The sequence below is a fragment of the Dendronephthya gigantea genome, unplaced genomic scaffold (genome assembly GCF_004324835.1).
Source record: "Dendronephthya gigantea isolate DGI-Jeju-01 unplaced genomic scaffold, DenGig_1.0 000036F, whole genome shotgun sequence".
NCBI lineage: Eukaryota > Metazoa > Cnidaria > Anthozoa > Malacalcyonacea > Nephtheidae > Dendronephthya > Dendronephthya gigantea.
The window spans coordinates 1,619,353-1,691,441 of NW_021163046.1; the positions used below are offsets into that span (position 1 = coordinate 1,619,353).

The 72,089-nt window shown below is 35.4% G+C and overlaps 5 protein-coding genes across 6 annotated transcripts in view; 3 read left to right on the forward strand and 2 right to left on the reverse strand.

Moving 5' to 3' along the window:
- Positions 1-8,979: 8,979 nt before the first annotated feature.
- Positions 8,980-11,566, reverse strand: LOC114525993 (interferon-induced very large GTPase 1-like). The gene has a single exon (XM_028547471.1). It carries the CDS (start codon positions 11,547-11,549, stop codon positions 9,003-9,005), a length of 2,547 nt encoding a protein of 848 aa, XP_028403272.1. The 5' UTR covers positions 11,550-11,566; the 3' UTR covers positions 8,980-9,002.
- Positions 11,567-19,208: 7,642 nt separating this feature from the next.
- On the reverse strand, positions 19,209-41,297 carry LOC114525987. Of its 2 annotated transcripts, XM_028547462.1 has the most exons (8): positions 41,264-41,297; positions 33,385-33,436; positions 30,796-30,847; positions 22,822-24,693; positions 22,591-22,672; positions 22,342-22,502; positions 21,197-21,278; positions 19,209-20,985 (listed from the first exon to the last, which is right to left on the reverse strand). In XM_028547462.1, the coding sequence occupies exons 4-8, from the start codon at positions 24,683-24,685 to the stop codon at positions 20,031-20,033; spliced, it is 3,144 nt and encodes a 1,047-aa protein (XP_028403263.1). In that variant the 5' UTR covers positions 24,686-24,693; positions 30,796-30,847; positions 33,385-33,436; positions 41,264-41,297; the 3' UTR covers positions 19,209-20,030. The 2 variants fall into 2 exon arrangements, with proteins under 2 accessions (XP_028403263.1, XP_028403262.1); XM_028547461.1 differs by lacking the exons at positions 33,385-33,436; positions 41,264-41,297 and adding an exon at positions 31,322-31,500.
- On the forward strand, positions 33,936-40,160 carry LOC114525988. The gene is made up of 16 exons (XM_028547463.1): positions 33,936-34,571; positions 34,852-34,960; positions 35,130-35,350; positions 35,462-35,511; positions 35,757-35,838; positions 36,299-36,475; positions 36,717-36,862; positions 36,955-37,063; positions 37,139-37,222; positions 37,299-37,479; positions 37,558-37,647; positions 37,755-37,823; positions 37,931-38,000; positions 38,111-38,179; positions 38,387-38,574; positions 38,736-40,160. Exons 1-16 carry the CDS (start codon positions 34,032-34,034, stop codon positions 39,422-39,424), a joined length of 2,874 nt encoding a protein of 957 aa, XP_028403264.1. The 5' UTR covers positions 33,936-34,031; the 3' UTR covers positions 39,425-40,160.
- Positions 41,298-69,039: 27,742 nt separating the features above from the next.
- On the forward strand, positions 69,040-69,597 carry LOC114525905 (neurexin-4-like). Its single transcript, XM_028547364.1, has one exon. It carries the CDS (start codon positions 69,100-69,102, stop codon positions 69,595-69,597), a length of 498 nt encoding a protein of 165 aa, XP_028403165.1. The 5' UTR covers positions 69,040-69,099.
- A 2,001-nt stretch (positions 69,598-71,598) lies between these two features.
- LOC114525906 (neurexin-4-like) overlaps positions 71,599-72,089 on the forward strand; it is a 2,596-nt gene continuing 2,105 nt past the window's right edge. Inside the window, exon 1 of the mRNA XM_028547365.1 lies at positions 71,599-71,907. Within this exon, the coding sequence (XP_028403166.1) occupies positions 71,599-71,907 (309 nt within the window). The remainder of the gene's footprint in view (positions 71,908-72,089) is intronic.

Genomic DNA, 72,089 nt, shown 5'->3' on the forward strand with positions numbered 1-72,089 from the left:
ACTTGATGTTGTTTATTTAAGGGTTAGAGACTGCTGTGAGTGTTTTGTTGACAAATAAACGCACGCGCTGACCATACAATGAACGAGAAATTTCAATATTGCACGAGGCCGTAGGCCTCGTGCAATATTGACATTTCGAGTCCAAACACGAACAAAACACGAACATAAAGTCTCTAACACTTTTAATATACAATCTGAGTTCATTGATTGCTGCATTGAAGATTTAAGCTTCGTTGCAGGCTGTCATTTTTGAATAAACCACGATTTTCATGGGTTATTGCGAATAAACCACGATTTTCGTGGGTTATTGCGAATAAACCACGATTTTCATGATCTGTCGCCAGGCAACAAGAAACCACGTGATTGATTTTGACCAATCGCGTGAGTAGATTTAGGCCAATGCACGAAGATTGTATATTAAATTATGATAAACGTATACATATTTTATCGCGGTTATGCTGGTGAGAATTCTCCCCCCAGTTGAGATGCAACATAAGTTACATAAGTGCGAATATGAAGTATCACGCATTTGCATATAGGATGAAACTGCTGTTCTATTATTGTATGTGTGCTCAAAAAATCATCCTGACAAAATCACAGAAATCGAGATGTACGTCAATGAAAAACTGTAGATAGTTCTTAGACACGTAGAATTAAGTATAAGCGGAATTCAAAATGTAGATATTGATATTTACTTGTGTCAAATCATGTTATAGCCATGGGTTGTAATACATAGGTACTAGGTAGCTTTGAAGTACATACTTAACTTAGTTCTAAACGAGAAAGAGAAAGAACAAAATAGAATTTCGATCATGCTGATTATACAGTTGACTGTCTTGCCGCTGTGAGGAAAATATTGTCAGTATAGACCTATTATACTTACCTAGGAATTAAGTTAATAGTTTTTAGTCCCGATTAGAGTGCATGAACAACTGCAAAAGCAGGATATAAAAACCTTTAACACAGTCACCACCTCGGATAACCATCCCCTTACAGCTATTTTACTTAAGAGAAAATAAGTTCCTTTCAATTTACGCAAGAAACGATGTCTCTATCCCAAAATTAATACGCAGCGTTTCAAGGCCACATTTGTAAATAGATTAATTTTCAAGTATAATTTAGTATAGTTTCTAATTTAGTGTAAATTTCCATCTTTAAATGTAACATAAGATATGTACTTTTATCTTGTGATTGAATAAAGACTTAAGAGAAGAAGAAGAGATCTAAATATAAATCTGTTGATAATCCCCAGCTCAAAAAAGGTCGATTGCCCAGAGGTTTAAATACTATATACAATCATTGAGTTGAACTCACACCGGCAAATCCACTATATATATATATATATGTCGTGTTATTTCTGCCTTTTCAATAGCTTAATTTGCATGGTCGCTCAAACCATGCATTCCACAGATAAGTAGTTTTGAAACCTACATTATTATTGGTTGTGTTTGTCAAAACAAGTTTAATCCTGTGATTGTTTCGAAGATATATTTGTTATCTAGTATGAAAAGCCCAACCTTTTGAACTTAGGTTTTCATTTGTAAACACACTTCGCACAGGCCTTGAACTAAAGTTTAAAAACTATTCCTGACCGATGCGTGAAGCTCGCCGCACACGAGAGCTATTCACTGAGCTAAAAACATCAGCTGTTAGCTCAACAAGTTTCTCTCGCATGCATAAAATAATTTTAATTTTCAATATATAACAATTAACAAACTATAATTTTGTCATTGAATGGTTTCAATTCTGATGCGGATGGAGCTTATTTTTAAGCTGCATACTATAATTAACCGACAGCAAAACATGAATTCGTGATTTAACAAGAGAAGATGCCAAGAAGTAAGAAGTAAATAAACGAAAGTCTATATTGCTCTAATTAGAAATCAATTCACGAATTACTAGAATAAAAACGTTTTGTTTGCCATGAAAGTTAATAAATTGAATTCATGTATACCAATGAGAAAAACCAATTTCATTAGGAGTTTAGTTAATTGATTAAGGTACTCTAAAGTGCAACTGCTTGGCGTCTAAAGGATCTGCATGTAAACATGATCCCGCACAGCCGAGATTCAACGAAGCGTGAGATGTCTTTGAAGTATCGAAATGAGCATATGATATGATGGCAGTCGTGTAATCGTTATTTATCCCGACAATCGCATGTGCCTTTTTGGCTAAATATAAGGACTTATTTTAATACCTCAAAATCATCTCACGCTCTTCGAATCTCAGGTAACTGGCTCAAGTAAATAGCCCCGAAATATAGTACATTCGCTGACCAACCCACGCGCTGAATACTCGTATATTTTAAAGCAATAAAGATCAGTTTCTGGTCTAGATTATCTTAGACTAGAGTTTTTTGCCACTCTGCTGTATATCTTAAGTTATATAGTATATATTTTTGTAAGTTTCTATACCAGTGAGCGTCATTTTGTACTCAGATTATAGGCCACAAATTTCATTAATTTTATGTGAATTCACGTAGTACTAAACTAAGCACATATTGATATACATACCTCCTTAATGATCACTAATGGCCACGTTGCAACTTAGTCATAAACGAAATTGTCTGCAATATGAAATATTTCGCAGCATGAAAATTATATCAAGGTACGTTTGCCGTCAGAAATATTTGTCATTATATGATATACTTACCAAGCGGTGCAATGATTTTTACAACTATAGTTTGACACTTTTCGTTGTTCAAAACTGTTACACCGTTATATCGAAAAAAGAGTGGTTAATCCAATGGACTGAATTTCTATCAGTACTATCACATCCACCCAACTTCGCCAGGTTATGGCTAATATATTTGCTATAACAATTACTTAATTTGCGTAATCACTCAAGCCATTAAACATAACTATTACTCATTGCTTGTGTACATCAAAACAAGAGCCATTTCTTGCAATCATTTGATAAAATTTGCAGAGATGGAATTCGCATATCTTATTAAATAAGTCGATTAATAGTAAATTGTTGGGAAACACCTAAGAATCTCGTGTTTAATTTCATAAAATTATTAAGTGCACTACGTGACGTCTAGATTTCTGTGTCTGTTTTATTCACCGTTCAATGTATTTTCCGCTGTGGTTTATAATATAATGCCGTGCAATAAAACACGCTAACACCACAAACATGTCGATTTTATTTTTCTCATGATAACTAATCTCTGAATCGTTTTGAGAAGGATTTTGTAGTTGTTGTTCATAAATACATGCAGATACTGATACAATAAGTCACATACTGATAGTCACATTCTCGACCACATAGTGACTCATAAAAATTTCAAAGTTGGCTACACTTGCCGTAATTGTTGTCTGGGTGAACTATTTTTTCACTTAATTATATAAAACATGTACATTGGGCGATGTATAAAATACAAAAAGGACATTTTACGTCTATTAAAGAAACTTTTTAAGAACGCTATTACAAAACGACAAACTTCGCGCAGTCGCAGTGAACGAGTAATAATCCCAGAATCACAACATTAGGCAATATCATATACACTAAGTCTTCGACGTTTGTAGTGATATCCACAGCGCTCATGAAGCGCTGATGGTCTAGTGGTGAAGACAATGGTGAAGACTGAAGATAATTTTAGGGAGCTTAAGATTGACGTTTACGCGGCAAAGCCAAAACCGTCAAAAACTCTGTGTTCTGACTCCACTCTCTTAAAGTGTGCAGGAAATTAAATTCGCTCAATGACAAACGTTCTACATAAAACTGATGTTCAACAGTGATGTAAGAAAGCAACAGACCATTTCTAATGTATTTAGCAAAGCAGCAAATTCAACTTAGCCGTCCGTATGCGTTTCACTTTCGCCGTATATAACTTCAGGTTTGAACGACTACATACGCCCACAGCCGTTCAAACATTAAATTTTATACGGCACAAAGCTGTATTAACTGCATTGCTAAATACATCGCTGCAATTGCATTTGCTTTCTTACATTGCTGCTGAATATCACGAGATTTATTCAGAACGCTTGTAATTTAGCCAGATTGCGGCACACTTTAAGATAGTGGAGTTAAAACACAAAGTTTGTTAGCGGTTTGGCGTTCGGCATGGTCCCTAACAGAGACTAATTATTAAAAAAACCTCGTGCAGTTCGCATTGAATAAGTGAATGTAAACAATCATCATGTTAGGCAATGTCATGCATATATACAAAGCCCTTGACACGACGAAGACGACAGCTATAAACATCATTGTTCATTGAAAGACTTATGGGAGTTTTAGACGTCGTCTAGGCCAGATCAAAACTGAATTATAATTTCCTTCATTACTCCGGCGTCAGCGACGGAGTTGAAAATTCGCCTCGGTTTTGTTTTGTTTTTTGTTTTTTTGTTTTTTTTTTATTTTTCGTCGTCGCAAGTCTGAAATGGCGCGAAACATTCTAGTATTTGAAACGTGTATGTGACCGTATTTATCTATGTCCTAGTCTTATCTCCCAAGAGTTGTGGTGTACAGCTTTGGCTAATTTTCCGATGCGCGATTCGATTTCGCTCGCATGATACGGCAATTCCTCCAAGAGGAACGAATAAACTGTTGTTTTCATGCTGTTCGATTAAGTTTAGATTGAATTGGGGTCAGAATATACTAATACATGTTGATTCTTGTCCTATTTTAATAATATCACTGCTATTTCGCCGTTTAACAAGATGATGTGGTCGTGTATGGGCGCGTTGACACGTCGTAGTTTGCACAGGATTGAAGATTTAATATAACTATATAAGCGCGAATTCCAAAGGCAAAGTGTAAGACAAAGCGAATGTATCATGCGGTTTATTTACATTTTTGAACAATTGAACTTCTACACTTTTTAAAGTACGATGTGCTTCTGAATTTCGCGATCGAACATTTATAGGTTCGCAAGGCATCTAAATGCGAATATGAACTGTATTGTTTATGTTCAGAAGCTCTATATTAAAGACTGGCACGTGCGCCGGAGTTAACGCCAGAACAGGCGTCTTGTTGCATATGACTTCGACACTCGAAAATATCAAGTAACTTTATATTTATGAGAAAAACGTTTATTTTTTCCCAACTGTGAATTAGAATGTAAATTTTCGGCCCTTTTTCCAGTTTTATCGAGACGCCTTATGACGTCATGATCTAAGATCAGCTGAAGGGGTTTCGACTTTCGAAAAGTGAGGCCATTCTAAAACAGGAAAGTCTTTTGATTCAGACTGCAAATGTTATACGTCAAGATAGTGTCAAGGTCATCAACGGACAAAATGAGACAAAACACTCAACAAAAAAGTGACATACTGATCATTTTCACCCAATACCCGTCACAGATTATACAAACTGGCATGACTTTATTTATTAAAACTCGCCGTCGGCCAGTTAACGAACCTGGTAACGATAACTATAGTCACTTAGGAATAAATCGATAATTATCAAACTCAAGTCAGGGCAAATATATTGGCCGCTATAGTTGCAATTTGAGAATTATGGTCAGGATGAAAATCAATAATGCAATTTTTCGAATTTAATTTTTTCTTCTGAATTTACATTGTGCGTGCGTCAAGTGTTACAATAAAGGTCGACACACAACGGACGCGATTTAATTTGCCACCGCGACGCGATTTCAGTTTTCAAAGTTAGTTAATTTTCAAAATGTTGTGATATTCTTGGTTATTACTGAATGTTAGTACATTTTGACTGGCCAGGTACCCATATCCCACAAAATATTCTTTCACAATCGAATATATTTGCTTCAGAGAATGGAAAATTGCGTCCAGTGTGTGTCGGCCTTAAAGCCTTGATCGTTATTGTCGTGATTCACATTTGTGATTCGTGAATAAGTCACATTCGAGAATCAGAATGCTCCTTGGGTTTATATTACCATATATGTTTCACTCTTTTAGGAATAACTTTAAAAGAAATTATCTATTGATACTCTACCAATCATCATAGCTTGACATATGATTCAATTAAGATAACCTCAAGCTAAAATTAATTATTCATTTGCAAAATAAATGCATGAAATACAAAGGTTAAAAAAGCTGTAAAACAGCTAAATCTCGATTCTCGAAGCAACTGAAGAAAAAAGCTATGATATGTTAAAATGTATATGTTGCATTGTGTTATTTTCTATATCTCCATTATGTTTGAGAATTAAAAAAAAGGACCTGTTTGGTTTTGTTTTTTAGTAGTTTTTTATAAGTTTTTACCTAGCAATTAATGAACACATACGCCCACTTTGTTCTATTAAAATTTACCAATCACATTTTTATGTAAAAACTAGTACAAAATTGGACCAATTTAGTCAAAATGTGAGGAAGATGTATAATTTTAAAATAATTTCCATACCTATTTTACGAAATTTATAGCAGAACTGCCGTGTCACTAGCAATAATGAGCTAAACAGATGAAGAACGATTAAATCACGTAACAAGCCGTGACACCTGCAGGGAATTCTGGTCTTAGTAGCCACGGTGGGAAATTTTGAAGCTTGAACTTTTCACCGTGACTACGAAGCCCAGAATTCCCAGCGTCACGACTTGATACGTCATCATTCATAAGATCTATTCAATATTTTCAGTACAGTTTCGGTATATCACAACAAACTTACAAAATACTTATTTTTTCCGTAATCTTCTTAAGGGAGTCGGTTTAACCGACATAAGTTCTGCGGAAATGAACCGCCGTCAAATTTCAAACATTCAACTGTTTGAATTTCATTCATTTTCATCTTTGAACGTCTGAATTCACATAATTCAATCCCAAATATTTTTCCCTTTGCGATAAAATTAATTTTCTTTGACAATTTGACTAAAAAGTCCACTTTTAAGTATTCGCACCTCCTGGTTCACGCGCGGGATTCCAAGTGTTCGCATTAAAAAACTTGACTTTCGTTTTTTCTGCTCCTTGCGTGGTTGCGCTTCCCCGAGCAAATGACCAATGTTAGTCGAATCCATGACTAAAATTGTTTTAGTTTTGCACTTCTTTTCCCCTTATCTCGATCTTGCTATTCGAGTCTTTTCAACACAGTTCTTTTTTGTTTATAATGCCTTTTCCATTCTAATAAGTTGTAAGACATTATTGTACTGACTGAAAAGTGCATATGATACTTTCAGTGCTAGTTAATTCAATCGTTACTTTTTCTATTCTTCAATCCCATCTCAACGATCCGCCACCGCCTACGATACGACATATTTGACGTTGAAAAGTCGAAATGCATTTAACCAATTGCGATAACTGCTGTTTTTTAAATCTTTGTTGAGTTAGTCAGGAATATATATCCAGAATCCAATCTCCTTGCAGCTTCTTAAAGCATTTCCATTCTTTCTTCAACGTTGAAAGAGTAATACAATTATAAGCATTTAGTATAGTTTGTTGTGATGCGAAAAACTATATGAAAACAACGTTCACCGCAATGCGAGTAATTTTAATTAATAGCTTGGGTGCAGTTCTGTTACAAATTGATTATACATGAGATATGTTTACGAATATTCCTGGCAATTTCTTCACACAAAGATGTGATGGCAAATTCATGGCTGACAAAGATGGCGATTGATTTGAAACAAAATTATATGCCAAATCGTTGTTAATGCAGCAATGTGCAACATGCCGAATATTAATGCAACAACGTTCAACATACCATACCCATGTTAAAACAGTGCGATACTTCTCAATTGATACAACGTAAAAAACTAGAATTGTAGGATGACATTAAATAATGTTAAAAAATGAATGCGCAGTGCCTATCAGATATATTTTTGGTTACAGGAATGATAATTATTCTTCGTGAGCGCCCAACGTTTAATTGTTTTAAATTTAGTTCCTATATTAGGCGTTAAAGTGTTGTTGAGCAAAATAAAATCGTCTTAGTGTTTAGTTTACGTAATTTTTTTGCCTGATTTCGGTCTTTTAATACTACTGCAAGGCATTACTTTAAAAAGTTAATTTATTAATAGACATTGATTATACTTATAGCATCATTTTATGATAATGACATTAAATATATATAATTGGTTACATTAAAAAATACATTATATGCTATTTATAACCCTATATTTGGGCCCATCATACAAATAACTCTAATGTGCCTGACTTATAGGTGACGTTGAATTAGAGTAAAATGTCGGAAATACATTCCGATGTAATGCATGTTCACTGAAATTTTGGTATATAAACACAGAAACGAGACACTCAATGTTGCTATGTAATACCTTTATCCTATTACTTGTGCGTGTGTTGTGGGGAGTTAGGATACACTGAAATATTTTTTCCAATTGAAACAGATTATCAAAGTTACGGTTGGTTGGCTACGACGAATTGAGGATGATGTGTTAACGCATGAGATCACGTTCATCCATCATCGATTTCTAACATGTTGTACTCCTTCTGAAGATCTTCCTTGACATCTTTGAACGAATGTCTTTTCCAAGCGGTGGGGATTTCAGGTTCTTTGCGTTTGTAATGGTCTGATAAATCCTTGGAAAATGTTGCCATAAACCACTGCCAATAAGTGGATGCTTCAAATGATGTATCGGGTGGAATGGACCAGGATTTATAATAATCATTGACCGACTGATAATCCTTGCAAAGATGCCATTCTCCTGATGTGTCTGTATTTTTAAAACGTTTCGTCTCGTGAGCTACTTGGTTTGTGCAAATGTTGATGTCCATTATATTTGTTTTGTGGTCACCGTAACCGCTCACTCCTTGTGGGCGATGGATTCTTGTTGAGTGGCTGCCCGCATGATTGTGAACGGTTTGATCACATAAGCCTTTGCAGAATGGACAGTATGCCTCACAACCAAACATCGAGGTTAATAAGTAAGCGTGTGGGGATGGATTCCAATTTCGGATAGTCTTGGAATCCACTTCAGATTTCATCAAGCTGTCTAATAAAAGTATCAGTTTCTCGTCAACACTTTCCTTAAACACGTCAAAGTCCGTCAGAACTTCTTCGATTACAACCACTGCAAACATGTCATTCGTTATGGGCAATGCATGGCACTCTTTCACAAATATCTGGATCCAAGATTTCAGGTTCCCACCTCTGGTTTTCGTTTCTTTGTTGGCTTTTGAAATGGCTTCGCATATAGGAGTTTTAAACTTTTCCACAAGATTTTGAGAAGAAGGTTAATTGAGACGTTACCTTTATTCAGGCAATAGTTTTGAATAGATTGTCGCAGTTTCTTCTTAAGAAAATTCACCGGATCACTAAGGTAAGGAATATACGGTTCAAGCTTACCCTCCTCACCAAGTTGAATGAGAACATTGGCATGGAATTGACCTTTGCTTTGAAACATACTCTTTTTCAATACTTCTTTTGCCACTGCTGGGCCCATACTCTTGTTAATTTCTACCTGAATTGGATTCTTGAGCACATCAACGAATGAAGTTGCAGCCAGGACTTCCTTTCTCATCTTTTTGCACAGATTGAGAAAATGAGCTTCCAATTTTGGTCGCAGGGTTCTTTCAAGGTTCCCTCGAATATCTCGTTCTTCCAGATAACGTTCTTCCATCTGGGCAAACATTTCATAGGTGCTGCCAAAAATATAGAGCAAGATGTCACATCTCAAACCATTAAAAAATCTAAGGGAATAAAACTTACTTTCTTCTTCAATAGTGGTAACAACCTTGTGGTACAATTGTGTGAGATCATTGCGGGTACACCTAACTCCTGCTCGTGATGTAGCCCTCACAAATTTTAACGCCTCATCAATTGCTTTATCCCGGATACTTCGTGCGGAAGAAATAATTGCATGTTGATCTTGGTCAACTTTGCTTCGATTGCTATCGTAAATTTGACCAACGTCAATCATAGGAACAGGTTCTTTGAAGGCTACTACAGACGAATTTTTCATTCTCAATTTTTCATTCATCTCACTATGTAGATGAGCATCGGTGTCGCAAAGAACCCTCAACATTTCGTTCTCGATGTCAGTTTGCCTTTCCTGGAATTGTGGGACACATACAATCCACTGCTGCCATTCTTTGTCGAACGCTGCTTTGCATTTCTCTGAATCTTCGGTATCACGAGCTGAAGTTATAAACTTTCTAGCATTCCGAATGAGTTTTTCTTTGTAGATTCGCTCCTCCTCAGCGGCGTCCTGACGATTTTGTAGATAATTAAACGCCGAAGTACAATTCTTGCTGATCTCCATCGCTTGCATTTCTTTATGTTGGTTGATTTTATTTATGATATATTCTCTCCACTGCTCAAGAATTGCCTTGTCTTCACTGTTGTCAATGAAGTTTTCCATTACTTCTTTCATTTTTACTCCAATATCTTCTGCTTCACGAGGTATCTGTTGCTTACTCTCGCTCCATTCTTTGATGCGATCTTCACGGGTAGAACATCTTTTCAAAGCTGTCTCAATTTTTCTTTCAAGGTCTGTCATGCCTATCACCATCAACTTTACGAACTCCTGAAAGTACTTTCGGTCCAAAGAGGTAAAAGCTTTCACTTCCATTATATTTCGAAAACTAAATATAAAGTTCTCCTTTAGCATGGCTTTCCACAAAGCGCAGACTCTATCACGAAACTGAGAAAAGGAATGTCGAAATATCTCCTTGGAACACATATAGCTTATGATACTATCTTTCATTCTTTGAACAGCTCTTCCATATTCTGGGTTAACTGGAGCCATTGGTGGACTTCCTTTGAGAAGATTTGGAATGTAGAATACGTCTTCGTTTTCATTGAATGAAATCACATCATCTAGCTTTTCAAATTCGTGTTCACAAGTTTCTTGAATAGCAGCAATCTTCGTCATTCTATCAAGATCGAGTTTCAGGTTTGAACGATCAACGACCAATTTATCTGTCGCATCCGTAGCCGCAACATTTTGATGAACAATTTTGCAAGTTTTCTTCTTGCTAGCAAGCCTCATCTTCAAGAAAGCGTGAACGGCTATTTCTAAGAATTGCTTCATGTCATTCTGATTTTCTCCGAATATATTCACTATGGTTAAATCTGCCACACCGATTGCAAAAGTAGCCAACTCATTGTCGTGCTCTCGCAACTGATGATCACCGGATCCTTTAAGACCTTCAGTATCAATGATCAAAAGGTAATTAAACTTTGAGGCAGCCTTAAGGGAATCACTAACTGGAATAAGGCTAGCAAATGCGCTTCGAGTACACCTCCCTGCACTGACTGGAAGCTCTAAACCGAACATTGTGTTCAAAAGCGTGGACTTGCCGGAACTTTGGATTCCTAAGACGGAAATAACAAATATTTTGGCGTCGTTCGTTTTTTGCACTAACTTACTATACACAGCGTTAAACCAACGCAATGGCATGTACGATGAATCACCATCGAGTAACTCAAGAGGTAGCCCTGATAGTAAGATTTCCGCAGCAGCTCCTGCATAGTCGAATTCGGTATTCTCAAGTTGGTATAACTGGGGGAGTTCTCTAGTGATGTGTTCTAAGCCGAACGAGCTTTGTGCAATTTTGTCTTCTAGCTGTTTCAAGTATTTTTTTTCATCTGAATTCGGTGAGGTTTGCTTGTTTTCCTTCTTAAAGCGGACCAAAGCATCACGATATTCTTGATGCAATTTTGCCACAGCTTCCAGTGACATCTTATCCAATTGATGCCTTAACGTACTCAGGAGACGATACTGTTCCTCTTGATTCAGCTCTGTTAAACGATTAAGAAAATCAAGAATTTGGCCGTCCATCTCTTCAAAAGACTTACGTTGCGCGCTTTTTTCGTCTTCAATATCTTTGTAGATTTTGTCTGTATCTTTCGGACGCTTCGGAAAATACATTTCACGCTCTAGATCGGCAAATACGTGAACGTGTTCCTGTAATTTCAGAAGTTTTTTCGCTTCTACGATTCCTTGTTTAAGCCAAGAGTCTACGTACGGCTCCAATTTGTAGTTGGAATGACCATCGCCTAGGGAGAATGCTTAAATCACCAGCACTGGCTCCAAGTTCCACAAGCGGCGTCGCCTTGACTTTGTGGAGATTCGCTTGGATATCTTGTCGTATTGCTTGCAAAAACTCGTATTCGTTATCTTGCTCGACTTTGGTGATCAAAGAGAACTTTTCAAGATGCGTTCTTGTTACGTCATCTATATACCTAATTGCATGCGGTTCTTTGAAAATGAGGATTACTTTTTGCTTTCGATTTTAATAAATCGTCCAAAATTTCCTTCACGTAGAATTAGGATCTTCCGTAGGTAACAAAAGGCATAACACCGATGAAATTTGCGACAGAAGGTGAAACTGTTGTTTTTAAAATAAGTAGCATCTCCTCTCAGATTCGCAATACAAATCTCATTTTTCAGTGCTTGTTCTTTATCTTCGCTAGGAAAATACCATGTTATTTCAACCAATCCATCGACGATTCTTCTCTGGTAGTTCCCTCCCTTCAATTTTTTGTGGAAAAAGAAATTATGATGACCACAGGCGTCGCGCATAATTTTGTTTATCAAGGATGATTTGGACATAGTTTTGCCGATGCGAAGGAAGGAAACGATTGGAAACGGACATTCCGTTGCAAACACTTGCTTCGTGTTGGCTTTGTCTTCGCGATTGATCCCTTTCCAAGTTTTTGTGATACCCCGTAAGGCGGATAGTAGCATTGTGACTTTCTCAGAGCTCGCATCAGGGTCGGGTAAAAGAAATGGAACACTTAATTGACATGCGGACAATTTTATAACAAGATATTCTCGTAAAAAATCATCTGAACAGTGGAAGACAGCAAGCATTGCATCCATCGGATTTATACCTACTACATCGACTTTATCTTCATAACTACTTTGTTTAGGTTTAGTTTTTTCATTATCTGAGGCGGGTGGTTTTAATTTAAATTCACGAGCATTGTAATCAGCTACCATTAAGGTTTTTAAAATATAACCTGGTACTTGGCTTGGGGATGTTAACTCAGCATCGGTTAATGTATGATTATCGATAGTTCGTACTCTTTTTAAAGTATATTTTGAAGTGTAATCTAAGGGAAAATCACTGTAGGGCTTAGACTGATCATGATTAAAACTAGAAGAATCGATATCCTGTTCGTTTATGTCATCGTTCCGGGTAGATGAGCATCGAAGCTACACCGGATTGATTGATATCCTGTTCGTTTATGTCATCGATCCGGGTAGATAGCATCGAAGCTTCTCCGGATTGATCGATATACTGTTCATTTATGTCATCGATTTGGTTAGATAGCATCAAAGCTACACCGGATTGATCGTTACCTCTGGGTTCATTGGTCTCTCCAGACCCCCGGAGTGATGATAATGAATGCATCGATATATACCCCGGTTGTTCTATGAAGAGAAATAAACGCTGTAAGGCTTGCTCGTGCTGTGAATCATGACTAAATCCCTCAGTCTCAGATAGTAACAAATGTGTTTTTGTTTTCGTCGGGAATGACGTCTGTTTAAAAATTTTCTTGACAATGTCGATCAGAAATGATTTGCTTTTCTTTTAAGTGTATCCAATAGTTAGAATAAAATACATGCTATATTTTGTGTTACTGTTATCTATAAAAAAGACTGTAAATTGAATCTAAAGACAACGCATTAAGTACTGATTCATAATTGCCAGAGGACGGGATCGTACCTACAAAAAGGCTTCAATTTCCGCCATCTTGGCTTCAAACTTCCGGTGCGGAGCTAGCGTTCAAGTCTTATTTGAGTTCACTGAATACGATATACACAGTGACATGTGTAATTCATACCTGCAATTACCACTTCCTCATTTCGTGGTTCATTTTGAGCACGGTTGATAGACCTCAAACTAAGACTTTCTTCATGTTCAACCGCAGTTGCTATGGTTCCACCGTGGTGCTCATTTCTTTCTTCTGTAGTATCTATAGTGCAATATGTAAAATGCACTCCGCTTTCCTTTATTGCAAAGTGCAAACGGCCAGAGCCTCTTCTCTCCATCTTCGCTACAAAATATGATTAATAATAAATCAAAAATATATCCTTCCATTTTTTAATGAATAAGGCCTCTTTTTTCACAGCAGAGTATACTACGATACAAACCAAGATTCCTTCAACTCATAATGATATTTGTCATAAAAAAGATAAGTTAAATAATCCTGAAAAGGGCCCACACAAAATCTCCCTGTGTCGGCAATTACAGTCGTGCGAATGGACGACTTGCGCTTTGGACTAAATTTTGGTGGAAGTAATTAGGGGGAAATAAATCATTACAGCTAGAAAGATCTTACTGGGAAATTTTGTAAAATACGGAAAATATAGCCATGCGAAGTTGGCATAGTTTGTATACTTTTGTATTACGTGTTACATGCAAACTTCCGACCGAAATACAAAAGTATACAAAATTCGTCAACTTCGCATGGCGATATTTTCCATAATTTACAACAAATCCCAGCCAAACTTGGTAGTTCTACTAATTTTTGTAAGCTTTTTCAGAAAATGTCCTTTTTATCGTCGATGTAAGAAATTAGCCTAAAGTCCGATGCGTCCATAGAAGCGTTTGGAAAAATGTTGACCAGTTCATTTCCTAAACTGAAGGAAAACATCTGAACAGTTCCTCAACAATTTGAAAAGTTCCCTAAAAAGTTCTTAACTCCCTGTTTTATTGATATTTCAGATATTTATAGCTATTGAGGGGCTTATCCACCTTGGAATTCTGTCCGAAATCGTATTCAGGGACGGAAAACTCATTTTAGGGGGGTTGACTGAAAAACGGGTCTGAATATGAACAGTGATAGGTAAAATTTAGACGTATGTCAGGTCGGGTAGAGCTAAAAAAGGTTTCGTAATCAGTACGATAATCACTCAGTTGTTGATTTCCGTTAACTCATAGTTCCTTCTCCCGGCGTGTTGCTAATTTAGAAACGCGTCGACCGTATCACAGACGAGTTTCCTGTGTTTAATATAAACTCGGCTATACTATGTCAAGTTGTGATAAGAGTGTCGAGACCATCCGTTTATATTCCTCTATTATATTGTTGAATGTTGAAAGCTGTTCATCATGTTTAACGTATTTGCAAATAAATTTCACATTTCGCCACTTTTCAATCACTCGGCAAACATGCATACTCGCTGAACAGCGGCCATTTTGACAATGGTAATTATTTTGTTTTCTTTCGCGCTGGTAACGTTTATCACATGTACTGAAATATTAGCAATGTAGCTAAAATACGCCCATCATCACCTCATACATGTATGCATTCTAGCTAAATTCAAGAAATAGGAGTGATAGCTACAATAGAACATATTTGATTTATATGACCTTTGCTTTCTTAAATAAATATATATTGTGCTTCTTAGAAATGTTGCGTGGCTTATATTAGTATACATTTACTTTAACTAAAACTGGTGGTTTTAGGAAGCATTAGAATCATGTATAGTAAGGTGATTTGTTTTCAAAGCTCTTTGCGAATCACCATGACGATGAAAAATTTGAATTATTTCATTAAGAAAAGCTAGACAATGAATTTGGTCTTATGATGAATGAAAATTCGTAATGCATAACGAAATTACACGTATCAGCTCACAGTGGGGTTGATTACTGAGTTTATTCATATAGACCACCCTATATAAGTTTTGTGTTTATTTCGCGTTGGAAGACGCGTGTTTTCGTCCGCAGTACGTACGTTAGGTGGAAAAATGGAGGGGAAGGGGGGAGCTGTGTTCAAATAGGAGATATTATGCAATCTTTTCAAAAGTTTTCTTTTGTCATAGCTTTATACTACACTGGCCCCCTGTGAAGTCGTATGCAAATAAGGTGTGGAGACTTTAGTGAAAAGACGGACGTTTGAAACGGGTCTTAGTTGTATATTAGTTTCAATTAAGGTTATAAAAAATAGCAACAGGTCTTCGATTGATACTAGAACATTTTTTACTTGAGCGAACAGAACTTGTATACATGTTACTTATTGTTAACTTTCATCGCCATCGGTGCATGCTAGCTGTTCTCAAAGCTAGCTAGTTATGCTTTTTTTTAAATCTTTAGTCAAATTTGTTAAATTTTGACTTGACTTTAATTCGACTTGACTAAAAATTCGTAAATTTTGACTACACCTTAACTTCCTGTTAATAGCGAAAGTGCTGTGTAATGTATATCTAGCCCTACATTTCTATTTGGAAGTCCACAGCAGGAGACGAAGCCTCTACAATACCTCAATACATTTAAAATCAAGCACAGCTCGCCTTCATTCTCGCTTAAGGCTATAATGCACTGTAATTAAGCTTCAATATCTAATGTCTTTCACCCTGGCTAATATATTTACAGTATTTCATGATTTTATCGTAGCATAAAGAAAGGACGCGCCGTATTATTTGCCACGTTGCTATCCGGGAAGTATTTCAAGCATGCAGATCTGAAGGAAAATTAACTCCAACAGTCCAACAGTCAACGACGGTGTATTCATAAACGTCCAAACTAGTTTTTTTTTTATAAAAAAGTGCAATCTAGTTTTGTAAATTAAAGTTATTTTACGATGGGGTAATGTATAATTGAGTGAATACTTACATTTTAAATGTCGCTCCACTGGCTGGAAATTCCGGTCTTGATAAAATGATAATACTAAACTTGATAATAAGACTGAGGTTTATTATGCATATCGCAGTGCAATTTTTTGAGGAACGATAAAGTTTATCGTTTTCACGACATTTTAACGCCAAGCAGAGACCTCTGTTGAAAGGTCGAACTCTTGATACCAGGACAAAGGTAATTTGAATTATTTTTATACGAAATTGTTGGGCCTTGACTTTGGCTCTTTGTTCAAAGTGAAAATGGAAATTAACCAATGAGTGTTAGGGAGTTCGCATCAAGAACGGAAGTAGATTTTATGATGTGCCCTTCATTTCATTATGAAGAGTAACGTCATCCCTCATGATACGTGTACCAGCAAGCACTTCAGTTTCCACGATAGGTGATCTGGGACCCGGCCTAAAGTTTGTCACACACATAGAAGATATAGTTGTTTTACTTACAAACTTTGCTATTACGCAGAACAAGACCCATAATATACTTGCACGGTGAAAAAGCATATGCCGTGCTAAACGGTCTTTAGATTTACCCAGCCAATCTTAACAATATATACTTATAGCACTGATCAGATACACCGGAAACAAAGAACGGTAGCTAGTCATGCATACTATATAAATTATGCGTAAATAAACACGGGTATAAGACCTGACACAAAAACAGTTAAACGAATGTTCAGGGATATTGACCCTCACAGGAATCTATAAACGTCACGTTGACTTAGGAATTGTTTTATCTAATTTCAGAAACTCGTGACGAAAAGCTTTATATATTCAAAACGCAACATCGTATGTCTGCTATCAGATAAATTATTTTGTAAGAATATACCAAGCATACCGTGCATTCCAGATATATACAAGTTAATTATCAACTATCATTGGATTCTACATCAGCATGCAGTATGTTTGAATATGTTGTTTGTGGCCTATTTTTGGGAGGGGTCTTAAAATGACTGCGATTCTGCAAAGACTATAATAATGAGCGACCGTAAATCACGTGGTTGTGTTTCAATAGAGAGCTTCAGCAGCGACTATGACTACCAGTACGAGATTCGTCATTCTCGCTCGTTGTTTGCTTACGCCATCAGCCAAAACCGAGTCGTTGGACTTTTGAGTACGATGTTTTCGAAACTCGTACTCGAAACAGCTCGGCGGCTACGAGTTTTGGGTCATGCGTATGCAAACAACGCGCGAGAATGACGAATCTCGTACTGAAGGGACTTTAAGATACACCAAATCTGCGACGCGGAAGTGACGTGAAATCAGCCGTGTTCGGTGTTAGAAACTCAGTTTTAATTAGTTTTCCATACAGTTCTCCAGAGTTGATACTTGTGAGGACATGGTAGATGTTTTTGACTATGCGGTCACACTGGATAAATTGATGCCTGTGAAGAAAATTCGTAAAAATCTGGCAGACCACCCTTGGATGACTCAACACCTGAAATCAATGATCATAAAACGACAAAAAGCATTTCATAAATATGGAACGGATTCAAGTCAGTATAAATTTAATAGAAATATTGTTAACCGCGAAAGAAAGTGGTGCAAAGCAAATTTTATGTATAGTGGGGGGAGATTAAACGCTTATGTGGTGCACAGAGAAATACCACTTCTCTGACTGATTTCATAAAAGACGAAGCTGTCAAAGATCTTTCAATGAAGGAGACAGCTAACGCAATTAACAAAAGTTTTTAGATCCTTTAGAAGAATACCGTTGGGCGAAAACCCTCGATAAACTACCGTTAGAAAGAGAAAATGTGGAGCTTCCCAGATATCAGAATAGCGTGTACAAAATGTCTTTAGCAAAGGTAAATCCGTCAAAGGCAGAAGGACCAGATGGTATTCCGAATTGGTTATTGAAAAACTACTAAGAATTCCTTGCTTCCCCTGTAACCAAAATAATCAATGCCTCTTTTCAAGAACAACGGCTTCCTTCAATTTGGAAGATTGCTGATTGCTAAAAAAATCTACGGCCTATTTCACTGACTACTTGTTTGTCAAAAGTTGCGGAAGAGTTCATTGTATGTGATTATGTTAAACCAGCTATTCTAAACATGGCAACTGGTTTATCCACTTCCCACGCGTTAAAACACATGATTCACAAATGGATAACATGAACCATGAATTGGTAATAAAGCTACAATTAGAATTCGACTATCGTAAAGCATTCGATCTATATAGATCAAAATTTCTTATTGGACTAGCTTTGTAAATTGGATTTACCTAGAAGTGTTATTAATTGGATCATCGACTTTTTATCAGATCGTCTACAAAGAATCAAACTTGCTGAAGGATATTTCTCAGAATGGGGATCTGTACCCTCAAGAGTGCTCCAGGGCACAAAGCTAAGTCCCTGACTTTGCCTTGTTTTAATCAACGACTCAAATTTATCCGATATTCAGAATGCTGATATTTAGAAATACGTTGACATTACTACAAATTGTTACAGGAGGAAGCAAGAATAACGCCCAAATTATGGGGGATAGAGTTATCCATTGGTCCAAAGAAAACAAAGTAAAGTTGAAGAAAGATAAGTGTAAAGAAATAAAACTGAAATTCCTTCGCGAAAGATCAGCCAGACCTCAATCCGATTGTTGTTAATGGGGGTTGTTTGGAAGTTGTAAAAAGTGCAAAGCTGCTTGGTTTAAAGTTGACACATAACCTTTTGTGGACTGAACATATCAAATGACACAATTAAGAAAGCTTCGAAACGGTTATATTTTCTCATTTAATTGAAAAGAGCTACGGGACATGTGATAGACCTAATCCTCTTCTACACAACGTGCATTACATCAGTATTAACTTATGCCATTCCTGTTTTTTTAGATGGGTTTGCGAAGTATTTGAAACTTGAGCTAGAACGCGTTCAGAAAAGGGCTTTCTCAATGTTTAAATGTTTAAATTGTTTAATGTTTAAATTATTGCCTGCCTAATTTAACGCTCCATACGATTTACGAGAGTCTGTTACATTTTGTTATCCCGGAATGGAAAACAAATCGCTACAGGAGCACTTTATAATGTCAAACTGTATAAAAAATATTCATACTTCTTTTTAAACAATTAATATATTTTGTAACGTTATTTATAGGTTTAGTTCATAATGTCCTGATGATTAAATTGGGCTTATAATCACATTTAATAATAGTTTTGTACTACTTGAAAATTATTATGAAAATTTTTAAAATTGTAAATATGCAATTCAGCTCTCGGGCTAGTTATTTTAATAAACATGCATACATACATACAACATACATACAAACGTTTTAATATTAGAAAGAAAAAAATTACTGACAGAGCTCGTACATTTTTTGCTTGCCTTCGGGTGATAGCTCGTGCTTTCTGCTACGAAATAGCTACATAGCTATCTTTCTGCTGCTACAATTCTCCGTATGTAAATTATTTTGTGCTTATTATGGTGAATATTTAAATATATATATTTGTCAGAAGTATATGTTGGAAAATAATTATGTGATTTGCAAATGGGAGTTGTGTGAAAGTATTGAAAATAATCAGTCTATATTATTTCGATGTGATTTTGAATGGTGCACATGATGCACGTTAATTAATGATGCAGCTTGTATATTATTGAAAGCCACATTCACTTGTACACGGTTTAACATCAGAACGTACTGCTTCTAAACTGAATCGCAAATTAGGACAGTAGTGGACACCTTCGTGGGTGTTGCTTACATAGGCGAAAGGAATCTTACTGCCATCCTTCCATATCATATAAACTAAACATCCCGAGTCACTGCTTTCAGCAAAGGCTTCGCCACCCTCTCCTCTAATTCGATAGAAACCACGGTTCATTCCGTTCTCAAATGTCTTGCCATACGGTGTAGAAAGCTCTCCTTTCCGCCCTTTAGTCTCTGAACCAATTTTTCCCACAGGAATAGGTCCACCCATCTCTTTAAACTTCTCTACGACTTCCTTTTTACTAGCTAATGGTTTATCAATACCTTCTTCTTCAAATAGAGCAGCAGCATCATCACAATTAATATCATCCTCCAGTCGGACAAGAGCAATGTCATGCCTGTCGTTATATATACCACGAGAAAACTCGCCTGGGCGTCTTGTTGTTCTTTCTGTACAAACGAAAGAAACGGCACCTACACATCTCTTTGAGCCTTTTTCGTAGTCTCTTTTTAGTTTATCGTGTGCTTTATTGATGTTCTTCGGTAATTTCTTGTTGTAACAAACATGGTAGGCGGTTATTCCGTAGTGTTTTATAGAGGGAAGCGATCGGGCAACAAGAATACTTACAGTTCCATTTTCTTTTTTCTTATTATAAATTTTATCTCCCGGTCTTGGTCCCCGAAGAAAGCCAGATGGAAGGAGCGATTTCTTGCTGCTTTTCTTCTCTTCTTCAAAGACCTTTTCTTGGATAAAGTCAACAAAAGAGGCGATGTGGACACCAAAAATTCTTTTCAACACAACCATCGACGGCGCTTCGTTATGGGCGTAGGTAATGTATATTTGCCACGTTTTCTCTTCTTTGTCATCAAAACCGATTTCAAAATCTTTCACCCATGACAAGCTAAGGGATACGTTGAAGAAAAAAGCAAATATATTTCAATCTACAATTGAGGAAGTCATGTATACATGCATGTATGATGTAAATTGAGGTCTTAAAAAAGTAAACATAAAAGAAATATAAAATTATAATGTTTAGGAAAAATATTAATGTGATTAAAAAAATTTTTATATTATAACGATGTCAAAATTTGTTTTCAGTCTTTATAGGTTACCTTGACAACTCTTTCTCGTATTTATTTTTCATTTCGTAATTTGTGTCAAATATGGTTTTTTCAAACAACTCAGTCTTCGAGACTATATAAGAATACAGAAAAAAAAGATTCAATCTATTAATTATACAATGGACTGTTTAATAACAAAACTTTTGGGAGAATATTTAACTCCTCATAAAGAGACTAGAATGGATCAGTTGATTCATGAATGAAATTATTTTTGTGATAATTCAGGTCTTTTTGCACGAGAGTATAGCTATAAGGGTAATTAATTCCAAGTATGTTTGCCTCCAATCAACTTCATGACAATAATAGCGCAGTTCTTTTATATATAGTTATTTTTTGACACTTTGTCTCCAATAACTTTGACGATTTACATTTAAATTATAGTGCAATTTCTGTATTATTATTACATAACAAAAGTCTAACATCACAAAAGTTTTGTTGCTAAATTTCGAATTAAAACAGGGACAGTCGTGTGGGTTGTTATTTAATGTATATATCCACAACGATTATTGGAGAAACAAAATTTATAGGCTGAGGCTACGAAACACCACCAGATTAAATTTGTGAATCAGTTTCATCAACTTATACAGAGCTTGACAAGTGAGAACTTTCGCTTTATTTTATTGGATCAATGCAAAAGGTTTTTCATACGCACGTATACATGTCATACTCGAAAAAGCTAGGCGAATAAAATGAAACAACTTAGTTTTCCGCATATTTAAGTATGCATTTATTGACCCATGTGATGAAGATTTGGAAATGCTTAAATTTTTTCGAGCATAAAAAACGCGGAAGTGGGAAGTAGCCCTAACTGAAATAACCTACTATAAATAACAACTAACAAATAACAACTCTATTGGTTATTCGTTTTCAAAAATATTCTTACTTTGAAAATCTGCTAATATGATTGCATGTTAGAGCTGTAGTAATTTATTCTTACTTACCCGTGCAGGATCCGTGACCGCTCAAAATTTTCGGCGCTAAGGGGAGGGGGTGTATTTCCCAATTTGGTTGTTAGCCTCTATTTTTTTCCTTAATGTAAGTAGTTTTTTCGCTTCATTTTTCAACTCTACTACGACCCAAATAAAAATTTTTGGGACACCCTGTTTCTGATCATTTGAATTAGTATAGTTACTTACCTTCCCCATATGTGATGAAGGGAAGGATGTCTTTGCCAAAAATATTTACGACGTCACTGATATTTGGTATATTGCCGAACTTGCAAACGATTTCCAAACGTTGTTCAATTGAGTTTTCTTCGTAATCTTTAATGAGTTTGAATCTTTCCAACCACTCTAAACTAAAACCAAACTGCCAGTAAAGTGGTAATAAAAAAACAGATGCCTATATTTGATTGAGGACTTCAGAGAATGAAAACAACCCGTTACCTTTGAAGTTTATTTTTGTAATCTTCCTTCAGGTTGGAGTCCTCGTCAAGAACCTGTGCCCAAGACCACTTTTCCCGAGAGCCTATGTTAAAAAATAACAAGTAAAATAAAACTCACACTGCACATTCGCAGTTCCCATCAGGGTTGGCCATCTTAAATGAATAATTCCTGAGCTCACTAAGCAGCAGTAAAAAAATTAAGCTTATACCTCATGTTCGTGACACACATTACCTTGATTGTTGTAAGGACCAGTGAATTCAATATAGGCTGGCTCCAAATTTTGTTTCAACGCTTGTTGATAATATTCATTAGCTTGTTTTAGATCACCTTTTTCATGAAAGATATCGCCGAGGTTTTTCCGACAGGAGGAAACCTCGCTATGATTCGGTCCTAAATGTTCAAGACGAATATATAGCGCCCGTTGATGATAATGAATGGCTGTTGTCAGATCACCATTATCTCGAAACACAATACCCAGGTTGTTGTATGAAGTAGCAATATCAATATGGTTTGGTCCTAATTGTTCTAATTGAATATTCAGCGCCAATAGATAATAATCACTAGCTTGTTTCAAATCACCTTTTTTCCTACACACATTGCCCAAATTGTTGTAAGAAGTAGCAACGGAAATGTGATATGGCCCTAATTGTTCTAATTTTATTTTCAGTGCCCGCTGATGATATTCATAAGCATGTTCCAGGTCACCTTTATCACAACACACCGAGCCCAGGTTGTTGTAGGAAGTGGCTATTTCAACATTGTTCTCTCCTAATTTTTTCAATCGGATTTCCAGCGCGCGTTGATGGCAATCACTAGCATTTTCCAGGTCATGTTTCATCCTACATACAATACCAAGGTTGTAGTAAGAGGTTGCAACATCAGTATGGTATGGTCCTACGTTTTCCAATTGAATTCCCAGCGCTCTTCGATGACATTCACTGGCAAGTTCTAAATATCCTTTCTCTCTACAGACTATACCCAGGTTGTTGTAAGAAGTGGCCAGGTCAATATGGTTAGGTCCTAATTTCTCTACTTGAATTTTCAGAGCTTTTTGATGATAACTTTCAGCATCCTCGAAATCACCATTATCCCTACATACCGCACCCAGGTTGTTGTAGGAAGTAGCAACAGTTATATGGTCCGATCCTAGTTGTTGTAACTGAATGTCTAATGCTTGTTGATAATAATTAACAGCATGTTTTAGATCTCCTCCATCACTACACACACTTGCCAAATTGCTATAAATAGTAGCAACGGCAGTGCGGTTTGGTCCTACCTGTTTAATTCCGAATTTCAGTGCTTCCTGATAAAAAAATTTGGCAAGATCGTAATTACCTTTATCTTGGCAAGCATTTCCTAAGCTGTTGTACAAGTAAGAAAGAGCTTGGAATTCTTTCCTATTCAATAACATTTTTTGAATTGCTTTCACCCACCAATTATAATCGTCGCATATATCTACACCAGCTTCATTGATCTGTTGAGATTTTCGAATTCCTTGATTTCTATAGATGTCGAAGTGAGTAAATTCGTCCTCGTTATCACAATTTAGCTTTTCAAGGTCCTCAGGACCGGAAATAAAGGATTGAGATAAAAGAAAATTGCTGCGTCTTCGTCTTGTTTTGATTTGTTCGATCTCTTCAGTGTGAAGGCCCAAGATTTTAAATGCATTTTCGACGTGAGTAGTCATAGCTTGATACTCTTTATTAGTGAGCACTCCCGGTAAATTATGTACAACTTCCTCTTCTAAGCTTTCGAGACTTGCAACTCCAGTCTTGATCGTTGGGTCAAGACTAGCACCAATTGAGTTGGAATGAAGAATTGCATCGAAAAGCACAGGAAAGTCCCACCGATTTGTATCTCCAAGTAGAAATTTGGACTGAAGTGTGTCTTTATTTGGCCTTGCTCGTTCTTTTTCGAGATGAAACAACTGACTACCACTTATGTTTGTGGCATCCCATGCGCCGAACTTACCCTGATAGCGACTGTTCCATTCTCGAATAAAAACCTTTTTCAATTCTTTCTTTGAAATTTCCATAATATAGTTCATGCAAACAAAGTTTCGTTTTTCCTCGCTTTCCCATGAAATTACAGACATTTTAACCCCTACAAAATTAATGTTGAAGAATCGTTAAGCGAACTTTTATCAAAATGCAGACAGAGAAATAAATTTCTCTTAAGTAACGTAACCTTTAGGTAATACAATAAGTACTATATGTATATATGCAATCCGTTTTTTCGTCAAACATGTAAATAGTATATATATAACCATGGCAACTATATAGCGCGACATTTAAACGACGTGTGGCAAGCACTGCTTGTTATACGAAACAAATTTGTAGTGAAAAAAATCATATCAAGTAAACCAAGTTTATTGTATTTTATACCGTCTTATACTATACCGTCCCATATATGAAATATTACAAAATTTTGAATATATTGTTCGCTACACTCTGTGTTTCACGTTTCTTCTGAAACGATCATCAGGCGATATATATATATAGATATATATATATATATAAGCACCCGCATAGCAGATACATTTACATAGCAAGCACACTCGAGTTGGTCCATACCAATAAGTCACATGACAGGTATATTGTTATACCTGATTTGGACAACATATATATATATATATATATATATATATATATATATATATATATATATATATATAATATATATATATATATATATATTATATATATATATATATAAATATATATAATATATATATATATATAAATATATATATATATATATATATATATATATATATATCTTGATCTTGTTGCACGTGCGCACGATGAAATTTCAAATTATTTATGGATATACAGGGTGTATCAAAAAAATGTCCCAAATGTAAAATTTTCGGTTTTTTGGATATTTTGTAGAATTTGGTAAATTTCTGTGTTCCTAGAGATAGTTAAGACTTATCTGGTATACCTAGGCCATTTTTGGTTTTTCATTAACAAAATTATGTTACCGGGGGGTGGTTCCTTTCCTTTGATATTGAGAGGGCTTGCGCGCGAAAATGTGAAGCTCAAATTGAGATATTTTTTAGCTGTCTAAATGTAGGAAAGCTTTTTAATAAACTGTCAAAGTTTCAGGAAAAATAATGCATAGTGGGAGCAACGCGCGACCCCTAAAGGTGACAAATATTCCATCGCGCAGTGGATTAAATGCATCGTCGATTTGAGCGTGATTTATTATTAATATCTTATTATTATTATATATATATATATATATCATTATTATTAATATATTATTATATTAATATCTTATTATTATCTATATATTATTATTATTAATATCTTATTCACAGACACTAGCCCCGTCAGTTACCATCAGGGCGTCTACTTAATTACATTATGAGCGTCTACTTAATTACACTATACAAATATAAACTATATATAATATGCAGAATTAACTACTTGAAATTATGAGCTTCTTGAAACAATAAATCGATTGAGCAGACTTAGCTTCACGCGAAAGACTATTCCATAATACAGCTCCTCTATATTTAAAACTTCTTTTGAGAAACTCTTTCTTAGGTCTCGGGATTGATGGATCAGTATCGTAATGTCTCAGGTTATAACCATTTTCAATTACACTACGCTCAGAAAAGGATTCGCGAAGGCACGGAGCAGTACCGTTATTTAGGATATTATAAACGAGAACTGCTTTGTTAGTTTTATATTTAGTTTCGAGATTTTTCCATCTAAGCTGCTCCAGGAGTTCAGAGGAGCTTGTATTGTAGTATGCCCCCGTTAACACCCGAGCAGCCCTATTTTGAAATTTTTGCAACTTTTCTTTCAATAATAGACCGCAATTGTCCCAAAGAGGGGAACAATAGTCAAAGTATGGTTGAATTAAAGCTTTGTAAATGGTGTGCATGGTTTCTTCAGGAACAAAGGGTTTAACTCGTCTCATTACACCTATTCCCGCGCCTACCTTTCTGCTTATTGCATTTATATGGGCTTCCCAATTAAGTTGTTCATCAATCTCGATGCCCAAATATTTAAAAGATCTATAACGGGTTACTGGTACATTTCCAAAGATCACTGACTTATTTCCTAGTTTATTTTGAATGTCATAGTTTATTTTGAATGTTATTTGTCTATTACAAACAAACTAAATTTTGAATATAAATAAATATATATATATATATATATATATATATATATATATATATATTATATATATTATATATATATATATATATATATATACAGTAGGAGGCAAAAGTTTGAGTCCAGTGACTGTATTTCTTTGTTTCAGCAGCATATATTAATATTCTACAGAAAACCTTACCGATAAGTGAACTAGAAAAAAGTAAACAAGTAAACAGAAAAATACATGCTGTACAACAACTATGAGATGTTATGATATTCATTTTTACGTATTTTAATGTGCAAACATGCATTTACATGTCATTGCTTAGTTCCCTCTTTTTTGCTCTTGAAATGACCTTTATTCTTGCTCGCATAGATTCCATAGGTTTTTTAATGTCACACGTTCAATACCTTGCCAGCATTCGTTGACCACTTGCCTCAAGTCAGCCTGGCTGGCGGGTCTGTGCCTCGCCCTCTTCCGGTTAAAACGGTTCTACAAGTGCTCCATAGGTTTTAGATCTGGAATATGAGGTGGAAAGCCATGACAACGAGATCACCAGAATGAGTTTGCTTCTAAACGATTTCTGGCACATAGAAGATGTGCATGTGCTTAGGGTGATTATCATGTAGTTAGACGTGCGATCATCTTTGTACCAGATGAAATTCCATGTCCTTGAAGAATTGGATGATACTTTTCTTTAATTAGGATCCTATTATATCTTTCAATATTGCCAAACCGAGCATGACCAAAGCAGCTAAAAGTTTGCTTGAGTAGGATTTAGTTTCTTCGAACCTCTCCAAGGTTAGTTGCATACCACCTTTTTAAATTCTCACTTCTTCTGCGATCTTACGAGGAAAGAATCCTTCAATACTTAATGGAACTATTTGTCCTTGTGTGCCATCACTTTGCCCTTTTTCCTACCCATCTTGGGCAGTGTAAAGGAATGAGAACTTTATTTTGTTATAATTTAGATCATTAGGAACAAAACAGTGTGCAATTAATATAGTTTACAGTACTGAAACACTAGCACGCATGTCTTAACTCCAATACGCTGCCAGGATTTAATACTGGAATTCTACAACGACTGGACTCAAACTTTTGCCTCCTACTGTATATATATATATATATATATATATATATATATATATATATATATATATATATATATATATATATATATATATATATATATTAACATATTTATAGATGTAATAATTTGTTATATGTTCTGCATATTTCTGCTTTATTTAAAATCTAATATTTTAGAAAAAAGAGCGGTCGAAAAATTTTTCTAAATGATGAATTTCACGATGTGTATTGCGTGGGTGTATAGTTTAAATATTTTTAGACGTTGCTTTTAAAGCCAAGTGCACACGACCTGATTTAGTCGGTCGATTAAATCCTTGCGTGTGCGATTAAACTTTTTGGCGATTTAAGTCGGCTGAGTGCAATCGCAATAATTTATATTAAAACAGTTGATATTTGCCGCGCCTGGCTTAAACTTCATATTTCAAAGTCATAATGATCTCTTTTGGGTTATTAATCATATTATTAAACACATTTTATACATACTCTAATTCCAATTATAATGGGAAAGATAAAAGACACAATGAAATTTAAATTTTCGTGATGACGATCATGCTGACTAAATTCGCCTTACATGCACCTGCGCAATTCAATCCGTGACAATTCTGATCATTAAAGTGACAAATTCACATGATCACTAATGATCAAGAGGTGCAGTATCAAATCAGCATGACATTCAAAACAAGATTCTTTTTAAATGATCGTGTATCTAAATATATAACTTTTCTTTTTTTATTAACAATTAGGTTGCTGCAACTATAATTACACGTTGATAGTCCGCTTGACGTCTTACCGACTAGACAAACTATGCCCGTGTTTAAAAAAAAAATTGAACAGATTTTTTTTTGCTGTGAAGGCTAAACAAATTTAAATTATGGAAAGAAACAACTCGATGAAGATAAACATCTCGTTAACAAAAAGTTTCTTTTCATGCCGAAGAATTACTTAGAATACGTTTGACTCCCCTGACCATGGTCATGGAAGATTCCAGAACATCATACGGAATGATGATATAGGTTATTTGTGACCTTGAAAGACCATCTTAAGATAGATTAAATTCCAACGATCTTAATTGAATTGTTTTGAAAGGAATTAAATTCCCGCATGATATCTGACTTTGGCTTTGCGTTAATTATTTTTCAAAACGAAGGTAATTAGGATTGATTCGTTTTATATGCATTTCTTTTTGACAACTATACTAATCTCGAGCTCTGATAAACAGTAAACTCCGTTGTTCAAATATCTTTTGATATAATTGCAGCACAATAAATTAAATTGCGCATTCATGAATTTCGCAGATTTTGAGAAAATCATGGAACATTTGCAATTTGCCCTAGCCGTTTCTCGCAAAGCAAGGCATATAAATATAAAAGCTGCCGGGGTATTATTTAGCTCATATGGGTTTATGTCAACTCTGCCTTCTCATCTTTTTTTTCTACAAACGTTTTGTACGGTATTCAACCAAAAAAATTGCTAAAACTCTGGTTTGGAAAAGCAGATATGCAGAATACTAATCAAAATTTTTAAAATCTACTACGGACTTTGAGTTCTTTTCATTTAACAGTTTACTATAAACTCACGAGGCTATAGTTTGATACCGCGCAATGCAAACTTCAGAATGTACATGTCGTATATGTCATCTTGTTTCATCCTGCTTGCTCAAGGTTTCTATATTTACTTCGAGATAAATACACCGAGAAGCTTCATTAGCATACTCAAGTTCTGCCCTGACTCATTCAGGCTATCAGTGGACGAATTAAATTTCGATTAAATGTCAAAAGATTGCACTTTATACCAGGTTTTACCCTGCGATGCATTCGATGAATAAGGTTTAAAACCAACGCTATTACCGGGCAATGTTTTTAACACATGCAGGGGATGATGTGATCGCTTTTATGACTTTATGTATGTATACAAATATATTATCACAGAATCTATTCGTGCTGAGAGTTATAATCGTTTAAATTCACGGGGTGCTTTCATTTAATCTCTTAATTATTCGCTATTAAGATTCCTGAATAAATAATTTCACGAATCGAAGCATATGAGAGTTTAAATTAAAAAAATTATCACGTATAGTAAAGAGTATATAAATATTTTTCTTTTGCTTCAGTAATTGACAATCCTAATCGGACGATCACTGAGCAATAATATATATGAAACGGTTTTATTGAAACGTTTATTTGCAGAAGTACAAATTTTATGAGAAGCCCAAATTATGGGTGAAGAGCTAAATACTTAAAAATGTCATTGTGTTTCAGTTTCTTTGTCGGAAACGAAAGTAAATTTGCATAATTTCAATCGGCAAGCAACATTTGACCTTGTCTTTGTTCAAAATCAAGACGTACGTGCTGTGTAGCTATTTGGTAGACATATTTCTATTGGCGCACGAAGCCCATGAGGAGCCCAATTAGTGGGCGAACGGCCATCGTGTTTCACTTTATTTGTGAAAACGTAAATTTGCATAACTACCAAGTAAACTTGTTGGAAACGAAAGTAAATTTGCATTATTTCAATCAGCAAGCAACATTTGACCTTGTTTTAGTTCAAAATCAAGACGTACTGTGTAGCTATTTAGTAGATATACAGATAATTCGTTTTACTGTAAGCAAACATATATCTATAGATATATATAAAATACCATGAGAAGCCCAATTTGTGGGGGAACTTTTTTTGGTGAAAACGTATATTTGCATAACTATTAATCAGCAGCGATATGACACAGCTGTGTATTTAGTAGACATAAATAGTTTGTTTTACAGCATTAGCAACGCATCTAAATTAGATATAATGATAAGAAAGACTGCTTGAAATTTTAAATTTTCAACAGACATAAAAAATCAAAACGCATTAAATAAATTTGAGACAATTAATAATTATAGTCTCAACTTACTGCCAGAGTTTCTACAATTTATCTACATATTCCAGTCCTATTATAGAAAATAGAATAGGAAAAAATACATGCAGGGTCAAAGAAAGCCATATTAATTTTTATGTTAACCCAACCTCTTCAATGTCTTCTGAAAGGATTACTCCACAAAATCTTCCCGGAGGTAAGCTGAATGTAAAAGAATAAATAATTCTAAAAATGTCTGAAGTTCATTCTGTTTGAAATAAGACTAAAATTCGAGTTGACACGTAACTGGCATACAACGGAATAGTATATTAAATTATAACTTCTATATAAATTTATTGATATTCCAGCCTATATAGAGACCAGTGTAAACTTCATAAAGGATGTGTCAACCAAAGAAATACGTATTCTTTTTCATTTTCTAAATTATTTCCTCATGCATATGTACACTGTGTTCGGTTAAAAATGGGGCTAGCTACTTAACACACAACATAGAGTTCACGCATTTAGTTTGAATAATTTCCCGCTCAAAACATTAGTATAGATGTGTTTGATATTAGTATTATGTCATTTAACTTTATTTAGTGATACGTCAAAGTAAAAAACTCTATAAGTGTTTCATTGTAGTCTGTCATATAGTGTTTGCATGACATTGACCAAGAATTAGAAAATACTTACGGCTTATATATTGCTTTTGTGATTTACGGTCGCTGTTAACTAATAACCGGGAGCATCTCTGAAAGAGTTGTTCTCGAAAAGTGGTTATATAACTTGACAATGATACATTTCAGCTACACTTTCACTCTGTTCAGGCATTCTGTTAATCGTCGATGAAATGTCAACATACTGAGTGATCTGTATCGCGTTATATTAGGAAAACGAAATTAAACATCTATGGTTTTCAAAAGAAACTTCTGAAGCGTAACCTTGCTTTGTTCGAAGTCGCGTAAACTATGTCGTAGTCAGTGTGCACTGCTAGTGTACACAATTAACATATATATGATCACACTTCCCACTGATAATCATGTCGTGTTTCCTTGTTTGAGATTTCCGTTTTATTATGTCATGTCGAGAAATCATGCAGACCGTTCGAATTTTGTTTTGTTTTGTTTCGTAATAATAAAATAATCAATAGCATTTCTCGTCATTGCTGTTCCTGAAAGAATCTCAGGCTTTACTGCACTTTAAACCTGAACTGCTATAATCATGAAACGAAAGCATGAAGCTATAATGATACAAAAGATTACTTGTAGACACGTGTGCCCGTGTTGCAAGGAATTCTTGCATAGCCCTTAAAATTTTATTATTTTAATTAGAAACATTTCAATTAATATACTTTTTACGATGATACACTATACATTTTCTAGAAGATGCTTTAGTATTTTCACGTTCACTGTTTTAGAAATACGTTTTTTTTAAGGGGGAGAAAGTGGGCATAACTTAACAGATTTAGCTTCCAAGTAACAATTTTGACTTAGCACTTATAGAACTTAAAATAAACTATCCCAACAGATTTTCTATTTAAGAAAAAGAAAATATTTTCCGTGTTTCTATAGCTACAGAGACACGCGTGGGAGTTTGGAAGAACGAGAAATAATCGGTGGGAAAACGAGCCCGCCATGTTATTTCGAGTTATCCCAAAATCCCACAAATGCCAGCTAAGTGTTTCTATTTAACAATTAGTCACCGAAGGCGAGGTGATTACTAACTTCTTATTAAGCAAGCGCGAGTTCCCTACCGAGAGATATCGGACCGGGTTTTTTTGAACAGACTGAGCTCGAAGAGCGAGGTTTGTACAAAAGATCGAGGTCCGATATTTCTCGGTAAAGACCGAGCAAGCGAGGTTAATAAAAAGTTTATTATATGACATAAGGGATGTATTTGCACTTACATATGTATTTGCACTTATATATATATATATATATATATATATATATATATATATATGTATATATATATATATATATATATATATATATATATATATATATATATATATAAAATTATATAAAACTGTTCTATTGGAGCAAAAAGCCCATGAGAAGCCCAATTTGTGGGCGAACGGAAATCGTGTATCAGTTTATTGGTGAAAACGTAAATTTGCATAAGTATTAATGAACTTGCTGGAAACGAAAGTAAATTTGCATAATTTCATTCGGCAAGCAACATTTGACCTTGTTTTTGTTCAAAATCAAGACGTGCTGTGCAGCTGTTTGGTAGACACACACACACACACACACACATATACATATATATATATATATATATATATATATATATATATATATATATATATATATATATATATATATATATATACAAATCATAAAAAGCTGTTCTATTGGAGCAAGAACCCCATGAGAAGCCCAATTTGTGGGGGAACGGCCATCGTGTTTCAGTTTTTTTTATGAAAACGTAAATTTGCCTAACTATTTATCCAGAGCGATACGACACAGCTGTGTATTTAGTAGACATAGATAGTTCGTTTTACAGCATTAGGAGCGCACCTAAATTAGATATGATTATAAGGAAGACTGCTTGAAATTTTAAATTTTCAACACACATAAAATAAAATAAAAACGCATTAAACAAATTTAAAGCAATTAATAGTCTCAGGCAGAAATACAGCTTACTGCCAGAGTTTCTACAATTTATCTACATATTCCAGTCATATTATGGAAAATAGAATAGGAAAAAATACAGGGGCAAAGAAAACCATATTATTTTTACGTTAACCCAACCTCTTCAATGTCTTGTGAAAGGATTTCTTTCCAAAATCTTTCCTTAGGTAAGCTGAATGTAAAAGAATAAATTATTATAAAAATGTCTGAGGTTCATTCTGTTTGAAATAAGACCAAAATTCGAGTTGACATGCAACTGGCACACAACGCAATATAGTAAAGATAGTAAATTATAACTTCGATTCTATATAAATTTATTGATATTCCAGCCTATATATAGACCAGTATAAACTTGATAAAGGATATGTCAAAGGAATACGTATTCCTTTTAGTTTTCTAACTTATTTGCTCATGTACACCGTATTCGGTGAAAAATGGGGCTAGCTACTTAACACATAACATGCATGGAGCTCGCGCATTTAGTTTGAATAATTTTCCGCTAAAATATCCGTATGATATGATGTGTTTGATATTAGTATTACGTCATATAATTTTATTTAGTGATACGTCAAAGAACAAAATTCTAGAAGTGTTTCATTGTAGTCTGTCATATAGTGTTTGCATGACATTGACCAAGAATTAGAAAATACTTACGGCTTATCACCCGTTCCTCGTGTTCTAAATCACATATAGCGAGAGTTCTAAATTTTAGAACGTCGGATATATGTGACACAGGTGATCACCTAAGCATCCCTAGATGCTAATTTATGCCAGCGCATCAGCTCTACAGCAATATCACAAAATGGCGGACTGATATGGCAGAGCAAAGTCGTCGGATGAAGCGCTTTAAACCAAGCAAAGTCCGTGTTAAAACTCAATGTACAAGTGGAAAGAAGATAGTAAGGTCTATTACAGTCCAGACAACCCCAAGTGTTTCAGAAGAACCTGAAGAAGACAACAATTTGAATTTAGCCAATAATGCCATTGGAGAATCTACATATTTTGCGGATACGTTCGAGAATGCTTTGTCCGAAGGAAATGAAGCTCAAGGCCAGGTTGAACAACAAACATTGTCAAAGCATCATCAGCGAAGAGTAAAGGAATTTAACAAATGGGAAGCAGTGAGAGAACAATTGCTCAAAGCTGTAGTTGAAGAGGAAGTCATTTCCAGCCTGACATGTTTCGCATGCCCGAATGAAGCAGTATGTCGTTGTCTCGACTGTGGACCAAGGCAGTTCTTTTGCTTGGATTGCATTAAAATAGAGCACCACGAAAAAAACTACTTTCACATTCCAGAAATACACAAGGTTTGTTGATATTATGTTCTTAATTTATAAAATGATAATGAAATCATTTAATAAATATATTGACCACCATCTGAGATTAGTGAGATACTGTAGATATTTGGAGACATTATGAAAGACTCAGCTAAACATTCAATTTTATAAGGTCTCGACACTTATTGTTTATTGGCCTGTTCATCTGTTACTATAAAGACTTCTGAATATTGTAAAAGTATGTCAATATCTGAATGCTTATTTATTTTGTGCTTTGTTAATTTTTTCTTTTTCTTTGTTCTTTCTTTAGGATGGATGTTTTAGGCCTTTAATGATCAATCATAAGGAAATTTCACTAAAGCATCAAACAACATGCCCCACCTCTCAGTCAAGGGATATTGTTTGTGTTGATCAACATGGTAAGCTTATAATAGATTTAGTTTTAATACATACATACACCATACACACATGCACACCTCTTTTGTCGTAATGATAGCTTTTCTTCACTTCAATCAATTTGCACTACCTATAATGTATTGATTGTTTTCAAACCATTAATAATGTCATTTGTGTTACATTATTATGTAGGTTTCCAACACAAGAAATCCATCAGTTTCTGTAGTTGTGAACCAGATACCGTAACACTGGTTAAGTTGCAGTTATGGCCTGGATCTGCTGTCCGTCCTTTAGTTGCCTTTCATTTTAAGTTTTTGCTGCTTGCTGAAAAGTTTCTTCTTGAAAGTCATGTCTCGTTGTCAAAATTCTGCGACACTATGGGCCTTGGCAAATCATCACTACATCCTAAATGGGTATTAAGCAGTTATCATTTAATACAGTATCATTTGATAATTTTGATAGTGTATACATTTATTATTTACAGTGTAACCACACTCAATAAATTTTCATATTTTATCCTTTAGATTCAAAGTCTTTACAGAGTTTTAAATGATGATACTTTTGATGAATTCAGGTAAGTATTTTATTTTTAATACAATGTGGCACGAAAAAAACATAGTACGGTAACAACAAGTTAATTATTGTCCACGAGTTGGTTATCCTGTCCCTTAGTGTTCTTAACCCATTGCTGACTGCCTGGCAGCAATGGGTTTATAATATACTCTTCTTGCTATTAGGCTGGCTTTCAGGTTAATTGCAGTTATCTGCTTGGATAGATACCTTCCATAATCATAATACTGTGTACATTACCTGCTTTAGGTACCATAATCACTGTTTAAAATCCATTAAGTCACATCATGGGGAGCAAACTAATTACAAGATGTGCCCTTTATGCCCTCAGGTATAAAATGTTTCTTATATTCAATTAGTCATATAAATAGCATAATTTTGTGTATTATTATATTGTTGTAAGTAATGTATCTGAATTAGTCAAAAATAAAATAACTTGTGTCTATTTATTTTTATACTTATTGTTGTTAATTAGAGTAAAATTATTTGGTGCAGTGGTGTAGTACATGCTACACTGTATGCAAATTCCAAATCATCAGTATATTTATTCATTTCTTTAGAAATTCATTGTTTTCGCAATTTGAAAACAAGTAAATATTTGCTAACACGACAAGGTTGTTGGTCTGTCTATGTCACTGGTCTGGTGTTATACAGAGTAAAATATATAATGAGACTGGTTGGAGCAGGCCTTGGTGACATTGACATAATCTTTGGCTAACAACCCAAAACATGTGAAACCTACTGCACTCCTTCACTAACTTATCTTGACTTTCGCTATGTACTTGTTATAGACTGATGATGGTGGAATTCTTATTGAGTCCATGGATGGCTGTTTTGGCTTGGTGAGGAAAAAATCTGCTGGTGTAAATCTTTTCCCCCCACGACATAGTGGAACCTTCTTTGCAGAGCAAGAAAGTGTGGACAAGTTTGTTGATGATTATGGGAAAAAAGCTGAAGAAGCACCAACAGTAAGTAGTAGGCTAAAGCCTTTCTTGTCATGAACTGGTGCTTTCATTTCATATCTTTTTGTTTCACACCAGCTGCAACTAGCCTCTCAACCCATTTGCACCTGGAGCTTTCCTGCATGTATGTGACGAGTGAAATTGGCTAGCATTGGAGTAAAATGTGTTACAAAGCAGGTTGCAATTGGTATTGCTGGCAATAAGTTAACACATAATAAGTTATAACAATTCGTTTTTTTTTACCAAGGATTGCAATCAGTTCAAATCTGGAGAAATTGACACTATGTTAAGATCTAAGGGAAAGAACAAACTTTTTGACGAGAAAGGTGTTTTTGGTCGTGTGTGTAGACATGAATATCCGAAAGGATTTATCAGTATTAAACATGGAGAAAGGTCATTATGCTAGCTGTATCATTTCGATAGACATCTTTATAGTTAGTTCTGTTATTCCTTATTCTTTTTTTGCATATTTTGTTTCTGTTTAGGATATCCTATTCGGTCTATGAAGTAGAACGTATGTTGTGTAATTCTGGTGACACTATTGATGTACGAGTTATGTATGACATTGGATGCACATTGTCATCACACTTGAAGGTAAAAATTTCATTTCCTGCAATTGTAATGCTGTATGAATGGATGACCAAGTTATAATTATGTATTCTTACATAGAAAAACCATCGTGTTGATATACTTGAAAGAATAGATCTTGCTATCCCAGTGTTTCATTGCTATGGTCACAAATCGTCATGTCAGGTAAAGTAATGTACTGTTACTAGCTAATATGTCTAAAGTTCATAAATGTTTGCTTACTTAATATTTATTGCTGTAGTTTTCTTATGGCCCCAGACGTAAGAAAGGTTATGGTCTTACTGATGGAGAAGGGATTGAAAGGTTATGGTCTTACTTAAGAGGGTTTTCATCCATGACAAAAGAGATGTCTGCAGGCCGTCGTGTGGATTTGCTGACAGATGCCCTGGTACATTATGCAGAACACCGCATTCAACAATTTGGTAACTTAGAACATCTAGCCATTCTATTGTGTTTTATCAAATGCAGTAGAAATCTAAGTAAATGCTTTTTTGAAAAAGGAACATCATTGCCCAAGAAAATGGAAAAAACTAAAAAACTTATGGTAAATGCCATGTTACAGTTGGAAGAAATGTTCTCAAAATTGACAGGTGATTGCTGTGGCATCTGAGAATGATTAATTAGTTTAAAAGTTGAAAATGATAATATGTAGATTGTAGATATTTAATTGTACAATACTTAAACACTTCATTTTTAGTGTCCTACGATGCTGATCTTGTCGAGTCTTGGAAGAAGCAGGAAGAATCGTTATTAAAAGAACGAGAAAGTGAGCTTATGCACTTGTATTAATACTTTCTAGAATTCTAGTCTGCAGTTTCTTGAAACTGGAACAATTAATGTTTATACTTGATTTGTAATATTTTTTAATGTTAGTGACGAAATCATCTTCCTTATCCTGGCAAGCAAAATATGTACAAAGTTTGTGTCAGCTACAAGAACTAAGGTATGAACGTAATTCCTTACGTTGTAAATTTTTCAAGCTACAAATTTATCATTCCCCAGGTACACATAATATTCCAATGTGCATTTTTCCCTTCTATCAATATTTTACAGATCAACCGTTGCCTCTTCCGATCACGATAATCACGAAGCCATTGCTAGTATTGTAAAGAAAATAAAAAAGTATGTCTTTTTCGTATAGAAGTCCTGCATTGCTTCTCCTTTTATTTTGCAAACAATATTTAACCACATTACAGACCATTAAAATACATAACTGTCATTTGTTATAATATAAATTAACTTGATTGGGAAGGAAGTCGGAAACAGCTTCCTATATAAGTAACGAGAGATGACGATTCCATCTCGTCTTATTTTTTTTTCGTAATTTAGCACATTGAAAGTTGTAGCCACAACGGAGAAAAGTTACAAAGTGCTACAAAGATGGAAACTAGGAGACGAAAATTTCAACAAAGCTGCAATTTCCATTGAAGAAGAGAGAAGAAGCTGCACAAACGAGCGACTGTACTCATTAGCAGTGGAGAGAATGTTCTTGATGTCACTCAAGAAGAAGTATGCAGGTAAAAACGAAACACGTTTTACAGTTATAACGATTTCCTCTTCTCGTAAATGTGATGTCTGTACATACGTGAATTGGTTGTTTGTTTGGTTGATCACAGTTGTCTTTGCCTTAACTAACTTTTGATTAACCAAATGGAACATGGATTTTATGTTGATATAGACGGTCAAGCAATTGCTGCTAAGCTGTCTAAACAGATCACCAATAAGACGAATGCAATAAAAGCTACTGTGGCCAAATACAACGCTGCATTGGCTTATTGGAAGGATCCAATAGATGGAATGCCAGAACCGATAAACTTCGATGATGTGAAAGATCCAGAATCTCCTAGCTATCACCACTTAAGAGTTACAACTCCATCAGACGACAACATACCCTTAGAATTTAAAAGAAGTGCAATAGATTTACACAATTTCGTTGAACGATGCAAAGAAGAGATCGAGTATCTCGACCTAGAAATGGTGCGGTTGGTAGAGTACTTCCTCAAAATGAAAATGTCCTACCAGTCATGTTGCAATGAAGTGCAGGAAGAAGCAACTTCGGTTTATGCCAAAGGGCTCAACTGTATTTTTCAATCACGAATCCTTGAATGTGATAATAAACTTCACATGTTGGGTAAACTTTTCAAAGATAACATTCGCGAGGAGATGAAATGTTCCATTCCTAGTATGCAATGGAAATGCCAAAGTACTTTATTAGAACATGAAATTGCTCGTGAAGAAGGAACACTGGACGTTTCAGAATACTATTCTGCAGACAACGACGACGAAGACGACGTTTATTCAATGTACGATAGTTCCGACTCTGATTCGGAATCAATTTGGAACGACGAAGATATGAGCTGGGAATAATATAAAGAAAGCATGAAAACGAGGTTAAATACAATGGCAACGTCATTTTTATGCTTCATTTTATATTATTCTTTATAAAAGATTTTATATTATTCCTTTATAAAAGATTGAAATCATATATTTAAATTATTTCATTTGCTGTATATAAAAGTTAAATCCTAATACGGTGTTGTTCTGATTGTAATAGATAGTATTTTTGCAAGTCACCCACTATCTGTATATTGTTTTACAGCAGTTTTGCATAATCCCATCCATAGTACCGTAACAATTGGTGGGGCCAATCCCCCCTGTTGGTGCCTTGCAGATACCCTGGAAAATCTACTTTGGAACGACATTCAGTCATTAAGCTGAAGATAGCTATTATAGTGCTCATTTTACATTTTATAGTATTCTATAATATTATATAATATTCTATTATTCTATATTCTATATTGCAGTCTAGAAAGTTAGTGTGAAGGCATGCTTTGAATAGATGAAGGTGACACGAATTCGTTAATGCTATTAGTGCACAACTTCTGTAGTTTTCCTAATGACGAACAAAAAAGCGGCGTATGATGTAAGGAAGTAAGAGAGACCGAAGTGTATATAGGGTGCTGTGTGTGGAAAGCAGGTACTGTACCTATAGTAGAGCAGAATGTCAGGAAGCCACTGCATGATTAGGGACCAGTCATGCCGGGTGGAGCTGGAGCATCGAGATCGCGTGGCGGTGCGGGGAACCAAATATTTAAGGCAATCAAGGGGGGTATTGTCATTAAAACGGGGGCTAAAACAATTTTATAGATACTTTGTAACATGCTACACACAATAAAAAATGTTACACACTTTGTAACATGTTTGCATATAATAATTAAAGAACCTTGTCTCTCTTTTGATCTTCAGTTCATGTTTTTATGTAATTGAAAATGGTCGGGCGTGAGGATGGGTGGGTTAAATAATATATGTTATTGAGAAATGAGGTGTCCCAAAAAGAGAAAATATGTAGAGGAATCTCCTCTAGTTCCCCACCTTAATAATGGCATCAATCAATACTATCCGTATTGTGATAACGGCAGGCCCGATTCTTATAGTAATATGCATGCAATTAAGAATATTACACATGACGAAAAAACATATTTGCAACTATTGCAAACCCTGTTGAAAAAGTGGCAATGGCCGCGAATACAGTATCGCAAACCTATAGCAAACGCAAACAACATGTTTGCTATCATGGTTTGCAGCGCGTGCAAACCTAGCAGGAAAGTAGACAAAATTAGACAATTACAGGCTCCAAAATATGCGCTATACATACCGTTAGATTATACAGCACCCTAAAAACATCACAAAGCACCCTTTAATAATGCGTCACTAACTTTCATCCAGGCCCCTGGTGATAAGATCCCGGCATTGCCGCAAAACTTAGCAGCAACAGGCCGCAAAAGAAAATGGGCTCGATTTCCATAATTGATTTCCATATAAGAGTACCGAAATGACGTGATTAAATGAGAATAATGCTGATGTGTTTTGTATTGAATTTACCTTCCTGACGTCAGTGTCGTACGTAAAAGGCGTCTATAATTGGCTTTGTTTTACGCATTATTAGTGTTATTGGCGTTATCACCGTTACTGGCGTTATTAGCGTAATTGCCTTTACTGGTGTTATTGGTGTTATTGCCGTTATTACCGTTATTGCCGTTAATACTGTGATGTTTATCGCGTTATATTACCAAAACGAAATTAATTATAAACTTAAATTTTTGAAAAGAACTGCTGAAGCGTAATCTTGCTTTGTTCGAAGTCGCGTAAACTATGTCGTAGTCATTGTGCAGTGCTAAAAGCAGGCAAAGAAGTGAGAACTCAAACCTCTTTCTTAATTCTACACAACTAACATATATATGATCACACTTCCCACTGATAATCTGTCGTGTTTCCTTGTTTGAGATTTCCGTTTTATTATGTCATGTCGAGATCTCATGCAGACCGTTCGAATTTTGTTTTGTTTTGTTTCGTAATAATAAAATAACCAATAGCATTTGTGGGCGAACGGAAATCGGGTATCAATTTATTTTTGAAAACGTAAATTTGCATAAGTATTAATTAAGGAACTTGCTGGAAACGAAAGTAAATTTGCATAATTTCAATTGGCAAAGCAACATTTGACCTTGTTCTTGTTTAAAATCAAGACATGCTGTGTATCTATTTGGTAGACATATATAGATAATTCGTTTTCAAGTGCAGGAATCACCATTGCACTCTGGTGATAGATGTCTGAAGTTCATTCTGTATGAAACAAGACCAAAATTCGAGTTGACACGTAACTGCATGGCACACAAAGAAACAGTGGCGTAGCCAGAACGATAATTGGGGGGGCCCATATTCATATATTCGTGATACGCAGGATTAATTTCTTTTCAAATCAATTGTCTTTACAGTCTGTTTACATGAATATATGAATATGGGCCCCCCCAATTATCGATGCTGGCTACGCCACTGCAAAGAAATAATATATATAGTAAATTATAACTTCTATATAAATTTATTGATATTCCAGCCTATATATAGACCAGTATAAACTTGATAAAGGATATATCAAAGGAATAGGTATTCCTTTTAGTTTTCTAATTTATTTGCTCATGTACACCGTGTTCGGTGAAAAATGGGGCTAGCTACTTAACACATGTATAGATGATATTTGTTTTGCTCTTATAAGCGGCCAATTAACATATGTCATTTCACAATAGGATAAGATTTTGTTAATATCCATAAGGGAAATTGAATTATTACAAAAACATAATCATCTATATATAATCTTGTGCTAACCCCATTACCAGCGGACATTTCAATAAAATATAAAGCCATAAACATATTCCGAAGAATAGGGACTTATAAACCTGAGTTTTGAGTCTTAAAAACCAGACAACAATTGAATTAGCAGTAATATATTTCGACTCATCGACTGTATTAATTTTTAAAACCATTGACAAAAATCGTCCAAAATTAACTTTTTGTCTAGTTTTTAAAACTCAAATCGTGCATGGGTGTAGCTAAAGGATGTTGTTCCTTGGAGTATGCATGTATTCTCTTGTATACGTCACATTTTGCTCGCGTCGAATGCAAGTCAAGCAATAGGTAATGAATCGATAACAAGTCTTGCATCTCATTACCTATTGTTTGAATATCATTTGAGGCGACAAAAATGTGACGTTTAAACTAGGCCTAATCTTGTTCGATACTACAATTTCTGCGGTTACAAACAGTGGCGTAGCCAGCATCGATAATTGGGGGGGCCCATATTCATATATTCATGTAAACAGACTGTAAAGACAATTGATTTGAAAAGAAATTAATCCTGCGTATCACGAATATATGAATATGGGCCCCCCCAATTATCGTTCTGGCTACGCCACTGGTTACAAATGGCACAGAGAGTAATCGTGTAATCGATAAAGGAATTAATGGACTGGTATATATATATATATATATATATATATATATATATATATATATATATATATATATATATATATATATATATATATAATTTTTCAATTATTCCTTTTTTTAAGATTAGATGATAAAATAACCATTCCGAATAAATGTATGTGACACATTGATCCCAAATTGATTACACATACTGTAGGAACGTTCTATACAGCCAGAATTTTGCAAGGAACCTAAACAATATTTGTCAGTCTACCTTCCAAGGCGAAATCGGTTCTTCGAAAAATTAAAATCAATAAGAAGTGTCAAGCTTTTCCTTTGCTGACTGCCGAGCAGGAAATTAAAAGCACTTCATTTGTTTAAACATTTACTGCACTTGCTATTTACCGTTTACTCAAAGGGTTTGCTGATCGATTTATGAAGACTTCCTTCAGCGATTTCAAAATTACACATATATCATAATGCATGTGAAGATACCTATAAATCCTGTTTATTGTCTGCAACTGTATGTATGTTCCCTGCGGTTTTGAAGACGATTATGTTGTTAATTTAGCCGATAAATAGTTTAAAACAAACATCATTAAAGCTTTAAATAATAAGCTTTTGAATGGCGTCTTTTGTTTCTGTGTAGCTTTAAATTAAATAAAAATGCTCGCACTTGTTGAATATAAACATGTCTCATTTCAATCGATTGGTCCTTTTGAATCCTATCCTTAATAAATGTTTTTTTTTCTTTAGACCTTTGCATAATATAACCTATACGAATTCCAGCGCTTAAACTTATTCCTTGAACGTTTAGTTATATATTCTTTATAAGAATGTTTTCATTATGTAGAAGTAAAGTATATAGCGTACACAAACTTGCCAATATTGTGTTTTATGGAATGACTAAGCCTCTACTCTAGCTAATATACTTGAGTATATTATTTAAAGGCAACGTTTAGCTATTGTTTGAGAGAGCAGAGCATTTAACAAACCTACAACGAATAATCTCGTCGCAATTTTACTTAATTGAAAACGGTAACGGGTCTTTGCCTTTCCTGCTCGAGTTATCTCGGGAGTTCACGAGTACTTCCGACGTACGTGCTCCTAAGCGCTTTAGATTTTGAAACTGTCAGGCAGCACCTCAAAGTTGGTTCAATAGCTTTATACCTCATGTTAGATAATCCAAATTGGTTAGCAAACAATTAACATGGACTGCTTACATGAGCCTGCGGTTACCCGCAATTCAAGGTAGCGTGAATTGTTTTTAGGTGTCGAAATAAGTCTTTATGATACAACTGATTAAACTATTGTTGGGATTACAGACAATATGCCCAAAATGGATCTCAAATTATACCTAGATTTGTTTAGTGAACCACGAACATTATAATTATAACTATTATACTAAATGCAAATCACTCGTGACATAGTTCTTTACTGTGGAAACACCGGTAATTTTTTATTTTTAATTTATGTAATATATTACTCTCATCCAAGAGCCAGTGCGAAATGCTAATTACCACCCTAAGAGGGAGCTGATTCCCCCGAAGATTTGGAATTCCCCCCCGGGTATTGTGACGAAACAAATCTAAATCGTCCAAATTCGATATCATTGGCGCTGGATGGCTTTTCGTTTATGTGCGAATTTAAAAAATTTATCGCTTTCCTTCAAATCGAGATGTTCTGAGACTGGAATTATTTAACTTGTTGCTTAAAATCGAAATTGCATTGGTAGATTTTAATGCAAAAATATTATTTTTAAATCTATAACCAATCTATAACACCCTAAATGTGTTAAAAAATAAGCTATGTAATTTATTCTGCACACACGTAGATCCGCCACTGCATTGTTGGTATCTTACCTGCATGGCAAGTTGTTGGTATCATAACTGGCCAATTGTTGGTACCTTAACTAGCCAGTTGCCGGTGGTAGCCAGTTGTTGGTATCCTAAATAGCCCTTTGTTGGTATCATAACAAGCCAGTTGTTGGTATCTTAATTGGCCAGTTGTTGGTATCTTAACTGGCCAGTTCTTGGTATCTTCGCTGGCCAGTTTTTGGTGTCGTAACTAGCCAGTGAGGGAAGAGAAATGAATACGAAATTGAGTCTGCATATAAAATTTAATAAATAAAAAATACCAAAAACAACCCCAACTAAGCTCGCGAATTATGGTAAAATCTGTCCCATACGATTAATCATTCATCGGTCAGTATTTTCTTTAACTCAGTACTACAACTCCAAATTGTTATTATCGGTATATAGCTAAGTTATTTTAGTATCGCTACTTTTATCGTAGTAATCAAAATGGATCAATCCAAATCATATGAAAAATGACACCTAATTACTAATCGTGAGCGAAAAGCAAAAGAAAAAAAACTAAGCTTAAAAAAATAAAATGTAACAAGAATGTCCATGAAATTCGTGGTTTTGGATTATCATTAACAGCTCTGGGACTTTTGAACGAGGTAGTAACCGCCGTGGGAGGATCTATAACAACATTTTTTCTTGCTTGAGTTGTAGTTTTGGTGCCCACAGCAGGACGAGCCTTGAGATTTCAACAACAGATTGTAGCCACAACAGATGCGGGTTGAGGAATTGTAGTTGACTGTTCCACAACATGAAGTACCACTTGACTTTGAGCGTATCACATTATTACAACACACGTGGGAAGTAGAATGCATGACATTCGAGCCACAGCAACTTGTGTAGGAAGAATACGATTTGGAAAGAACATTGTTGTTGCAGCAAATCTGTGAAGAAGAGCGATACAAGGAGGATCCGCAGCAATAATAGCCAGATGAATAACTGTGCAACTTCCCACTGCAGCACCTTTTTTTACTGGGGTTGTAATTTTGGCTTCCACAACAATAGCTGCGCCCGCTGGACCTGCTGAGGATATTCCCATTACAACAGACGTAAGACCCACTATAGTATGGAGATGATCCGCAACAGGCGTTGTTATTGGATTTCGGGTAAAGGTTCCCGTTACAACAAATGTGTGTGCTCGAGTCGTAATTCTGAGCTCCACAACACGATGTTCCGAGAGATTTTGGGTGAACTTTCCCTTGACAACAGACAGAGGTACTTGAGCTCATTGGCACTCCGTAATACGATGGACTGCTATACAGGCCCCAAGCGGCACAGCAATGGGAACCAAATGATTTTGGATATATGTGATAGCCACAGCATATATTCTGAGATGGGTTATAGTTGATGGAGCCGCAACAAATTGTTCCTGTTGATTTTGCCAGCACGTTACCATTGCAGCAAATATAGTTCGAAGAATCATAATTGTGGGATCCACAACAACTTGTACCAGACGATCTTGAATGAATGACGCTGTTGCAGCAAACGCTCTTGGAGTAATGATAGTTAGAAGAACCACAACACCATGCACCACTACTCTTTTGTAGAACTCGGCCGGAACAACAGACATGCGTGTTTGTTTTGTAGCTAGAGCTACCACAACATGAAACACCACTTCCACCAGGAAGTATTTTATTATTGCAACAAACTTGAATGCTTGGACGGTAGGGTTTTGAACTGCAGCACGAGGCACCTTGAACCTTCGTGACAACTCTTCCATTGCAACAGAGCTGAGTTTTGCTGTGATAGTTGCGGGATCTACAACAGGATGATCCTCGCCATTTGTGGAGAATTCGACCATGACAGCACACTGACAACGCAGAGTTATAAATTCGGTTATAGCAGCAGGCGGTTCCTTTTTTCTTAGTGTAGATTTTGCCAGAGCAACAGACCTGCGAGTTAGTATTGTAAACCTTTGAACCGCAGCATTGCCCTCCGTGATGCTTATATATAATTTTCCCATTACAACAGAGATAATCTGAACTCTGGAAGTTAGTCGAGCCACAACATTGATCACCAGACGATTTTGCCAAGATATTTCCGTTGCAACAGACTGAGGATACAGGATGATAGTTTTGGGTTCCACAGCATCCCGTTCCCGACTTTCTGCTTAGCACTTTGCTGTTACAGCAGACTTGTGTGGGTGGATAATAATATGTACTATATCCACAGCACCGATAATAACTACCGTATATGATTCTGTTACCGCAACATACATGGGTTCCCGGGTCATATGCTTCTGACGCGCAGCACTTGTACCAGGGGGAGACGTTCTTATGAAGCTTTCCCCCGCAACACACACCTCTGTAGGGATCGTAGTTAATTGCACCACAGCAAGCAAAGCCTTCGGCCACGTCAAGGATGTTGCCTTGGCAACAGATATTTTGGCTTAGATCGTAATTTCTGTTGCCACAACAACTCGAACCTTTTTCGATCGGATAGGAATTCCGTACACAGCAAATGTGGGTTTGGGGATTGTAAGAACCAGAACCACAGGTAGCTGCTTGCGATGAAACGATAAATGCTGAAAAGCAATAAATATTATAAATTATTTATTCCGAGCCTATTTACTGGTACGTTTCTAGAGAATACTATTGTAAAGGAGATGATAAGTTTAGGATAAAGTGCTAAATCTGAGAGTGGAGTGGGGCTCTTACCTCCATTTTTAGGCATAATTTTCATTCAACTCACTGCTGAGACTAATAAGTTATACCCAAACACACAATAGGTTATAGTCTACTGCTACGATTACAAGTGTGAAATATTTGAATTTCATGTTCTTGGACTATATAACAATGACTTTTATTTTTCATAAGTTATAAACTTCACAATCTTGAAATATTGTCTTCATAGTTTTGCCTAAGCCCAAGGCGAAGTGAATGTAGGCTTGTAATCGCGGAGTCTGAAGTGACTAATTGCTTTAGTATAAATTTCGAGGCGTTTACAGGTAAACCCTAGCATTGTGATTCGTTATTTGGAATCTACCGAACTCAGTAGGCTGTTTTACGAGGTGGCCGGACTAACTTGAACCTTTACAGGGGTCTGATTGCTTCTCTTCAAAATTCATGCAAGCCTCTCTTTTCACTTTCAATCTCGTGCTATTCCAAGGAAAGGAACCTTAATCCTAGAAAATTGTTATGATAAGCCGGTATTTAAAGTGCAATTTTAAATAATAGTGTTAATTAAGCGAAACTTTGACCCAAGATAAAATGGATATAATAGATCTAGAATTTAATTCAGCATTCTACTGAAAAAATTAATTATACTCTGGCGGTCAAAAAGAACTGTTTAGATACAAATTCATAAAGAAGAAGCGAATATAGGAGAGAGCTTCATAGGCATTTTGTATAATTCTCTTATTCCAAGCAATAATTCAGTAATGTAATGCAACCTGCCACACTTCCAAGATAGTCAAACAATGGTTTCAGGAAGAGGGAGTGACAGAAATGGATGGACGTACACAGTCAAAATACCTTAACCCTATTGAAAATCTGTGGGACAATGTCAAATGGATAGTGCAAGAAAGGAATTAATTCATAAAGCGTCCATGACTTATGGGTTGCTGTAAAGACTGTCCATATATCGACATATCCATATAAGGATGAATTTCTTTTGACCGCTCACGATTACCACCTTAACAAAAAGTATGGCACGCCGGTGTAAGGCCGTCATCAATTATAAGGCTAAAGGAGGGTCAACAAAATATTCATATTTCATATAGCTTAGCAGGTAATCTAGTTTATATTTACTCGTATATATTGTTAGAGGGACAGTTACGTTCATTTGAGAGCATTTTAACTTGTTTTGAGCAGTTCTTTTTGACCGCCAGTGTATTAATATGAGTGCTCGTTTGACAATTTGAGCTTTAACAACTTTGCAGCCCGATCAAAACTGTTTTTGTTCATATTTCATTGTTAGTAAACTAAACTTGTCTTATCCCGTCCCATTGTAAAAGCACCAAACTGGATATAAAATTCTTATCGTTTGGATGTTTGATAATTTTCCTTATCTCGAAAGAAATTGTTATTGAGATAATATTATTTTCAATATTGAACCAGCATCTTTTTTCCAGTCTGATGGCAAATATTAATTACCGCCAAGATCAAAACAAGCGCTGTTAAAAGAATTGTAATTCTCGTTATTTGGGCAGGCATTTCGGTTACGAAAGAATCATGGAAGATTATAGGACAGAATCAGGGCCGCTGAGAGTAATTGTGGGGCCCAGGGCAAGATTTTTTTCTGGTGCCCTAGACGTCATGGTTTCAAATATCTGCGAGGAATAAAGTACTTCAAAGCGATGTGAAAAAATAAACAAGCAAACATTTTTACAAACAATATCAACTTATCTTGGAAATTAAAATAACAATGACTGTCACTCGCACTTTCGATTAGTGTGCAAATAATACACTGTGCCTAATATTTTTAAGGTGCTTTAATTTTAGGTTCTTTCTTAAGTCAGAAGCCCTTCAGGTTGGGGGCCCTGCCCCCCCCCCTCCACTCGGCGGCCCTGGACAGAATTTGTATACAGTTAAGAGGTCAATAGACCTACGATGAAATTATGATGAATAGGTCATCCATATTGTGCCATAAAAGTCAAACATAATTTGGAAAATATATTGCTATTCAAAATCACCGTAATGGATGTGCTTGAATACGGCCAGTTGGCCAGTGTAACGATATTGGCTTGCGACTAGTGGAAAAATTGAAATCGGGCTGCGTCGCTGGTTCCTTCAAACTCGTTTGATACAAACGCAGAATCCCCACACTCAGTGAAACTGTATCTACCCTTGGGTTAACCTTTTTAATACAGCGACAAATGAATTTCTTTATCGCTAGTTCACACTTGGGTGTGTTGAGTGCCTTGTACATTAAAATTGCCGTAAGAAAGGCATACGTACTCGCCTGATATACTCTGTCAATGTTTACAAGAAACTATAGTAAGTATTTAAATAAACAAGCTCAATTTTATTAATTTTTAGGTATTAAATGCGTCAATATCAGCGTTAATTACTAAAAATAGCAAAGTGGAGAGAAGGCACTTTTGACAACATCTTATTCAAACCGTCGTTTCGCCTTTGCGTCACGCTGGAAATTTCAAGGCTGACGAAACGTCGGTCTTTTTTTAGGCTAGTCAAATCAGGATAAATTTGGCCGAAGACCAATAATTGATCTATAGACCTGGATTGACACATGGTGTTATTGCAAAAAAACCGAAATGAACTTTAATTATTTATGTTTAGGATATCAGAGTGGACTGTAGCAGACGGAAATGTTAAGAAAAGTTATTTTAGAACGTTTTTGAAACAGATTCACTTCATAAACAAAACAGATCGTTAAGACTAGATATATATGTCATCAATTGAGGAAAAAAGTGAACAGCTGTAAAAAATTGCTTCAGTTAACCAAAACTGAGACAATTCCCTCGCCAAAAATATTGCAAAATATGTCTATTTTTATAATTATTGTATTTATAATAACTCCACAAAATATAATATATGTTATAATATAAAAATTATAGTACGCGCGTGCTGGTTGGTCGAGAAGCGTATTTGTATAACTGTATAGAAACACGGGAATTTTCCGCCGAAATTGACAAGCGAAGTAATGTGATGAGAATTTGTAATTAAATCGAATTATAATATTCATACAAAATCTTTTTTTGAGTTGTATTATGAAAGAAATAGAAAAAATTTTTTCCTGTGTTTAACACTTCCTTTGAGGACTCGAACCACTGAATATTTCTCATTCTTCCAAACTCCCACGCGTGTTTTTATAACTGTATAGAAACACGGAAAATGTCTTATATGAACTAATATTCTGAGTTGATGACTATCTGAGAGTGAACGCTTTAATGTTACAGCCAATTTGACTGTAAATATTTCTTCTAAATGATCGGTCTTGGTGGTCAAAGTACTAAAAATTCAAATTGACACAATAGGAACAATATTGAATATCAGAAATAATTGGAGTGTGATTTTTACCATGTTTCTTCGCTGCATGAAAATATTTTACTCTAAAAAGAAACATCTATAATTCTAGATGACTCTATAGCATTGGCGTATAGCTGGTTAAAAGGTAACTCTGCATGTATGTAATACTACAATTTAACCATGCAATTGATAATGGCAACATATCATTAGCTACCATACATACAATTCTTTTGTGAAGCTATCATTTTCTGTGAAGTGGACTTGTTAGCGCACTAAAGTTGCCAATCCAAAGGAATCATCGTTCGATATTGGAACAAAAATCCCAGACACAGGATTAGTTTGCTCATAGTTAATATAGAAGACTATGGTTTGATTGAGACACTGTCTTTCTTCACCAAAAACATCATTGTAATATAAGTATTGCAATTAACTCCTAGCCATCCTTAATAATAAAAACAATTCAATACTTCAAAATTACTAATTCAAAGTATGGACAGACCAAGGCCTAAATAAGTTCAAACCTCAAAAATAAATGTGAATTTGAAATAAAATAATTATACCCATTGTAAACGCCAGAACTGGGGGAAATACAATTCAAAACTATATACCAAAATTATCTTCAGCCCAGATCTTTCTGATTTTGCAAAGGAGTAGTCCTGCCTAGGTTAACTTCTAAAGATTCGCAATTGAACACAATCGAAATTAAACACGTTACTTAACAAGATAGCAGAGCAAACTTGTACCCATGCAAGGTAATTTTGTTGTAACATGTACACTTTTCAGGTATTCTATAGTACATACACCTGTAGTCTAAGTCGGCAGTATCATTCTTCATAATCTTGCACTAAAGACGTCATAATATTTAAATGTTGTCTCATGATCTCTTAAATGTAATCTCGATAAAATGTAGTCCCCCCAAAATTGGACTATAGTCTTTATAGTCTTAGACACAGTAACACTTCTATGTCTTATTTGTGACTGCGACAAAAAATCATCCTGTGAAATGCCTTTTATTCCTTGGAACCATTTGCAATATTGAGCTGTTTGAGGGTCATTTTCATAGCCAACAATAATAGACATATTCGGAGTTTAATTGCGGAGAATAATTACGTTCATTGACAAGCCTTTTAAGACAAAACAATAAAATAGTACAAGAGAAGCACGATAACGAGTTAGTGAGAATCCAAATCTCTAAATCATTCAATAACATTTATTTGCTGAATCGGTTTATGTTGGTCTTGTTCTGTACGAGGCCGATCATACGTAAAATTCCTACACAAAGAATCTTTGTGCCAGAGTGATCACGTTATATTCAGATAACCAAATGTACTTTATGTAGGCATCAAATTTCACAGAAAAATATTAAAAATGATACGGGCGAACAATAAGCTACAGACCTAGCTCCGAATGATTTAGGATATAATTACTTTAAAAACAGGACTTCACCAACTCTAGGGTAAAGGTTCGTCCCTGCATGCAATTTTAGCTCAGGCAGAGTTGTAATTTCAAAAACACAGTGTTCGTGTCGTAAAATGCATGCCAAAAAATCTGCTCCTTCTCTAGAAGGAAAATTAAAATGCCTGCTTCATCCCAATTTTCCCCGAGCGGGCGCGGAGCGCCTGCGAGGGTACTAATTCCGCTCGGAGATTAGGAATTACATCCGGAACCCGGTAGAACATAGCCGAATCCAAAGTTGTCCAAATTCTTTGTCATGGACGGTCGACGTTGGGTGGTTTTGTAAGTTATGCGCATGCGCGAGTAACATCTGGTAATCAACGAACGTTCTGACTGGCTAAGACAGAAAGTTTGTATTTCAATGAGAACGTCAGCAATTTATATTAACTGTCATTTCGTAAACATTTTTGTAAAAGCGTTTCATAAACTTGTGTAGAAAAGTAAAACGAGAAGAAAACAATCAAGCATGACAGTTAGCAAAGATGAACGTGGATACGGTCAAGACAAAGCCGTGTAAGAGGAATAATTCATAATCTGCAAACTTATAAATGTTTTCAAAGACAAAGGGTACGTGTTTACTTTGTTTATTTCGTATTTGTTTCGCGATAAGAATGAGCCGTATTTGTATACTGTTTTAATCGTTTGAAACTTCGATTTTAAACCGTTACTCAATTGCTGGCATGGTATAATGCTGCAAAATTGAACGGGCAATATTTACACTAGCTTTATGATTATTTTTGTATTGAATGATTGAAACATTAGCTATAATATACTCGATAAAATATAATAGGACTGATTTGAGTTTTGTGTCATTTCATAATATAAGTTTAGGTCAGGTTAACTCAGGAAATTGTGTACTTGGTTTGAAATAGCGAGGGGTTGCTGCATGCATGTATTTCTAGTATTAGTGTCAACGCCTTTCCCCACACACTTGTTTGCAAACACTGTTAGTGGATTTTCATGCATTTCACCGATCTGTTTCCGCGCCATTCGGAGAGAGAGGCTAAATCGCATGAATTTAGTGAAAGATTTTATAGGCAAAAAAACAAACAGGCAACAATGCAAACTGATCTCTGTCACAACAATGCATAACTGGGCTAAATTTCATATATTTTAAAATACAATTCCAACTCATTGCAAAAAAGTAAATTGATCATGGGAATAAACTCTACCAGAACGGGCAAATTGATTATTAAAAAGCTTCAACGATTTTTAATGTTGCAAATATTATAATAATACTAGATCTTTAAAAAATAATAAATCATTTTCCATTGATAGCTGCTTCTAAACTGTCGCATACGAGGATGTCGTGATTATAGTGAATCCGGTACGCATATAATGCAATAGGACCTGAATGAATGCACAGCAAACGAAATATACACTTTCCAGTTTATAATTGCATATATGTATCATGAATAACATTGAATAAATCGTCATTGCTTACTTCCCAACACGGCAAGCACGAGAAATCCTTTCAAAGTCATGGCTTTTGTTTCAAACTTCGACAGAAAACGATGAACTGGACCAAGGATATGTAAAATCAAAGCCGACTCTATGCTCCTTTGCTGGACAAGACTTGAACATCCTGTTAAATACGCTCGGAAACCAGTTGCTATAGACAATTGCTGAAGCCTTATAGTCTACAATTTCCTCCGCATGTCATTTTAATTGACAGCAGGTGAATCGTCTAAAATACTGCGGTTAACGTTAGAACTTCTGTGAGAAGACGGATACTAAATTCTCATCAATGCAGTGAACTCTAAAAACTACATGCAGAAAATCGTACGCTTTACATAGACATTTGAACTTCGTAATGCCCTTGTGCACGTCTGTGACTCTTTTAGGGCAGACCGGATGCGATTTCCTTAGAAGCAAATAATTTCAAATATCAGTGAAAATATTTTTGAAGTTTACTTGTTTTTACGATTTTGACAGTTTCCATTCATAACCTGCGAAATTTTAATTCGGAAGGAAAATTACTACCACGCTTTATATAAAGATCTGCATTGCATTCCCGAATGGAGGCCCTTATATAGCTAATAACATCTGATGTTTGTCCCGTCGAATGCAATCATGACAATTAGATCTTTAGATGATAATGGAATTGGAAGAGGCATTATAACTTAATTAATAATCTTTCATCTCTGCATCTACTGTCTCAATTGTATTCTCAATTGAATCAGCAGTTTTCACTTCGTAGACAGTCAGTCGCTACCTTCATTTTGTTTCAAGATCACGCGATGCTCACATCCCACGATTTTCGGATCTCTAAGCAAAGCGCTGGCTTATATGATATTAATATGGCTTGAAATGTGGGTGTTATTCTTCGAAAATTAATCTCCGATTATTGAAATATTTTTTATCGTGAGGAAATCTAAGTCAGCCAACTTGTTAGCTGTTTTTACCGGTATTTTTAACGACGTTGTGCAGATAAATATTATGGATCTACATATGACTACAGGAAATTTCAATTCAAGCATAATATTTTCTTTAAATGCGAATAAAATATAAATGCCTTTATAAAAAATATGCCAAATGAGCGATAAGAGTCTATAAACTTTCAAGGTAAAAGGCATGTTTTTTGTCAAGTATTTGTTATTAACAATACCAATCGCCTATTCTCCTATATATGATAGTTTGTTAGTTATTCAGAAATTGTAAGGAATGATTTAGAAACGACATTATAGCTATAACGATGCGACAGATCATCGATGTTAAGGCCCGTTTACACTCACGATTTTTGCTGCAATTTTATGTGCGATTTTCGTCTTTTAAAAGATGTTTGATAGAACGAGTAATTAGTTACGAATGCTCTGATGTATAAAAGTTCTTATTTAAACATCAGTAACTCATTCACTCGTTCACATGCATCTATTAAAAGAAAATTGAAAATGAAATCGCAGCAAAAATTGCAAGTGTAAACAGGCCTTTAGGACAGGTGCTAGACTGCGGTTTCAAATCGGCATTGGCGTCATTGAAATGTGACAACTTAAACATGCTTATGTAGGGTATGATAATAAAAATCACACACAAACAATGAAATGAATTTAGTAACTAGACCAGACTGTATTATATTTGTCCAAATGCGCTCAGCACACATGCAGTGTATTTAGAAATAATCGTAAGATACTATAGTAGCTATATAGATGTAGTATATATATATATATATATATATATATATATATATATATATATATATATATATATATATATATATATATATATATATACACCCGTTTGCAAAAACGTTGGCCGCAGATAGATATATAGATAGATACCCGAAATCCAATTAGAATTGCATATGTTGTGTAATATGATTGAAATCCCATGCAAATGTAATCATATGCAATTCTAATTAGACTTCGAGTATCTATCTATCTATCTATCTGGGGCCAACGTTTTTGCAAATGGGTGTATATTATTATTATATATATTATATTATATTTTATATATGTTATTATTTATTTATATTATATATATTATATAATATACTGTTCTTCTTATTAATATAAGCGGCGAATGTCTTATTGTTGTTAAGAATCTCGCGAGGTCAAATAGGTATGGTAAAGTTTAATCTACAACATCTTCAATTCAAAGCAGGATTCCTACTTTACAAATTAAGTTATAATATAACATTTATAGTACGCTGGTGATTAGTTGAGAAGCGTGTTTGTATAACTATATAGAAACATGGCACTTTTCCCACCGAACTTGACAAGCGAAGTAATGTAATGAGAATTTGTAATTCAATCGAATTATAATATTTGTACAAAATCTTTTTGTCGAGTTATATTGAGTTATATTAAGAAATTTTTTCCTGTGTTTCTATACAGTTATACTAACACTTGTGGGAGTTTGGGAGAACTTAAAATAACGTGAAAAAACTTGCCCTACGGGCTAATTTTCCCACTGATTATTTCTCGTTCCCCCAAACTCCCACAAGTGTTTCTATAACTGTACAGAAAGATGGAATTTTTCCATTGACAATGTTTATTATCGATAATATTTATCGATAATAATTCGTAGCAGAATACTTGTTATCGTACATTTACAAAAAGAGGGTAAATTGGACACGCACTTTGTTAAATGGTCAATTTTCCTTCGATGTAAAATCTGAAATCATACTTAGAGTCGAAGACAACACCATGTTTGGCTGAGAGCTATAAGAGCCTCCTTTAATCCTGCATCGGCTAATGGAAAATGATTTACTTTACTCTTAGAAGTGGCACTTAACTTGACAATCAAAATAACAGGAAGTCCATAGTTCTCTTAAACAGGAATTATTACAGCACTCTGTTTTATATCACATCTAAGTCGCACTGGGGAATAAGGACGTACAATGTTGATCAAAGATTATAGTAGCCCCACACTTACCATAGTTTGAATATAATTATATCTCGTTTAGGCTTCTGAGAATAAACGTTTTCAATAATTACGCAATTGGCCCTGCTCTGATGTCAATCTCTTATAACTATTTCCAATATCTATTTAAGAAATCGAAAATATTTACCGTATTTCTATACAGGTCTAGAAACACGCGTGGGAGTTCGGGAGAACGTGAAATAATTCCAAGGTATTTTGAACGTTTTTGACGTTATTTCGAATGTTTTCCACGTTATTCCCATGTCTCTTTAACTGCATATGAACACAGGAAACCACGTTTTCTGTTTCTTTTATAATGTAACACAAAAAATTATTTTTATAAACATTTCAATTCCATTCAATTACAAATTCTCATTACGTTAATTTGCTTGTCCATTTCCGCGGGAAAATTTCCGTGTTTATATATACAGTTGTAGAAATATGTCAGCACGCGCGTACGATAAATTTTTATTATAATTAAACAATAGAAGTTCATTCTAACTATATAGTTTATATACGTTATACATTTATCGGACCTGACACTGTCACCGGATTTTTTTTCAAAATCCAAACTATTGAAATAAGCTATACCCATATTATTTTCATACTGCAGCTATCCATAGTATCTAAGTGGCATTTAGTATATGGATTTTTTCGGAATTAATACGATGCCCGAAACTAAATAAACCCGAAATCAAATGAAAATAATTAAATACTTACTAATCTTGAGCCAAAAGCAGAAGAACTACGTTAAAAAATCAAATGTAACAAGAATGTCCATAAAACGTGGTTATATATAGATTACCACCATATCGTTATATTCGTTATAACATCTCTGAAAATTTCGAACGAGATAGTAACCGCCGTGGGACCAGCTATAACAACATCTTTTCTTACTTGAGTTGCAGTTTTGGTCCTCATAGCACTACGAGACTTGAGATTTCCACAGAGAGATTGTAGCCACAACAGATATGGGTCGTGGAATGATATTTGATTGTTCCACAACATAAAGTACCACTAGATCCTTAGTGTATCACATTATAACAAGTACGATCGTACTACAGGGTGTCCCAAAAAAACCGAAAACTATTGAAATCACCCATAACAATGCAATTGTTAGAGTTTGAATGCCTGAGCACTCTGTTGGGCCCACAAGTGTGTAAATGTTTACCATACTCATTTTTATGCATGCATGCATATGATGCAGTAAAATTTGCTTGTTCGCAAAAATGATATTTATTAACAATATTAATAATTTACAAATATGGATAACATTATTTAAATGTGCATCTCAAAGGCCATTACCTTCGACATGTCCCCTTTTTCTAGCAACACAAAGCATTTAGCATTTCATAAGTTGCATTAAATCCCCACGGGCTGAAATTCGTGAACACGCCATTCAAATTTTAACAATGAGTGATTTCAATAGTTTTCGGTTTTTTTGGGACACCCTGTATAGTGGACCAGGAACTGCGTAACCGAGTTTAATTTCTGAACTGCATTGTATTTATAACAATGGAGGACAATGTATTTCTAATCGTTTGCGTTTACTTATATATAGGCTGAATATTAATGATATGTATATATTATTTGTTGCAAATATATCAAGAATTGCTTGTAACTTGCTTCAAAAGTCAAAAGTAAAAATTCGAACTCTGTCAATCGATGCGAAATATTGCTTAGAATAATTGTGCTAAGTTTCATTCCGATCAAACAAGTAATGCTAGAGCTAGGTTTTTTTAAAGAGCGTCTCCCCCTAACAACAACAACAAGAAGAAGAGGATTAGCAGCGGTTAGGGACCAGTTCCTGGTCCAACAATACACGTGGGAAGTAGAATGCATGATATTCGAGCCACAGCAGTTTGTGTAGGAAGAATACGCTTTCGATAGAATGTTAATTATTGTTGCAGCAGAGTTGCGAAGAAGAGCGATACAAGGAGGATCAGCAGCAATAATAGCGAGGTTCAGATTTGACTTCCACTACCACTACCGCTACCTTTTGCCGACCTATTCAGCATGTGATTGGTTAATCACGTAGACTGGTCGCATCTGATTGGTTTATTTCCCATTTAAGGTCTCGGTAGTGGTAGTGGAAGTCAAATCTGAACCTCGCTTATAACCAGAGAGCGAGGTCCGTAGCGATAGCGAGGTCCGTACATAAAAGACCGAGGTCTGATATTTTTCCAGAACGGACCGAACGGATGCGGTTAATAAGGGATTGATTATATGGCATACAGTATTTAGTTTATTTATTTATACAATGCGCTGCAGCATTCTTGCCGGCTCTTTCGCCAGCCAGTCGCCAAGCAAGCACTGAAGTGGCTTCCAAAACTTTGCTTTTTACTCGTTAAATGAGAATGATGCAGTAATATAAACAAAAATCAGAGATGAATAAATATAATATTCATATTTACAAAATAATAAAATATTCGTCCATTCTCCGCCGATATTTTTTTGTGTCAAAAATAAAAGTGCAATTTTTTTTTGTTCAGAAATATGAGAGTTGGACCGTTACTGCGGCAACAGTCTAATACTGGGGGCGGCAAAGAACCAATCAGCGCACGAAATTTAGTCACAAGACCGCGTGCCATATAATAAAGCTTCGGATCTTTGACTATCTTCTTGAAAAAACTCTCGCATAAAAGGCTATGATATTCTTCCATTGGTCTTACATTCAACGTTTTTCACAAGCTGAACCATAATCCACTCCTGGCTTCTCGTGATGCCAGGAGTGGATTGAATCTCTCGTTCCTTGTTCGTAAACTCGTGCATGTAAAACCCGATAATGCACTCACAGAGTGCATTAATCCTTAATTATTGACTACAGTTACATGGCTGTATATTTTGAACGCTTAAAAGCACTGCAACACTTGAAGGCCTCATTAAGTAGGGACAATGCCTACAGTAAAGCGAAGACTTTAGACTATTCGCGAGTGGCACTAAAGTCGAAATTTGCTTCTCTCTCATAAGTGCCCATAAGTCCATAACATGTCGATTTAAAATAAGATAGGAATTTGTTATCATCCACAATATATTAAATAAATTAGGTGTTTTAATAACACAATGTTGTTCGACTATAAACAATGATGGCAAAGTATATCATATCATGTAAAGATATACGATCATTCCTATATATGTTAAAATGAGTTCTGAAATTTGAGTATCACAATTAGCCCGATTGTACACGATTTCCATTCGGGGGGTTTCAAAGATCTTAGAGGAAAGATCATTTCTTAGGCTGTTTTGTAGACAGTAGATTGTTAATTTTGTAGACTTTTAAAGTAGGCAATAATTAGGCTTTTGAACAACCAGCCCCTGAAACTGTTGTTTCTTAAGGAGGAAAATTATGCCAACGAAACTACATCTTGAAGATATAGCCATGCAAGAAATCGTTGGGCGCCCAATTTAGGCATATAAGTTGATTAAAAATTCAACAATTCTGTTTAAATTGCTTTATTTGGTTGAAAAGGCCCAAGATATATTTCCAGTCGAATAGGAGCTTGAATTTCAGTGTTTTACCTTAAATCATTCCAAACTATTCAGAAAAAACTTTCGACTCATTGGCCAGCAATAGCAAAATTTATGTCAAACTCAATGAGTGTGAGTGAGCATTTTGAGTAATGGCGTTTGCCTTTAAGTTGACCAGGCTACTGTTGCTAGGTCATTAGAAAATATTTCAAGCAAAAAAACAGGTGTTTCACTTAGATCACGAAAACCGCAGACTGGTTGTGTGAAAGCACACAAGTAACGATACTATAGACTCATTACATTGACGTCATAATCATTAAAAGTTCTCTTCCAAATGTTTCCTTCTCTCACAACATATAATCGTTATGTGAGCGGTGAAGGTTTATAGCTATAACGGTTAAAAGCAGTTAACGAAGCAAAGTTTCTCACTCTAGTGATATTTCTGCATTTGGTCCAAAATTTAGGTTTTTGAAAAATTTATACTTCGTTAATTTGTCGTCCAGATGCCTAATGTGACGTCATGTGCAAACTATTTTAAAACCATGCAACTATTTTAAAAGCATTTTAAAATGCTAATGTGAATCTAAATGTGTCCTGCAATGATATATTTTGGCTAACGGTACAAATCCTCGAGGCTGATTCCTAAAGTCCTGATGCCCTGGTTTCACTTGGAAGAAAACTTATGCTTTGTGGCTCCCAAATTAGTCAAAATTAGTTGATTTAAAAATAACAATATCTGTTTTACTTCCTCTATTTTGCTTCAGTGCGATATCCCGTTGAAGAATTTTTTAAATAAAAACACCTGCAAACGGGTTGTTTTAAAAACGACGAGATACGTTATTCAACTTAGTTATGACTTACGTCTCGTATTTAAAACTTCCTGCACTTAGAGGGTAAGTATTAAACGGTCTATACGAGCCAAAATTTGGCAAAACTGCCAAAATGCGTGTCACTGCTATAGGCAGCAATCGTAACATATAACAAAGACCTCACGTTGCGCCAATCAATTAGTTTTAATATTAATGGCGTCTGACAGTTAATAATTACTGGTGCTTTAATTATACACCGTAAGAACACGCAAAGCACATGAAAGGAATTTGAATAGTCTCAAAAAAATATAGCTTCAATAGTGAATTCAACATTCCTGCTTCGCATGCAAAGAAGATGTGGTAATCAGCATGAGCGTAAATTAAGTGTCTTATGAATTATCCAACCCTTTACAAAATCTTCCTGTCAGCAGGTGTTATAAAATCTTTTTGCTTCATTATAATTTTAAATAACATCTTACGTTTTGTTCAATCGCGTCACATAAATTGGACTGCTGTGAACAATCTTGTTGTGGACACACCACTTACGGTCTAACCAGTTTATCGTTAAAATTTACTTTGGCGTCAACTTTCAAAGTGTTAGGGTTAACATAGCCTTATCGTGACATGATGTTCATATGCTTCGTATTTCTGTGTTGGTGAAAGTTTATGTGAGTTATACCACTCTATTTAAATTTTTTTTGTCGTAGTAAAATTTTTAAACACACAATTTGTGATTTTACGTTTCAATCCATACATACCTATAATCAAATGGACTATATTTAAATGGATTATTATGGATTAGCTACATTTAGACTGCTGGCTGTTTGATATGTGCCTTATATGGTCCGTATTCATTTTCAGGTTGTATTAGTTTCAAAACTCGAAAACATGTTGGTTTCGAGTTTATTGATAACAATGATGTTAAAAACGGGGATGACAAGCGAAGGGAATACTCACACGGAGGGGTTATACAGAAAATTATATGAAGGTACAACAGTAAATTTGTACAAAAAACGGCAAACAGCATCCTCTCTACCGCAGTGAGTAAAATAGGTAGCTATGCCAGCTATAGGCAGCTGTAGCTAAGTAGTAGCTATAATTGATAGTAAAAGCTCGAAAACCTCGAAATGCCATTTCACTGCTGTCAGATTTGTATATGGTTAGCTGTTGAAGAAATGCATATTCCAAAGAAAATTGAACCTCTTAAAGTTATTCAATAGTTCTCTCTTTGCCGGCCAGTGATTAGATTTTCGAGTTGAAACTTCATAAACACCAATTTCTGCGATCAGTATTATTTCATACCCTTTGTAGCAAACGGCCCACTACAGACAACTGATGTCATTTCCAGCTTCAAAGTTTTCGAAGCAATAGATTGTTCCTTCCATTGCGTCACGGAGAGCAATTGCACTGGTTTTAATCACAAACCGAACAACGACGGAAACTCTGCCATCAACTGCCAGTTGAGCGGCAGAGAAATTAAAAGAGATTATGAAGTGTCGCCGGGAGAATGGACATATTATGAGAGAATTAACGAGGTAAAATGAAATTCAAAGGGTATTCGTCAAGTCTATAGCAACGGGAAAAAACGCAAGGATTTACTACGCACGCATTTGCCATTCGTATTCCATCAGGGTTTTTTTTATCTGCGATCAAGGTCCAAGGATAGTCTATGCAATCATATCCAAGGTTGTGTTATACGTGGGGCAGCTTGCTTGTTCGCTCCTGTTAGGGGCTGTTTACATGAGCCCGGTTACCCGAGATTCAACGAAGCGTGAGAGGACTTTGAGGTATTGAAATAAGTCTTTATGACACCAAACAAGCTCATGCTATTGTTGTAGTGATTATACAACTGCCAGGATCATGTTATCTGCTCATTTCAATACCTCAAAATCATCTCACACTTCGCCTCCCATTGCAATCCACAAAAATTGCGGAAACCCTCCACAAACCCTTTTTGAAACGAGATATATATGAGTTGAGGTCATATGTTTTCATTTTTAGATCGAATACGTACACGAGACCTTATCAGCTCAAGATCAACAAAATTTCACTTGTGCCACCCTCCGTGAAAAATATCCCAGCCTTCCTGACGGAACTTACTACATCAATCCCCAGAATTCAAGTTCACCACCTTTTCCTATTTTCTGCGACATGACTTCGAAGAACGGCGTTGGTGTTACAGTAATCTCGCACGACAGTGAAGCGAGAACTTATGTTTCAGGTTATGAAGCGCATGGTGGATACGTAAAGAATGTCAAATACGAAATCACTCTAGAACAGGTTGTGGCAATCATAAACCACTCGAAAAACTGCGAACAGTTTATCAAATACGAGTGTCATCTTGCGTTTATCTTGTATAAATCGCATTCTTGGTGGGTCTCTCGACAAGGAAAGAAAATGAATTATTGGGGAGGTGCAGCTGTCGACAGTGGAAAATGTGCGTGTGGAATGAACAACAGCTGTGTTGGGGGCGGAATCTGTAATTGTGCTGCAAACGAATACGTTCTTCATGAAGACAGTGGTTTTCTCAGCGATAGAAACACTTTGCCAGTTAGCCAGCTTCGATTTGGGGATACTGGCCATAATGAAGAATACGGCTTTCATACTCTTGGAAAGATGCTTTGCTGGGGTCACGATGGCGTCTAAACACTGTGTCTCTGTAATGAAGACTTGGAAAACATTTGTTCTTGTTGCCGATTATAAATAAATTTTAGTGGGAAATAAATGTAGATAGCACGTATCCTAGTGTGATCTTGTAGTAATAATTGGCAGTTATAACCTGCAGTATGTGTTAATATATATGGATATTCAATAAATGCACGTAACAAATTAAGTGTTCACCAAACGCATGAAATAGTTTTGAATTGTTGCAAACAACATATCCGAAATATCGGAAATTTTAGTTTATTATTAGACATTTGTTTAGCTGCTAGCGTTGTTTTATGATGTTAATTAGTAAGCCTACAATTCTAAATGATAGACCGACGTTTAGTGTATCCATTCGAGGGACTAATGTGAAGTAGACAACATGGGCTGTATGTAATCTTTTGTTTGTATGTAAAATTTTTGTTCACTCACTAAATAAAATTTCAGACTAACCTCTTTCCAGATCACAAATATGTAAGTATCAACAATGCCTTTTAAATCTTTTAAATTCCGTGTGCAAACACCAATGGCACATGTTATTAGCTACCAGCAACACTGCCATAACATCTTCAATTCCAAGGTACGAAATCACAAACAAATTGTATCGATTTTGAAGTAAAACCAAAAATACAGTCATGTTTTATATCTCTATTTATATTATTATTATTAAACTAACTCTTAAAACTTTGTTGCACTTTGAATGTAAATTTTTATTACACTACTTCCTTCGGGAAATTTTCTTGCGCACCGCGGGCGCATAATACTAGGTTGACGTCACTGGTTTACGTGTATAAATAAATATACATGAATAAGATAAATAAACATGAATAAAATGAAATTTCGTTTCTATGACAATAGCTGTGATGAGCACCCGGGTTAATGACTTATCCTAAGAGAGGCAAGTTTATTGAATCAAAGAGAACATCTTTTGGGCAAAAAAGGGGAACACCTCTTTATCTTTTTAGAAAAGTGGGTGGGCATCGGTATTATACAAAAGTATACAGAATTCGTGAACTTCGCATGACTATATTTCCCATAATTTACAACAATTCGCAGTTAACGTTTGCACTTTTACTTATTTTAGTAAGCTCTTTCAGAAAATGTCCTTTTTATCGCCGAGGTAAGAAATTAGTCTAAAGCGGAAGTCATGCAGCCGTTAAAATTCATTTTACGCGAGTCTTAAAGAAGTAACTACCGCCTATCACTCGTTTGCTGCGCTCACTCGTTCGATATCATTTCCATCACTCGTAATAAATCCCATATTTCCGCGCATCCATGTATTATTTTCTCTATATAATCGCGAGGTATATTTTATCAGCATCTCAAAAAAATACCGGGCTGAATTTTTATCCTGCAACTCGGGCTGAAAAGACTCCATTTAATCGCTCCAAACAATGCAACAGCTCTCCCGTCTAGCAAACTGTCTGTAATAATTCTATAATTTATTTTAACGCGAATTATTAATAATAAATGATTATGCGCGTCTAAATTTAGTCTTTGAAATATTTCAACACCTGCAAAACAAATATTTATTCTTCTTAATCTTAACTCATTTTATTTATCGAATTTCATGCATATCTATATGAAACTCCTTAAATGCAAAAAGATGGAGAAAAAAGAATGTGCCTAATAAATAAGGTTTTGGCTTGAAAATAATCATTATCCCTCACAAGAAATTGAGGAGACCATTTACTGTCCCAGGGAGGAAAAATATATTATTGATGAATTGCGCACAACAATAAACGCACGTGAGAATGAAACCTAAATATTGACCCGGCTGAAAAATGCATGCGCTTTTCTACAAACAGCAGTTTAGTTAGCATGCTGAGTGGACCTAAGAAATCTAAACTAAACATCTATCATAAACAAGGAAAATTCTTATAAATACCGAACGTAAAATTAGTCTGATTAAGCAGTTTGCAATACACATTCTCTTTTGGCATATTCATTATACTAAAATACAAGCCCTTTTTTTTAATAAACTACAATATGATGTGGAATGATTTTCACGAAACCTTTACGTCGCGTTTCGCTGGTTCTGCCCCGTTGGTTCCATGCACGTATCAAACGACTTTTAGTTTGACTTCAACTAGTTAGTGGAATGCATCGTAGCTTACTGAGTTTACTAAGTAGCCAGATGTAGTTTTATATTTGTATTTATAGTTGTATTTATAGTTGTATTTGCACTTGCAAATGCAGCAGTATAGCACCTGTCTATAACTTCAAACCGTACTTCTTCAAATTAGATTGTGCTATTGTAATAGCGGTTGAGTATAGATTGACACGACAACCTGCAGCCTGTTATCCATTGTCATGCTAAGTGATATATTTTGTTCCATTTATAAATTGTCTTTCCTATTTTTACCTTTACATCATGCATAATATATAACTATAAACACAAGCGTTGTCTGCGGTGAATATAGTGACAAACGTTTCACGCGAGCCTTTCATCAAATATACAACAAATCGTGATAGTCGTGCATAAGAGTAGTATTGGTGGTAGTGGTAATTGTAATAGCAGTTGTAGCTAGTATATATGTGGTAGTAATTAACAATAAGACAACGAGTCCGAGTTGGCTTCGCCTTTGTTGACTATTTGCTCATAGACAACGAAGGCGAGTTGTCTTATTAACCTAGATATATTAATTTAGAGAAAATAATCGATACACCGCAATTACACCGAAAAATAATTTAATGAATTGAATTTTATACGGTCGCGCGAGCGAATTTTTCCCAAACGTTCACCATCACGAATAGACAATGGTTGAGTAGCCAATCAGAATGTAGGATTTGTAATAGACAATAGTCGGGTGTATACTAAATGTATATATATAGTAGCTAGCTCAACATAACTTCAAAACGTTCATCTTACAGCGCAATTGAGCTAGGTTGCCCAGGTGCTTTATTATAATGGCTTTGAGTGCAGATTGTCAGAACAACCTGCCGTCTAAGTGGTATATTTCTGTCCCATATATTGTCTTTCCTATTTTTTACCATTATATATCATGCATAATATATAACTGAACAGATGCAAGCGTTAATTGAATAACAAACGTTTCACACGACCCCTGCTCAATTATCGCAAACCACCGTGGTGCACACACAGGACGAATTGTCTATTAATTCGTTCGTAGAAATTTGTTTTTACGTTGGCTGGCAAGGTGTTTACGTTAACTGGCTTTCTTTGTGACGAGATATTTACATCACTGTATTGTTGCAAGTCACGTAAGCTATATTAGTTTATTCACCGTAGTTTTTTCTATCGTAGTGTCTGGCTGCAGGCATATCAAATTAATCTTTCGATCCATTACGAACATGTTTCACGAGATGTACTACTACGTTTCTCACGTTTTCAAATTCAGCAAATTTTAAGGCTGACTAAAGATTATTTTCACTAAAAAGCCGGAAAATTAGAATGTAATATATCGAGAAGATAGGCAGGAGGATTATAAGCCCGTCTATTTACGGGAAATGGGTGCGGTACAGCAAACAAAAGCGAAATGAAAAGATGAATATACAGCTCAAACAATTACAAGAAACAGTAGAGCAAAAATTAAGGAAATGTCGGGTCGTTGTGAGCGAAACAAACTCAGAGGAAACAATCTCCAATAAGTTTACGCGAAGTCAGCCGCTTTTAAAAAACTAATCCGACATCCATGCAAAACAAATACAACACCTCGCTCGCGATCTGTAGGCAATCATCTTGCAAATTGAAGGCATAAATTGACGAAGAGAATACTGATCTTAATTTCTATAAAAGTGTTTTGGTAATATTTCGTCCTTTATGTTATATATTTGCTACCTATATTTTTATGTTATATATATTTAGCATTTAGTATACTTTTTCAATATAATAAATTAAACCCAAATTTGACCAAATTTAAAGGTCATCGCAGACGACAAGAACATGCAGTGTAAAAAAGTTCATGGTTATATTGTACCGTCGTCAAAATTTTGCCTCGAACGGAAAAGTTGACCTGTATGAACATTAACAGAATGTTCTTATTTTCAGATTTTATTAATACCAAAACCCCCCAATATGTTGGCTTTGTTCATATTGATAGCAATATTGACTTTGAAACCGGCGTTTGCGAGTGAATATAGTAATCACGTGGAGGCGGTTCAGAAATTCTTCAGAAATGTACACGAAGGTAGGATGTGCAAAACGATAAATTGCGAGCTTTTAAAATTAACAGTCATAACGTAGGTGGAATAGTCTGTTAGGTAATGTGATTGCGTTTATGTGAAAAGATGACAGCGGAGTCCACCGTAATAAAAATGATTGCGTCGCGTGTTGTATTTTAGTAAAATCGACAAGTTGAATTTATAATTAGCTTGCTTGCAAATTCGTCGCACTAATTCATGAGGTGGTTTGCGACAACTTTGGTTTCAGTATTATTAGCATTGTAATTACCTTTTACAAAACTTAGTCTATCTTTGAAGTTTTTAGTATTAGGAAAAATAAAATCTGTTTATTTTACGTGCAGTTTTAAACACCTGCAGAATATACGAGGTCACCCAAAACGTTTAATACTCCTGGTAAATTTCGTATAGCGTATACCCGAACGCATCTTTTAGGAGATATTTTCTCATGGATGAGAAGTTTCGATTTTTTAGCCTTTAGTTTATGCAGGAGTTTACCCTCGTTAACGCAATCCATTCTACAAGACAGCCCATTTTTTATTAATGCGCGGCAACGTCCAGCGAATACTATTTTTAGTCTTCGGTTGCAGTTTCGAAACAGGTGACGATCAAGATTTTTTACTTTTTTACTTTAGCAAACGGCCCACTACACACAGCAGATATCATTCGCAGTCTCCAAGTTCTCGAGGAGACAGATTGCTCGTTCTATTGTCTCATCGAAGACAAATGCACCGGATTCAATTACAGGCAAAAAATCAATGCTGAGTATGGAATAAACTGCCAACTGAGCAAGGGAAAAAAGGCAAGATATGACGGAACCTCATTCGGAGTATGGACATATTATGAAAGTTTCATTGAGGTAAACAAAATTATAGAACGATAGCTGTCAGTGATGGTTGTTTGGCCGCAGAAGCTAACTTATAAAGCTGAATCATTTGAGGCAAGCCCCCTTTTAATTTAATCGGCTTGATTGTTAACAGTGAAGACAAAAACAATAGAAATGGCTTTGAAGGATATAATTTCGTTTTTTGTTAGATCAACGTAGGAGATGGCAAATCTGGTAAGTTGCTATAAATAGTTAAAAATCTAACAATATACAGGGCTTTATTGTATTGAGTTATAATTATTGCCTTTTAAGAAAATCCTTATATGAATTACGTTGCAGCCAGAACTCATAGAAATTAGAAATTAGATGGATGTCCCCATGGCCGATTAGACTTTTAACGTTTATAGAAATTTACAATAATACCATAAATGGCATAGTGCAGAACCATACCAGAGATTTTTCGTCGCTATCTAAAGTTTCAGATTATTATGCATGAATTTGATATTTAAGTTCTGCGAGGGTGGTCAGGTATAGTAGGCACAGAAAAGAAAAACTATTTGCCCAATGGGAAACCCCTAAATGTTTTAATCAGCAGCATATATTTCTATCAATTCTGGTTCATCTGCATGTGGTTTCTTTGCCTCTTTTAGACCCTTTTCATCAAAATGTCACATGTTCTTCACTTCGCAAGAACTACCCCAGCCTTACCACTGGAATCTATCCAATCAATCCTCAGAATTTGAGCTCACCACCATTTCCTATTTTCTGCGACATGACTTCGAAGAACGGCGTTGGTGTCACAGTAATCTCGCACGACAGTGAAGCGAGAACTAATGTTTCAGGATTTGAAGAAAAAGGATCGTACGTGAAGAATGTCACATATAACATTACTTTGGAGCAGGTTGTCGCGATCATAAACCAATCAAGAAACTGTGAACAGTTTATTAAATACGAGTGCCACAATGCAGATCTGTTACTCTATGGCACATCCTGGTGGGTTTCCCGGCAAGGAAAGAAAATGAATTACTGGGGGGGAGCAGCTGTCGACAGTGGAAAATGTGCCTGTGGAATGATCAACAGCTGTGCAGATAGAAGTCAGGTCTGTAACTGCTGTCAAAACGATGGTATACTACATGAAGATAGTGGCTTTCTTATCGACAAAAGCACGTTACCCGTCACACAGCTGCGATTTGGAGACACTGGTTTGGAGAAAGAATATGGTTTTCACACTCTAGGAAAACTGCTTTGCTGGGGTCGTGATGGCAACTAAGCAGGCGGGCCTCTCCTAAAGTGCTATCTGATTGCACACTGCAAAGAGCCCTTAGAAAAATGACAATAGTTCTTGTTGTAGAGTATAAACAAATTTAGTAGGAAAAAGATATCGCTTGCATATTTCTGTGTTTCAATGAGTTCATATTGCACAGTACAGGTAAAAGTTCAGCAAAATATCGTAAAGTTTTGTTCATTTAATGGACTTTTAACTGTAGTCTAATAGATAGAAACAGAGACGGGCTCAAATCTCATTTCTTATACCTATTAGAGGTTGTTTTAGGATGTTATTTCCTTACTCTATTTATTAAATTAAAAACAGCAGCAAAGTTTACGGACATTGCGCCCGCGATGAGTCAGCAAACACCCCAATAGTAAAATAATTGTCAAACGGCTGCAACCAACAGGTAGTTTTCGTGTTAAAATCAAGAAACCTTTGCAATCTCAATTCGCAAACAAACAAGTACGATCGTACTATAGTGGACCAGGAACTGCGTGACCGAGTTTCTGAACTGCATTGTATTTACAACAATGGAGAGGACAATGTATTTCAAATCGTTTGCGTTTACTTATATTATAGGCTGAATATTAATGATATGTATATATTATTTGCTGCAAATATAGTCATAAGAATTGCTTGTAACTTTCTTCAATGGTCAAAAGTAAAAATTCGAACTCCGTCAATCGACGCGGAATATTGCTTAGAATAATTGAGCCAAGTTTCATTCCGATCAAACAAGTAATGGTAGAACCTTAGGGTTTTTTTAAAGAGCGTCACCCCTAATAACAATTTTTCCAAAGGACTCGGAAAAGCTTAAAATCCCATGATTTTGACACTGTATCCTCGCTTTTTCTAATTAAGATTGGTGAAAAAATCCAAAACATGTGAAATATGGGCAAGACTTCTATCTGAGGACTTCACATTGTTATTATCACTTCCACTTAAAGGAATATCGAGACAGAATTCTTAGCTTTAGCAAAATGTAATCAAACCGTATTTTTCTTATGGGCGATTTAACATCCATTTTTTATTCAATTCTAATTGGTCGTACGCAAAAGCATTAATAAATCATTCAAAACAAGGAATGTGGCCGCCGCGAAAACTAAAAACCAAAACATTTCGTTGACGCAACAGCAAACAACGTCTCTCAAGGACCGTACGAGAAAAGTGAAATCGCCGACCGCATATTCATATTTTCCACGTCCAAAGAGTTTTTTTAATTATGTACGAGAATTGAAGCTAAATCGAAAGTGGAATCGTCTCTTGGGAAGTACCGTAATTGGAAGATTCACCCCCCTGCCAATAGCCCTGTTTTCAATTTGGAAAGGGGGGGTGATTGGTTCCATTAACGGTACTTGCTGAAATATTTAAGTTTTGCCTCTCCCGAAATAATATTTCGTGCACGACAGAGCGACACTAGGTCAAATAAGAAGGAGTTTTAATCACCATTAAATGTTCGCAACAATTCAGACAAAGTTAACTGAAGAAAAACTAGTATTTAAAGCAGAAAAGTTAGTTACGTAAGCCAGTTAACGCATTAATGTTTAGAACGTAATACTTCGTAGTCTTTCGTTTTTCACTTTGTTGAATTGCACAGCTCGAAAACTTGTCGCAGGTTTTGAGTTTTGACTGATTAAAAACCAGGTTTATTGTTAGCCTGAACACTAATAAAGTTAGGTAACGCGTATCCTTTTAGCCGTGCCGTGACAATAAATTGACTGTAGTGTAAACGGGGTTTAAAATTAATTTAGTTAACGATTAAATATGACATTTTGTACAAACAGTAATTTGCATACAAAAAAAAATTTTACGGCGGCTTAATGTTTTTATTATACACATTCGAAATTTAGAGTAAAAAACAGGAATCCAGCAGCCAATCACAGTGCGCAACGAAATCGACTCTTTGAGGAGTATAATTACTTTATAACTAATTAAGATCAACCGTCTGTTAACTATAAAACTAACAGTTCATGACTTTATGAGCTTTAAACAATTGCCGCAATGAGAATCTTTCTAAGCTTTGCTGTTCCATTCCTCGTTTTCGTGCTCGGCGAATGCTCGAAGCAAGTCGTCTTTCGAAAAAATAAGCAAAAATACTTGGCGAATCATGTCATCGAAACAAAACAGGCAGAGTTTGAGTTTGAATGTGGTTTGCTTTGCGCTCGTCATGAATCATGTGCGTCAATCAACTACAAAACCTCTGGCGCAGATAAAGGTCGCTGTGAACTCAACTACAAAACAGCTAAGGCAAGAACCGATGATGAAGAAGAAACAAACTACGAATTCAACCATCTTGTGATCATTAAACCTGTAAGTAAAAATATTGCCATGTTTATTCAGAGTTAAAGAAAATTTACCTACAAATTGTTTTCATTGTATAAAGTCAAAGTCAAATGCGAACCTTCTGAGCGCCCACTTAAAATATTAGAAGCAGCGGTCATTGCTGCAGAATCTCATGAACTGTGTCGAAATACTTTACAAACAGAAAATTC

What these genes read in the sequence shown, in the direction of transcription:
- LOC114525988 (XM_028547463.1), top strand. Translation starts at nt 34,032, where the DNA reads ATGCCAGCGCATCAGCTCTACAGCAATATCACAAAATGGCGGACTGAT. An exon ending in ACATTCCAGAAATACACAAG is followed by an intron (nt 34,572 to 34,851) that starts GTTTGTTGATAT and finishes TTCTTTCTTTAG; the next exon opens with GATGGATGTTTTAGGCCTTT. An exon ending in AAGCTGAAGAAGCACCAACA is followed by an intron (nt 36,476 to 36,716) that starts GTAAGTAGTAGG and finishes TTTTTTACCAAG; the next exon opens with GATTGCAATCAGTTCAAATC.
- LOC114525905 (XM_028547364.1), top strand. Translation starts at nt 69,100, where the DNA reads ATGACTTCGAAGAACGGCGTTGGTGTCACAGTAATCTCGCACGACAGT.
- LOC114525993 (XM_028547471.1), bottom strand. Translation starts at nt 11,549, where the DNA reads ATGTCACTGGAAGCTGTGGCAAAATTGCATCAAGAATATCGTGATGCT.
- LOC114525987 (XM_028547462.1), bottom strand. Translation starts at nt 24,685, where the DNA reads ATGTCTGTAATTTCATGGGAAAGCGAGGAAAAACGAAACTTTGTTTGC. An exon ending in TGGTCCTTACAACAATCAAG is followed by an intron (nt 22,673 to 22,821) that starts GTAATGTGTGTC and finishes TTTTTAACATAG; the next exon opens with GCTCTCGGGAAAAGTGGTCT. An exon ending in TACAAAAATAAACTTCAAAG is followed by an intron (nt 22,503 to 22,590) that starts GTAACGGGTTGT and finishes GTTTGGTTTTAG; the next exon opens with TTTAGAGTGGTTGGAAAGAT.